The sequence below is a fragment of the Camellia sinensis genome, unplaced genomic scaffold, assembly GCF_055761805.1.
Source record: "Camellia sinensis isolate YWXY unplaced genomic scaffold, ASM5576180v1 Unanchor2, whole genome shotgun sequence".
In the NCBI taxonomy this organism is placed as follows: Eukaryota; Viridiplantae; Streptophyta; class Magnoliopsida; order Ericales; family Theaceae; genus Camellia; species Camellia sinensis.
Window position 1 is genome coordinate 22,584,054 of NW_028129079.1, and position 71,655 is coordinate 22,655,708.

At 38.7% G+C, this 71,655-nt stretch overlaps 4 protein-coding genes and 1 long non-coding RNA gene across 11 annotated transcripts; 2 read left to right on the forward strand and 3 right to left on the reverse strand.

Annotated features, from left to right (window-relative positions):
• Positions 1-7,490: 7,490 nt before the first annotated feature.
• On the reverse strand, positions 7,491-48,931 carry LOC114305287 (UNC93-like protein 3). Of its 6 annotated transcripts, none has more exons than XM_082912205.1 (13): positions 48,680-48,931; positions 43,108-43,279; positions 42,875-42,961; positions 42,588-42,656; positions 42,384-42,480; positions 40,469-40,576; positions 26,530-26,593; positions 26,319-26,432; positions 24,935-25,068; positions 24,636-24,726; positions 23,930-24,042; positions 23,688-23,811; positions 7,491-7,927 (listed from the first exon to the last, which is right to left on the reverse strand). In XM_082912205.1, exons 9-13 carry the CDS (start codon positions 24,967-24,969, stop codon positions 7,745-7,747), a joined length of 546 nt encoding a protein of 181 aa, XP_082768331.1. In that variant the 5' UTR covers positions 24,970-25,068; positions 26,319-26,432; positions 26,530-26,593; positions 40,469-40,576; positions 42,384-42,480; positions 42,588-42,656; positions 42,875-42,961; positions 43,108-43,279; positions 48,680-48,931; the 3' UTR covers positions 7,491-7,744. The 6 variants fall into 6 exon arrangements, with proteins under 6 accessions (XP_082768331.1, XP_082768327.1, XP_082768328.1 ...); XM_082912201.1 differs by having other exon boundaries at positions 24,846-25,068; XM_082912202.1 differs by having other exon boundaries at positions 24,846-25,068; positions 26,319-26,440.
• Positions 14,201-16,623, reverse strand: LOC145815457 (uncharacterized). Its single transcript, XR_014358398.1, has 3 exons — positions 16,209-16,623; positions 15,232-15,284; positions 14,201-14,466 (listed from the first exon to the last, which is right to left on the reverse strand). It is a non-coding gene; the product is annotated as an uncharacterized LOC145815457 (long non-coding RNA).
• Positions 43,630-47,522, forward strand: LOC114315855 (uncharacterized). 2 transcript variants are annotated; one of them, XM_082912200.1, is made up of 6 exons: positions 43,630-43,945; positions 44,300-44,368; positions 44,660-44,787; positions 46,212-46,489; positions 46,605-47,009; positions 47,099-47,522. In XM_082912200.1, exons 3-6 carry the CDS (start codon positions 44,771-44,773, stop codon positions 47,344-47,346), a joined length of 948 nt encoding a protein of 315 aa, XP_082768326.1. In that variant the 5' UTR covers positions 43,630-43,945; positions 44,300-44,368; positions 44,660-44,770; the 3' UTR covers positions 47,347-47,522. The 2 variants fall into 2 exon arrangements, with proteins under 2 accessions (XP_082768326.1, XP_082768325.1); XM_082912199.1 differs by lacking the exons at positions 43,630-43,945; positions 44,300-44,368; positions 44,660-44,787 and adding an exon at positions 45,528-46,112.
• Positions 48,932-51,779: 2,848 nt separating the features above from the next.
• LOC145815402 (uncharacterized) lies at positions 51,780-54,397 on the forward strand. The gene is made up of 4 exons (XM_082912050.1): positions 51,780-51,908; positions 52,179-53,199; positions 53,998-54,119; positions 54,208-54,397. The coding sequence occupies exons 2-4, from the start codon at positions 52,342-52,344 to the stop codon at positions 54,395-54,397; spliced, it is 1,170 nt and encodes a 389-aa protein (XP_082768176.1). The 5' UTR covers positions 51,780-51,908; positions 52,179-52,341.
• Positions 54,398-55,053: 656 nt separating this feature from the next.
• Positions 55,054-55,680, reverse strand: LOC145815403 (uncharacterized). Its single transcript, XM_082912051.1, has 2 exons — positions 55,461-55,680; positions 55,054-55,286 (listed from the first exon to the last, which is right to left on the reverse strand). Exons 1-2 carry the CDS (start codon positions 55,678-55,680, stop codon positions 55,054-55,056), a joined length of 453 nt encoding a protein of 150 aa, XP_082768177.1.
• Between the last annotated feature and the right edge of the window lie 15,975 nt (positions 55,681-71,655).

Below are 71,655 nucleotides of genomic sequence, written 5' to 3' on the forward strand. Positions count from 1 at the left end.
GGCGAGAGGTTCGAGGTGTTCTCGGATCATAAGAGTTTGACGTATCTATTTACACAGAGAGACTTGAATTTGAGGCAAAGAAGATGGATAGAGTTCATTGAGGATTGTGATTTCGAGTTGCACTATCACCCGGGAAAGGCCAATGTTGTGGCCGATGCCCTTAGTAGGAAATCCATTAGTGATGTAGCTTGTATAGCCATCCGGGAGTGGGAAATGTTGGGTGCACTTGGTGAGTTTGATTTGCTTCTGGGTGAATCTGTTGAGTCTGCGGCTTTGTTTTCTATAGTTGCGCAGCCTACACTTGTGAATCGAGTGTTAGAGGCACAAAGAGGTGACCTTGAGATAGAATCCCTCCGAGAAAAGATCTCCAGTGGGAAGGCTGAGAAGGGTTTGGCTGTGTATCCCGACCTGAGTGTGAGATACCGAGACCGTTTGTTTGTGCCGGAGTCTTGCCGAGAGGAGGTACTCCGAGAGTTTCACCATTCACGCCTTGCGGTGCATCTGGGAGGCACTAAGATGTATCGTGATCTGGGTCGCCAGTTTTGGTGGTGGGGTATGAAGAAAGATGTGGCAGTTTTTGTGTCTAAGTGCCTAACTTGTCAGCAAGTGAAGGCCGAACATCAGAGGCCAGCGGGTTTATTGCAACCCTTGCCTATTGCTAAGTGGAAGTGGGAGCATGTCACTATGGACTTCGTTGTAGGTCTTCCGAGGACTCAGCGGGGTAGTGATGCCATTTGGGTGGTTGTAGACCGGTTGACTAAGTCGGCACACTTTATCCCTATGTGCGTGAGAGATTCGGTAGATCATCTTACCGACTTGTATGTTCAGGACATAATGAGGTTGCACGGGGTCCCAGTGTCGATCGTCTCAGATAGAGATCCGCATTTTACTGCTAGGTTGTGGCAGAGTTTGAAGAGTGCCTTGGGCACTAGGTTGACCTTTAGCACGGCTTATCATCCTCAGACTGACAGACAGTCCGAGCGTACTATACAGATCCTTAAAGATATCTTCGAGGTTATGACCTTGACTTTAGTGGGTCGTGGGAGAGGTACTTGGCTTTGGTGGAATTTGCCTACAACAACAGTTTCTAGTCGAGTATCGGTATGGCACCGTTTGAGGCCTTGTATGGCCGACCTTGTAGGTCTCCGGTGTGTTGGGCCGAGGTGGGTGATGCACCTTTGTTGGGCCCGGAGTTGGTTCGGGAAACGACGGAGAAAGTTGAGCTTATCCGTAGGAGGCTTGTTACAGCCCAGAGTCGCCAAAAGAGTTATGCCGACCGTAGGAGGAGGCCTTTGGCATTTGAGGTGGGTGATCATGTCTTTCTGAAAATATCACCTAGGCGGGATTTGATGAGGTTTGGGAAGAGTAGGAAGTTGTCCCCTCGTTTTATTGGTCCATTTGAGATCCTTGAGAGGATTGGGGAGGTTGCATACCGTTTAGCTTTACCGCCACAGTTGTTCGGAGTACTTGACGTGTTTCATGTTAGTATGCTTCGGAAGTACGAGCCGGATCCATCGCATGTATTGGATTGGACCGACTTAGAGGTAGATGAGGATGCCTCGTATGAGGAGAGACCGGTACGGGTCTTGGATAGGCGGGAACAAGTCTTGCGAGGCAAGACGATACCTTTGGTGAAGGTTTTGTAGAAACATCACAGAGTGGAGGAAGCCACTTGGAAACGTGAGTTGGAGGTCCGTGAGAAATATCCGGACTTGTTCGTTAATATGTAATCATGTATTGGGAATTTTGTTGTATTGATGAACTTTAAGAGCATTGAATATGTCTTAAGTTGTAAAACATTGTATATGTTTTGGTTTATGGAAATTGTTGAATATGCCTTGAAAAAAATGGAAGTTTACTTTAACATTGCATATGTTAATTATGTTCGAAAATGCAAATATATTGTTGGCATTGAATATGTTATAGAATTGTGGAACATGGTATTGGAATTTGTTGAGATTCAAGGAATGCATATTGATAATGCATGTTGTAGCATATGTTGTAATTCGCCTCTTGAAAACAGATGGGATGACCGGTAATGGGTCAAGTTGTTGAGTAATGAATTGTAATATTATTGAGAATTGAGAAATCATATTTTTGAAACCTGTATCTAATTTCGGGGACGAAATTCCTTAAGAGGGGGAGGTTATAGCGATCCCGGTTTTCCCTTTTTTTGTTTAATTGTATTCCGGACTCGGTTCCGTGGATGTGTTATGGTCATATTCTCATTTCTATCCTTTACTCTTTATATTTGAGTCTAGGGTTGTGTTGGGCAGGTTGGAAATAGGTTGGTTGTGTTTAAAAACCAAAGGTTGATGCCCAAATTTTGGCCCTCACGCTCGAGCGGGCCTTTTGTTGTTGCTTCTCCGCTCGAGCGGGCATTTTGACACTCGAGTGTGATTATTCATCTCTCAACATTTTGTTCTGCAGGTCATCGGACGCCCGAGCGTCCACTTTCACGCTCGAGCGGGGGCCATCGTCTGCAAAACTTCTGGAAGTGTGCTTTCGGCGCTCGAGCAGCGCTTTTGACGCTCGAGCATAAGTCCGTATCTGACGCTCGAGCAGGGAATCCCACGCTCGAGCGGACCTGTTTGTATATTAGTCTGAATTTCGACTTTTTGGATCACTTTTTCGGTACCTTTTCTCTCTCTAACTTTTCAAAACCTCCATTAGAGAGGTCCTCACTCTAAACTTCAACTTCTCTCTAGGGTTTGATCTAGTTTGAGTGATCTTCTACCTTAGTGTCTTTGTAAAAAGTGTAGAGCTTGGCTTGGGCTACATTTCCATCTGAAAATCTTGGGTTTTGGAGCATTTCGAAATTCTTCATCTTCTCCATTTGGTCTCATCTTTTGAGGTAGGGATAACTACTCATTTTTATGATCTTTGACATAAACTTTTGGTCATTTTGATTTGATGTTGAAGTTGGATACTTTTGGGTATTAGGGTTTCAAAATGTATAAAGAGGGGTTTTGTTCTTTGGGCCAATACATGTGTATTTTGGGTCTCAAATGGGGTTATTGTTGTTTATTGTTGGTATTTGAGCCTTTGGGTCAATGTTGAGAAAAGAGGGAGAAAAGCCCTAATTTAATGTTATGAATTAATTTGTATAATTAATTTGGAAAGTTATGGAAATATGAAATTGAGTTGGAAATGATGAAATTGGCTTAAAATAAGGTTGAATGGTGGAGTTGGATTTATAAATCGCTCACTTTTGAAATTGTTGATAACCTATCTGGTGATGCATTTATTATCTGTTTAGAAATAATTGCTTTGGGCTGTTGGTGGAGGATAGTCTTGAATGTTGTAGACATTACATGATGATTAGGTGAATTAAAACTAATCGATTGAATATGTCATTGAATATGACGGTTGGAATAATACATCGAATGTGTGTATTGATTGATCGTGTATATGATAATTGTTTATATACATTGTATTGTGTGGGAGGAGATAGGGGATGTACTCTATGGTTTGGGAGGAGATAGGGGATGGATTCCTAAACTGGATATTATTTGGGAGGAGATAGGGGATGTACTCCACGGTTTGGGAGGAGATAGGGGATGGACTCCTAAACCGGATATTATTTGGAAGGAGATAGGGGATGGACTCCATTGATACAGCAAATCTATGTATCATTTGTGAAATATGGAAGTGTTTAATATGAGTTGTTATCTCATGTGAATTGTGAATTATGGAAGTGTTTTATTATGAGTTATACTCTCATTTAAATTGTTGATATTGGAAAGGTTTTTTAACGTGAGCCGTAGTCTCATGGGAATTGTTTGGCCAGGTTCTTAGCCATGTATATAAATTGAAATTGTTAAGTAAAGGAAAAATGGAATGAAACATGGACATACCTGTTATGAAATTGGGTTGTGCTGTATGTTGGCTTATATTGGTTAAACATTTATCAAATGCTAATATTTTAGTTATTGCTCATATTATGTTTAGCATATCTCTACTGGGCGTTGGCTCACCCTATATGGGACATCATTTTCAGGTTCAGGTGATATGCCACATCCAAGGAAGTAGCTCGGGAGGTTTGAGGCTGATAACTCTTTTTGTTGTCTCTTTTGTATATTACATGTATATCAAGCCATGGGCTTATTTTGTGTAAAGAGTTAAAACTCTATTTTTTGTTGAACCCAAGTGTTGACTTGGAAAGTTGTAAGCTTACAGGGCATTTACTTTTGTTGTCAACATGTAATATCTTTTGTAAGAATATTCTGATGAATGGCATTATGTTTTACTCTCTTAAGTTTATGGATGTAATGAATGCATGATTTATGGGTTTATTTTGAGGGTGTTACATAACCCCTGTCATCACATTCTGTCTACAATTGGACGGAATATGCTGACGTGACACCAAAGTTCATTTGGAATTTCATCTTACCCCCCAAACTATACCTTAAAAATCAATTTGCTTCCCAAATATAAACAAATTAAATTTAAATATTTAATAAATAATTTTTTATCTCAATAATAAAAAAATTAAATCGTAAATAATATATACTTTGCAAAAAAATAATTAAAAAAATAAAAATTCTCATTTTGATTTATTTTGAGACTATAAAGCATAGATAATTTGACAAACATGTTGTATCTGTACTGGATACTTACAAATAGAATTTAATTATATGATTAGCCATGTTTTTTTTTATATTGTAAATGTAAAAAAAAAAAAAAAAAAAAGGATACTCTAATGTGTCATCACTGCATCGGTGGACTCAAGTCCCATGGTAACTAGTTGCCAGCCTGATTTAACCCAACTTAAAGGAAGGGACTCACCACCTAACTCTTGTGAAATTCAACCATATGTCACAAACAAGCTTAAAATTCGATCGAAAGATTTCCGCATAGTGTCACTAGAATTACCCAACATTAGCCATGTCCTCTAGATTAATTTTAACATGAATAATTGGCTTCAAATCTTAAAAGTTAGGTGGAGTGGACCCCATGGATAGGCCGTGTTGAACCCTAATGGACTTTTGATATAGTGTTGAGTTTTGAAAGAGAATAGTTGAGGTCATTAGTATAATACCAAAAAATTACGGTGAACATCATCAATGGAGGAATTTTTGTGTTAGTGAAGAGGCATTTTGTGAGGTGGAGGTGATTGGCTTTTATCATGGTTTGGGATCTAATTAATTCCTTTTTTTATATTGATCAATTAAATTATTTCTTTTGAGATTTTAAAAATAAAGAAAAATTTACTCACAAATCTCATAAGGGGGAATGTTGACCCATTTAATTCTAAGAGTTTTCTTATGAACCAATTAGTCATTTTTGTTTTGAAAAATTGTATTCATTTGATTTGATATCATTTGAGTTTAAGTAAATGACTTTTTATGATTTATTTTTCTAATTTTCCGATTCATCTTTGGAATGAGAATGGAAATGTGAGGTGTAAAAGATTCTTTTTGAAGGAATTGGTGGCTGAAGTGTTGGTGTTGAACATGGAAATCTACATTTCTGTTAGTGTGGTTTTTCAGTGTTACATTGGAGTGTTATATTAGAGTGTTACATTTGAAAAAATACAATAAGGAGTTTTTATGTGTTACATTGATTAGAGTGTTACATTTGGTAAAAAAAAAAAAATACACTAAAGAGTTTTTAAATTGTGTGTGTGTGTGTGTTTTTATTATAATGTGGTTTGATATATGGTATAAGAAATAATGATTTATGAATAAAAAGTTTATTATAATGTGGTTTGATATATAGATGTTTCATTTTAAAACAAAACAGGTATAATTCATAAATTTAAATTTATTTATAAAAATGACATTATCATATTATTTTTGTGAAAAATTTTGCATGAAAAGAGTATATTTATATAAAAAATTATTCACATGATACTCGCAACTAATAATGTAACAAAAAATTTTACGAATGAAATAATGTTAGTTCACATTTGTTAAGTAGCTAGAACATTTCCAACGGTTCATCTATTTTTCATCAAATTTGAATAAAAGTTCAATTTGATATCAAGTGCTCCAACGGAAATGTTTAAGACTTCATCGAAACACCGATCGACCTGGCAAACGACCAGGCAGATGTCTAGCTATCGACCGGCCAGTGTAATTTTTTCACAAATTTTTATCTTGAGGTGGTCATCTGAGGGGACATCCGATGGTAAAAATCTAACAGATATGAACAGTGATCTGATGAAAGGCACATATATCTTCAATTTAATGAAAGATTTGAGAAATCCTGAATTTTATGAAAATTTTGGTGAAGGGTTGGAACAACAAAAAGTGAGTTTTTTTCATCAAATTTAAATTTGATGATCCATTGAAAATGGTCTTAAAGACAAGATATGAACCAACCTAACATATTTTTGTAATTCTTGACTATTTGCCTCCTTAAAGTTTTACCCATTTCTCATTTTGACCATTTAAGTTTGATTTTTTTTCACTTTAACCCTTTATGTTTACAATCCTTCCCACTTTGGTCCTTCATGTTTGCAATCCTTCCCACTTTGGCCCTTTAAGTTCGATTTTTCTCATTTTAACCCTTCATATTTGTAATCCTTCCTATGTTACTCCTAAACTACCTTTCACCCAAAAAAAGTAACAAAATTAATCACATCAGCTCCATATATAATGTAAAAAATTTACTAAAGATGCAAAAAATAAAAAAAAAAATGAATTTTTTTTAATCTTTCGTGAACTTTTTTTTCAAATTTATTCATAAACATTATTACATTATAAATGAATCAAGATTAGATACAACTAAAAAAATAAAATCAAATTTAACTTCTAAAAAAAAATCTCTAAAGACGAAAAAAAATGATAGTAAATTTTTCATTTCAGAACTAACAATACAGGGATTTGAGTCAGTAAACTTTTTTCTTTTTTTAGTTAAATTTGTTTGAATTTTTTTAACTTCATCTACTCTCAATACATAATGTAATAATGTTTATGAATAAATTTAGTTAAATTCATTTTAATTTTTTTAACTTCATCTAATCTAAATGCGTCTATAATGTAATAATGTTTATGAATAAATTTAAAAAATAAAATTCACTAAAGACTAAAAAAAAATTCAATTTTTTTTGTTTTTTGTTTTTTATTTTTACTTCTTTAGTGAATTTTTTACATCACACAGGGAGTTGATGTATTAGTGATGTGGCAAATTCTGTTAATTTTTTAGATGGAAGTTGGTATAGGAATAAAGTGAAAAGGATTGCAAATATAAAGAGCCAAAGTAAAATTGATTGCAAACATAAAAAGTCAAAGTGGAAAAAATTAAACTTAAAAGGTCAAAATGAGAAATATTACAAACATGAAGAGCCAAAGTGAGAAAAATTAAACTTAAAAGGCCAAAGTGGAAAATGGGTGAAACTTTAAGGGGGCAAAATGTAATTTACCCTTTAATTTATGCAGTTGTTCATGTAAGCAAAAACAATCTTTTTCATAAATCAATAAAAATCTAAAAGAGGTAATCTAGGTTCCAATTTAGGCAGGCCTAGCACACAAAAGATGTCTATATTCCACAAAATACTACTTGCACTAATTGCCAACTTTCTCATAGACTCTATTCTCAAATAGAAGAACAATAATGATAATTACATTCAAATTAGCCTTTCAATACTTTTCTTTTGAAGAAACATTAACAGGTGAACATATTTTCTTATTTAATAGATTTCACAGGAAGATACAACTTTCTGAGGCAATCAATGTGTAAGACGTGAATAATACATGTTTTGGCAATAAATATTTATTACGTATCCGGTTGCAAAAAATCAATCAGCACAAGAGAATGCTTTCTCGACCATAAGAGTGAGGAATAGAAACCCGCCAACAGAGATGCAGACTGCAACAAGCATAACCACTAACACAGCATGCAAAAAAATGTAAGGGCTCACAAAAAACACAACTGCGATCGAAACACACTGCCAAACCTTGAGCTGTGCAAATGCTCCTTCCTGTACACCCCAAAAGTAACATTTGAGAATTAAATGCAAGTGCATTTGCACAAAGAAACGACCAAGAAAAAGTGAGGGCCAAATATCTTTAATATACTTGAATGAGAAATAAATTAGACATAAGTATGAAAATCATTAAGATAACTAACATTATAAAGGAGAGTACAACACACAAAAGTCAATTTTCTCCTATTTGTTTAATTGTTCAATTAGGAGAACACTTGTGGAACTCATATCTTTAACTTTCCTAAAGGAATAAGTTCTCCTAATTTCCTTCAATATATGGAATTTACATCTCAAGAATCTCAATATACCTTGTCTTCAACCATAAAACATACGTTTTCACAATTACATCCACTGATTTATTTATTTTTTTTATAAATAAAAAAATACATAGTTTCATCCCACTATGTATGTAATTTTTTGTGAAAATTGGGCCGAGCTATGAAATGGACTTTATGGCCCCAAAGTACGAAGGACCAGGTAAAATGGGCCGAGAAGTTACTCCGGCCCATGAGAAATAAAGTTACTTCTGTCAAAAGAGGTGAAGTTACTTCGGCTCAGGAATTGTAAAGCTACTTTGGTTTGGACAACTTGAGTTAGTCCGGTCTTCGAGTTAGTCTGGTCATGACGTATTCTGGATAGATCGGTCAAGACCTTGCTACTCGGTAGCTCGGTCCCAACATATCATGGTTCATGCATGGGAGAACCGAGATGAGGAGTGAAAGGAATGGCCGAACTAAGGATAGTTCGGCCTACCTCGTGGCTCAGCTTAGCCAGTTTACTTCGGTTAAATAGTAGTTCGGCCGTAGTTAAAACCATCCCACTTGGTTTAAGCAGTGGGGGGGGTGTAAAAGGATAAGCATTATCCTTTAGGAGTATGAATCCTAGGAGGACTCTGCATGGAGAAATAACAGTCCTACTAGGATTGTGCCACTCGAAACCTATAAAAGCTCACAAGCATCACCTTGGAGGAGGTAACATAACACAACATACAATTTTGCTTCTCGAATACATTGAGCTTTGTCTTTGTCAAGTTTTCTGACTTAGGCATCGGAGAGGTTTCCGGCACACACCCGCCGGCTAGCTCACGTTTGTGTTTTTAGGTGACAAAAGCGACATCGTACGGAGAAACGTGGACTTAGTCAACAGGATTATACGAGGAAAATTATTTTTTCCCCGTACAATTGGCGCCGTCTGTGGGAAAGCCAGACAGAACAAAACCTCTTGATTAAAGCTTCTCCCCTTTACAATCAATGGCACACATTGAAGAATTACCGCAGTCCGCCGTCGACGGACTAACTCCAGAAGGGGGCGCAAGGCGTGAAGGATTACCTTCTGTCCCTCCCATGGCGGACTTGAAGCCCCAAAGACATACCTCCAGGAGAGATGCTAGGGGGAGACGGACTCACAGCCCCCGTCAATCCCATTCTCAAAGTCCCGACAGGCAAAGACGGAGGATTGACCCTCAAGCTCTGGAAGATCGCGTGAAAGAGCAAGATGAATTGATAAAGAAGATGGCGGCGGACATGGAGGCCTTGAAACGCCAGATGAAGAAAAAAGAAGTGACGAAAGGAGAGGGGCGCAAAAACAAGACGCCCCCTTGCCACTCAGAATATCGTAGTAGGAATACTACACCCTCGCAAGGAGAGAACAGAAGCCTCAGGACAGGCGACACTCAATCCTGGTCTTCCAGAACTCGTCACTCCAGGTCTGAGAGGACGAGATCTGAAAGGTCATACACTGAAGGAAGCACATATTGGCCCTCGCATTCGCACCAAACTAGATCTAAACAGACAGAATTACCCAGATCATCCAACTTACGAACCGTGCTCAAAGAGAAAGCACGATGCAAGGAGGATGCCAGGGCAAGGGATCCACATAGAGTTTCAGCCTTGCAGCGGTTGGCTCCTCGGACGCATGGAAGCGTCGAGGTTGGAATGCCAATACCGCGCCCTGCCTATGAACCGACGGACAAGGCATTAGCAAGGCTGCAAACTTCACCGTTTGTTCCAGCAACCGAAAACGCGCCCCTACCATCAGGCTTCCTTCAGCCGAAATTCACTACATATGAAGGGAAGACGGATCCCTACTCACACTTAAGCCATTTTCGCCAAGTCATGGCTGTATACAGGCGAAACGAGGCCTTAATGTGCATACTCTTCCCATCAAGTCTTGGCGACCTCGGCTTGACTTGGTTCGAGAAACTTCCTGAGGGCAGCATAGCCTCTTGGGCGCAATTGGCAGAAGCATTCGTAACAAGGTTCCGAACGAACACTAAAACCCCGGTGGAGATCGACCAGCTTCTCTACATCAACATGGGTGAAAAAGAGACCCTCAGATCTTACAACAGTCGCTACTGGGAGACATTCAATCAAATAGGGGACTGCCCCACCAATCTCGCCATTGCACAATATAAAAGAGGCCTTCCAGTTGGGAACAGACTGAGGGACTCGATTACCATGACGCCACCCCTCACTATGGAAGCCCTGATGGAAAGAGTGCATCAGCACATCAGGGTAGAAGAGGATGGCGCACGTGCCAAGGCAAAATCCAGTGCGACCGCAATATTAGAAAAGAAGACCTCAGCCAAGGTCAACACGGTAGACCAAAGTAACAGAAACGGACGTGGCAGACGAGATAACGGAGAAGACCCCGATAAGAGATGGTTGAGAATCCGCACTGCCATAACCACGGTGTTCAAAAAACCGATATATCGGATTCTAAGTGAGATAAGAGATGAGCCTTTCGTTAAGTGGCCAGCCAAGCTAAGAGAAACTCAGAAGGACTATGACGAGAGATCACGGTGCACCTTCCACAAAGAAAAAGGGCACCGCACTGAGAATTGCACACCATTGAGACAACACTTGGAGGAATTGGTGGCAGCAGGCCACTTGGATAAGTACATCGAAGGAGGAACGCAACCAGCCCCCCAGGATCACAATAACCCCAACGGAATACCAATCGACCTCCCACCTCAAGGTATTATCAATGTGATACATGGAGTCTTTAAGCCTGAGCGTGTATGCGAGCTCAGGGGGTCAATTAAAAAGGCTGAGCACTTTAGAGAGGTGCTAAGTGCCCAACTTGCCATCAAGAAGGGAAAAACCGAGGCGACAAATGTTATGTCTTTTTCGGATAAAGACTTGGATCGAATATACTGTCCTCACAATGATGCCCTAGTCGTCACTCTCCGAGTCAAGGATTTTGACGTCAAGCGGATTCTGATTGACCAGGGTAGTTCATGTGAGATCATGTACTACGACACATTTAAACAACTAAAGCTACAAGACAAAGACTTGGCGCCTGCAGTATCTCCCCTAATTGGATTCAACTCCATGCCAGAGTGGCCTGTCGGCAAAATAATTCTTCCAGTCAGAGCAGGAAGTGTAACAAAACAAGTGGAGTTCTGGGTATTGAAGGTCCCCTCCACTTACAACATCATCTTGGACAGAACATGGCTACACGCCATGCGTTCGGTGGCGTCATCCTACCACCAGGTAATGCGGTTCCCCAACGACACCGGTATAATTGAAGAAGTATATGGAGATCAGATCATGTCAAAACAGTGTTTCGCCACGGTAAATGGCAGCCGCGCTGCCAAAGGATACGTTCATTCGGTGGAGGAACCTGAAAGCAATGAACTATTCGCGGACGTCAGCAAAGAGGCTGATCAGAAAGCGGTGGAGGACTTTGTGGAGGTAAAAATAGATGAGAAGAACCCGGATAAGTTCTTCTTGCTTGGCTCGTCATTGTCCAGCACTGAGAGACTAGAGGTCTTGGAATTCTTGACCTCCAACATCGAAGTGTTCGCCTGGACGCCCTACGACATGCCAGGCATTGATCCAAACTTCATCTGTCACCAACTCAATGTCCACCCATCCGCCAGACCAGTCATTCAGCGCACTCGCAGATCGGCACTTCACCATGCCGAAATAGTGGCAGAAGAAGTAGGTAACCTGCTGGAGGCAGGAGCAATTAGAGAAGTGCACTACCCAAGATGGATCTCCAACACAGTCGTAGTGCCAAAAAAAAATGGCAAATGGTAAGTCTACGTCGACTACAAAACAGTCAACAAGGCGTACCCAAAAGATAGCTTTCCTCTACCGCGGATAGATCAACTAGTGGACCTAACGGCGGGGCACAACCGACTTAGCTTTCTGGATGCATACAGAGGCTATCACCAAATCGCCATGCATGAACCAGACCAGGAGGTCACATCTTTTACAACTCCAAGAGGATTATACTGTTACAAGGTCATGCCCTTTGGCCTAAAGAACGCAGGGGCAACATTCCAACGGATGGTCACGAAAATGTTTGAACCATTGTTAGGCAGAAAAATGGAAGCTTACATCGACGACATGGTGGTCAAAAGCAAGGATGAGAATGACCATCTTAAGGACTTAGGCGAGATGTTCCAGATCCTGAAGAAGCACAAGTTGCGCCTCAATGCGTCCAAGTGTGCATTCGGAGTAGGATCTGGCAAATTCCTGGGCTACCTAGTGACCAACCGAGGTATAGAGGCAGACCCCTCTCAAATCAAGGCAATCCAAGATCTGGAGAGACCGAACTCAGTAAAAGAAGTGCAGCATCTCACCGGCATGGCAGCTGCACTCAACCGGTTCATAAGCAGGTCGTCAGATAGACTGCAACCATTTTTCCATGCCTTAAAAGCCAAGTTTGAGTGGGACGAAGAATGCGACCAAGCTCTGGAAAGCTTGAAGGAGTATATGTCTTCCCCACCACTGCTCGTTACCCCAGTACCTGGTGAAGAACTCTTCTTGTACCTGGCAGTCTCTCAGCACGCAGTTAGCGCAGTATTGGTTCGTGCAGAAGGAATTCAACATTTGCCCATCTATTATGTCAGCAAGACATTGCTGGGAGCCGAAACAAGGTATTTGCCACTGGAAAAACTGGCACTAGCCTTGACGATGGCCTCCAGAAAATTGACACACTACTTTCACGCCCACACCATAGTCGTCCTCACAGCTTTCCCACTAAAAGCTTTGTTTGAAAGGGCAAACTTTTCTGGGCGAATTTTGAAGTGGGCAATAGAGTTGGGACAATTCGACATCAAGTTCCAACCCAGGACCGCAATAAAAGCCCAATCTTTGGCAGACTTCATCGCAGAGTTCACTCCTGGAAGTCATCATATCTACCCAGTCGACCTAACTGACACAGCCGAACTAGGGACGGAAGTTGACGCTGGAATAACGCAACCCCTAGTAGAAGGTACTCAATCAAACTCCAAGGCAGACCAGACTAAGGACAACAAGGAAGAAACAAACAAAGGCTCACCAACAGTACAATCAGATGACGAAGGGCAGACAGCAAGCATGGACCTTGAAGAAAACACCATGTTTGACCCCACGGCATCATCTGACCCCTCCACGTGCTGGAAGTTATTCGTTGGAGAGATGTGGAAGCTCTTTGTGGATGGAGCATCCAACCGGCATGGTGCAGGGCTTGGCATAGTCCTCATCTCCCCAGACGGCCTGGTTGTAGAGCAAGCAATCAACCTTGGCTTCCCAGCATCAAACAACGAAGCGGAGTATGAAGCGCTTCTCGCAGGACTCAAATCAGCATGCTACATGAAGGCCACCGAACTAATGGTTTACAGCGACTCACAGCTGGTAGTAAATCAAATTTCTGGCGACTATGAAGCGAAGGATGATAGGATGGCCAAGTACCAAGAGTTGGTCAGAACAGAGATCAAGAAATTTGAAGTAGTAAGGATAGAGCAAATCGGCAGGGAGGAAAACAGCAGAGTAGACGAACTAGCAGGCTTCGCCTCAATGGCAGATTCCTCCATACCTCATCCACTACTAATCGACTACCTACCTAGACCAAGCATAGAAGACCCCGAAGCAGAAGAAGTATGTTGCACAGAACTAGGCCCCTCTTGGATGGATCCCATCATCCTGTTCCTAAAAGAAGGCATCCTACCAGAAGAGAAAAAAGAAGCCAATAGAATATGAGCGAAGTCGCAGCGATTTTGGCTATCTCCATCTTTGGCATTATACAAGAAGTCATTTTCAGGGCCTTACCTAAAGTGCGTCCATCCCAGCAAAGTGGAAGCATTCTTGTTCGAAATACACGAAGGGGTGTGCAGAAGCCATCAAAGGGGAAGGTCACTAGCTTACAGGGCCATTTCGTAAGGTTATTAGTGGCCATATGTCACACCCCAAATCCGGGCATGACCGGCCGTGGCCCACAGGGACTTAGCCCAAGGCACACGTAAGCCTAAACACGAATCCAATCACATTGAACAACTGAACAATAGTCCAATAATAAATAACCAAAACTCAATCCAGACATGCCACAATTATAAACGGCAAAATCAACCGTAATCAAAAGCCATCCAAACTTATGGGATATAAACAACCCACATATCAAAAATAATCCTAAATGAACTTCGATAAGAATAAATATAAATATGCACAAACTTGACATAACACTCTAAACTAAAGGAATGCCCTAGAGGTCCATGCAATTGCGTCCCCGCTACGCCATGAGTCCACTCTAAGTCCTTCTAACACCTGGAAATGGTAAACAACTAAGTCAGCTGATAGCTCAGTGAGTAGCAACATAGATAGTAAATACAGTTTTGAAAACAGGGTTCAATTCCAAAATAAGATATATATCACAGAAACTAGATTGGCATACAGTTTGGTAAATACAATCTGTTTCAAAAAGAAGGTTTCACAGTTCAACACTTAAAATACTCATGTCTCGCAAGAACATGATAAACGACATTTTTCACTTAAAACAGATTATAACATGAATACCAATAATTTTCTGGGTACCAAGAAAAACAAATAATCTGCCACACATTTCTCAGGCTATAAGCCCCGTTGGATCCAATACCGAACTAAGAGTCATCCTCAGGGTGGCACCTGAGCCTTTTCTCAAAGACGATCCGATTGAAGGTCACCTAGTTGTTTTTAAAGGTCTGTTCCTTACAATCGTTGAGCACTAGAGTCATCACGGCCCAACCCGGATCTGTTCCCTAGTGGCCAGAGTCACCACACACAGTGGAATAATTTCCCTGGACTAAATACACACATGGTCCCAATAATCAATACACATCAGTTTCGCAAAACATGGTAGTTCATCATTATAAACATGAGACCAAAACAAATAGTTTACAGTATGCCAAGTTCACACATGTTTCAGAAACAATTTGATTCAATTGATAATATAACAATTTATCAAAACAGTTTAGTCTTTAAACAACAATTTAATTTTCCAACAGTTCAGGGTAGGGGAACATTTATAAAAATACGTAGCATAAAACTGCTCACCTGAAACGCAATAATATAATCCTCGAATAGAGTGTAAAAGTCCAACTAGTGGCCTGAACCAAGTATAAAAACTACGCGTCACAACTAATTTAAAAATACTAAAAAAAAATAGGAACTAAGTAACCTCGAACTAAAACGCACTAACACGGCTCAACCCAACTCACCGTTACTCTTAAATATTACCTAAATTCATATTCTTCAAGGTCTAAAATCACCCAAGACATAGATTCCGATCGAAACTTAACTAAAAAACTTTAAGATGAAACAGTGTTTTAAACAAGTTTTCCCTATCTATTCGCTAAATTTGAAAATTACAAAACCCACTCCACGCTATTCGAAAAATTACAATAACCTCCAGATATGATCTAATATATCCTAAGTTTCAAACCCAATTGGTTTCACTTGATTTTCTTATCAAAATAATTATCTACAATTTATTATATCCAAACAGGTTATTTTCTGCAGCACTTTAAAGAAATTGACGGTTCTCTTAATATACACGAGCAATCAATGCAAGGCCAAAAACGTACGAAACTAGACTTGTAATCGGTTCTAATGACACTAATTTGATAATTTTTGGATTTATACCCAAAGAGAACAACACTCCCGAATTTACTGTTTCGGACTGGTTTCCTGGACAGATTTGAATACCTCAATTTATACGGATTTTGACTCCCAAAAATTATGAAAAAATTCAGATATGCAATTCAATATGTAATTGATCTACTGTAAAAATTTCAGATTAAAATTCATCCGTTTGATATGGTTTCTTGATTTTTAAAATTTGTGACTTTGTACAGAATTTTTGGACTGAAAATTACGCCCAATCTTTACACATAAATTTAGCTCCTCAAGTTTCTTAATAGGATATCTATATACACAATACATAAACCTACAACCTCTCCATCAATGAACAAAATAATTATAGAATAAGGATGAAAAACAAAAAGAAGAGAAGAAAACCAAGGAGGGCTAACCTTTGATGATCACACACAACACAACACACCCAAAAGTTCTTTGATTGCAACATCTTCTTCTTTTTTTCCTTCTCTCTAACCCTCTCTCGTGGCTGCTGTTGTTGCCCTATGTGGTGAACAAATAATAGAGTAGGGTTTGTGTTTATTTTATTTTATACTAGTGGTGGGCACACATAGGTCAAATAAATAGATAAATATACAAAACATATGTATAAGTTACATGCAACTCAAATGGTAGGAGTCTTATATATTAACCTTGTGGTCTAGAGTTCAAGTCACCCCCTCCTCTCTCTCTCTCTTTATTTTTATTTTTATAATAAACCTTGTCTCTAAATTAAAGACTTTCACCATAAATTTATTTTAGGTTTAAAATTAATTAAAACATCCTCCAATAATATTTAATTTGCACCTTAGAATTCACCACCAAAATATTTGAGATTGTAATATTATTATTTAATTATTTACTTAATTTTTATATTCGGGTTCTCACACCATATATGCAGGCAGACTCAGAGAAATATGTGAAGAAGTGTGAAAAATGCCAGAAATTCGCACATCAAATACATCAACCAGCTAGAGAACTCCTACCATTGACTAGCCCATGGCCTTTCGCAATGTGGGGCTTGGACATAGTAGGACCACTTCCAACAGCACCCGGCGGCAGGAAGTTCTTTCTCGCGGCAACAGACTACTTTACAAAGTGGGTTGAAGCAGAAGCATTGGCATCAATCAAGGAAAAAGATGTGAAGAAGTTCGTCTGGCAAAACATCATCACTCGATTTGGCATACCAAAGGCCCTAATCTCAGACAATGGCACTCAATTCGACGGCAGAATCTTCAGAGGCTTTTGTGAAGAGTATAAGATAGAGTTCTACAATTCTACACCGGCATATCCTCAAGCGAATGGCCAAGCAGAAGCATCAAATAAAGTCGTCTTGGATGGACTTAAGAAAAGACTAGACAAGGCAAAAGGCAAGTGGGCGGACAAACTTCCTCATGTTTTATGGGCTTACCGCACCACACCTCGACGATCAACAGGAGAGGCACCATTCTCCTTAGCCTATGGAATAGAAGCAGTAATCCCACTGGAAGTTGGCCTCCCCACAATTCGAAGCGAAAACTTTGATCCAGACTTAAATGGAGAAGCCATAACATTGGAACTCGACCTTGCAGAAGAAAGAAGAGAAAGGGCATTGGTTCACATGGCTTCATACCAACGAGAATTAATTAGAAAATACAACAAAAAGGTGCATCCAAGACAATTCAAGATTGGCGATTGGGTACTGCGCAAGGTAATAGGAAACACCTTGGTACCAGGAGATGGCAAGTTAGGGCCAAACTGGGAAGGTCCTTACAAAGTGGTTGGGTTAGCAGGCAAAGGGGCATACCACCTAGAAGACAAGGACGACAAAGCAATCCCTAGGCCATGGAACACGGCCAATCTCAAGTTGTTTTATTTTTAGCTTTTTTTCTTTCAAACATGTAATTTCTTCTTTTTTTCAATAAAACAACCAATTCTTTTTCAGCATGAGTTATTTTTTGTAAAAGTTAGTTTTAGTGAAGATAGGAATATTACAAACCTTTTGTTCTAAGTTAGCTGCAAAAACTAGCTTAGAGGTTGGCTGGAATAAACCAACACCCTTCCTAAGCCCAGGATAAGGATCCAGGCTGCAGGACGTTTGGTCGGAATAGCCAAACAATATTCTAAGTTAGCTGAAAAAAACTAACTTAGAGGTTCGCTGGAATAAACCAACACCCTTCCTAAGCCCAGGATAAGGATCCAGGCTGCAGGACGTTTGGTCGGAATAACCAAACAGTGTTCTAAGTTAGCTGGAAAAAACTAACTTAGAGGTTGGCTGGAATAAACCAACTCTTAGTACTCTTTAGCCGAAGTATGAGAATGGCTGAAGAGTGGTTGGCTGGATTAAACCAACTCTCGGAACTCTTCAGCCGAAGTAAGGGCATGGCTGAAGAGTGGTTGGCTGGAATAAACCAACTCTCTTATTACTCTTCATCCGAAGTAAGGGTATGGCTGAAGAGTGGTTGGCTGGATTAAACCAACTCTTGTTACTCTTCAGCCGAAGTAAGGGTATGGCTGAAGAGTGGTTGGCAGGATTAAACCAACTCTTGTTACTCTTCAGCCGAAGTAAGGGTATGCTTGAAGAGTGGTTGGCTAAAATAAACCAACTCTCTTATTACTCTTCAGCCAAAGTACGGGTATGACTGAAGAGTGGTTGGCTGGATTAAACCAACTCTTGTTACTCTTCAGCCGAAGTAAGGGTATGGCTGAAGAGTGGTTGGCTGGATTAAACCAACTCTTGTTACTCTTCAGCCGAAGTAAGGGTATGGCTGAAGAGTGGTTGGCTGAAATAAACCAACTCTTGTTACTCTTCAGCCGAAGTAAGGGTATGACTGAAGAGTGGTTGGCAGGAATAAACCAACTCTTGTTACTCTTCAGCCGAAGTAAGGGTATGACTGAAGAGTGGTTGGCAGGAATAAACCAACTCTTGTTACTCTTCAGCCGAAGTAAGGGGAAGGTTGAAAAGTAGTTGGCTGGAATAAACAAACTCTGTATACTCCTCAGTCGAAGTAAATATATCGGCTAAGGAGTGGTTGGCTGGTAAGCTTAGTTTAACCAGCTAAAACCGGAATAAGAGTTCAAACAAAATTGTCATTCAAAACATTACAAATGCAAGCATACGAATCAAAACTGGAATAAGAGTTCAAGCAAAATTTTCATTCATTGAAAAGCCACTACAAAGAAGGGGCATAGCCCGGTTACAAGGACAAAAAATAACAAAAGAGAAAAAGTACATAATCAAGAAAAAAGATCTTCAATTTCGGCATCAAACGCAGCATCAGCATCAGCATGAAGACCGGTTTCAGGCGGGAGCTCCGTGTCGGTAACAAGGGTGGTTTCGATAGGAACCACGGCTTCACCTGGTTGACCAATAGTCAGGTCTTCCACCATGGGTTCCGACCGAACTGTCTGATCCACATCAACAACCGGAGCATCGTCAGAAGCAGAGTCTTCGTCTGAATCTGAGCCCTCTAGAAACTGCTGTTGCATGGCATTTGCATACTCCGCAAGGGAGTTCGGTATGAAGTAGGCCGGAGGGTTGAAAACCTCGGTCTGAGGATCATGACCGAGCTTCTCAACGGCTCCCCTCCAGCCGCACTTAAAGAACAGCTCCTTGGCGGCTTCACATTGCTTGACATATACATCTTCTACCTTCTTGAAGCCTTTCTTTTCGGCCTCTTTTGCGCTCTCCTTCGCCTGGAATATTTCGGCGTCCTTCTTCTTTTCAAGCTTCACCAGCTCGCTAGGTACTTGTCTTTCAAAGAAATGGCAGCCTTTTGCTTCTCGACTTCGGCCGAACTAACCAGTCCGGTCAGTCTGCCGACCTCACCTCGTAGTTTGGCCATTTCCTTTCTGGCCTCCTCCAGCTCGGCCATTTTTGCCTCAGCCTCTGCCGCTGCTTGCCTGGTTACTTTCCTAAGCTCCAGCACTTTCCTATGAGTAATTTGGTTTTTCTGAATGGCCTGACAAAGCAAAAATTTCCCTTTAGCCGAAGTAGAAGTTGAAAAAAGAAAGCAAACAGAAAAACGACCGAAGTTACTTACCAGAATCATGGATTTAGTCGTAGACCGGATGGCCTTCAATTCGGTGTTTAACTGTTTGTGGTGGTGCTCCATGTCTTTGGGCAGACACACACTCTTGGCCAGGTTGATGGCCAACAGATGGTCTTTCTCAGCTACAACCGAGTCTGTATCTCGGATGTCTCGGTCGTTGAAAGTAAGTTTTGGGGCCCAGCTGCCGGTAGTTCGGTCAGAAGGTTCCGATTGGGGGCTCGGTGGAAGTGCAGGTTCTGCTTCATCAACCAAAATTTGTTCGGTTTCAGCAGTCCAGGCGCGCTTGGTTCGGCGGGAAGAGGACGGCTATTGAGAAGGGAGGGCCACAACAGCAGGTTGCGATTGGCTGGGTGGCGTTACTTCGGGCCTGGTTGTCTCGGTTAAAAGAGCCCTGACTCTGTTCTTTTTCGCCATCTCTTCTTCGGCTGTCAGTGGGACTAGTCTAATCTCGGGCAAGGATGGGTCCGGTTCTGGGGCGTCTTCAAGAAGGAAGTCAGTTACCCTGGCTTTCCGACGACTGTTGTATCGATAGGTCGGCTCGAATTGCAGCAACTTGGCCCAACTACGTTCAGGATACCGTAGTGCGGCTCGCAAAGCTGTAAGATTTGGATAACTGTACAAGGAATGAAGGTGAGCAGAATCTACGAAAAAGAGACAATTGTTAGTTCGGTTGATAGACTAGCAAAACCAAAATAAAAAAATGCAAGGAACAAGACCGAAGTTAAATTACCGGGCTCCCCTTTTTTCCAATTTATAGGTCGGCCAGGAATTTGGGCTTGAAAATCCTCAAAGTTCCCAGAGACCCAGAAAAATTCGTCGTCATTTACGTCTTTGTCCGGTGTATATTTTATTATCTTTTCTCGGCGGCGACGTATTCTAAGATAATAAACCCACCCATCTTCTTTTGAGCCGATAGAATATTGATGGAAGATTTCGGCCAGGCCTAGGTTTAGTCCGGCTTGGCGGTTCAGTTCGGCTATTCCCATAATGATGCGGTAGGAGTTAGTGGACAGTTGGGTAGGGCATAATCTGGTCTGCCTAGGAAATTCACAGATCAACAGTTGAACTGGGAACCGTAGTCCAGTTTCTATTATGGATAGAAGGGTAAAAGGGACGAAGCCTTCGTTATCCCAGGGAATGACATCTTTTTCGGCCAAAACCAAGTGGACATCATCAGGTATGTTATAGTCCTTCCTAAATTCGGCTAAGCCGCCTAGAGTGTCTACTAGGTACCTATACTTCCCCATTTAAGGAATAAATTATGAATAAGTTATGTCGGTGCAAGAGCTGCGCTCAGAAGCTCGGTTGAGCGCACGGAGTCTCTGGGCAACCTAAGTCTGCAAAGTAGAAAGCAAAGGGGTTAAGCACAGATCATTGGACCGTGCTACAAATTAAAAGCGAGGTTAAAAAGTCCTACTTCGGCTTTATGGACTGGTTCTATCTCGGTTCAGCAAAACACTTGGTATCTCGGTTTGAGCAAGGTTCTTATGAGCCAAATCTTGGCGGCATCTCGGCATACTGGCCTTGGATACAATTTTGTTAGACTGGTTCATAGTCTAGGGGCAGCTTTCTGAGTTCGGTCTAAAAAACTAAGAAAGCTGGCTCAGCCCCAAAGGCCTAAATCGATTGAATTTGGAGTTTTGTTATTTCGGTTGAGCCTCTAGGGGCAGCTTTCTGAGTTTTGTTTAGAAACTAGGAAAGCTGGCTTAGCCCCAAAAGCTTAGCTCGGTTGAAGACCGAGGTTCCTTATTTATTAAAGTTAAACTTCGTTCGATGGGTTTATCTCGGCTAAAGTTACTCAGGAGTTGATAACCTACTGAAAGTACTGATTTCTGAAGTTCTAGTTCGGTTATTATCTGAAGTGATCTACCTATATAGGACAAACAGTATTCTAGTTCGGTTGCTACTTGATTTTGGATTCAAGACTAATTTTCTACAGAATTGGTCTTACGCGCATAAGATCTGTTAATGTTTTTTCAAGGAGATATAGAAGTGAAGCAGAAATCGAAGAACACGTTTTGCAAAAATACAGTAAACCAAATGCATAAAGCAGATACGAAAACAAAAACAGAAGAAGGGGATGGGCTTACTTACCAGATTGAAGAAGAGGGAACTGGAGTTGGAGCAGTGGCAACAATGAAAAGCACGAACTTGGAAGCAAAGAAATGGAGGCACAGAAAGAGAAGATAGGATAGATGAATGTAGGTGGATGATTGAGAAAGGAAGGGGTGTTTTGTGAAAATAACGAGCGGCAAAAATGGGCGGGACTGTTCAAAATTTTTGTGGTACGAGGGCGGCGTGACAGCTGCTCACAGCCTATCAGAGCCTGCCACGTGTCATTGGAAAGTGAAGCGTTACAGTCAGTGATTGAAGAGACGTTTTGACCGAACGCGTAGAGCCGGAGTAAAATAAGCTTGGCTGGAGAGGCTAAGTGATTTTTTAGTTCGGCTGGAAAAGCTTATAGACGTTAGCTCGGCTGGTCACTAGGTAATCCCAATCATGCCGTGCAGATGGAATTAAGGGGCAATTGAGAGGGTAATTTTTGGTGAAAATTGGGCCGAGCTATGAAATGGACTTTATGGCCCCAAAGTACGAAGGACCAGGTAAAATGGGCCGAGAAGTTACTCCGGCCCATGAGAAATAAAGTTACTTCTGTCAAAAGAGGTGAAGTTACTTCGGCTCAGGAATTGTAAAGCTACTTCGGTTTGGACAACTTGAGTTAGTCCGGTCTCCGAGTTAGTCCGGTCATGACGTATTCTGGATAGATCGGTCAAGACCTTGCTACTCGGTAGCTCGGTCCCAACATATCATGGTTCATGCATGGGAGAACCGAGATGAGGAGTGAAAGGAAGGGCCGAACTAAGGATAGTTCGGCCTACCTCGTGGCTCAGCTTAGCCAGTTTACTTCGGTTAAATAGTAGTTCGGCCGTAGTTAAAACCATCCCACTTGGTTTAAGCAGTGGGGGGGGTGTAAAAGGATAAGCATTATCCTTTAGGAGTATGAATCCTAGGAGGACTCTGCATGGAGAAATAACAGTCCTACTAGGATTGTGCCACTCGAAACCTATAAAAGCTCACAAGCATCACCTTGGAGGAGGTAACATAACACAACATACAATTTTGCTTCTCGAATACATTGAGCTTTGTCTATTTGTCAAGTTTTCTGACTTAGGCATCGGAGAGGTTTCCGGCACACACCCGCCGGCTAGCTCACGTTTGTATTTTCAGGTGACAAAAGCGACATCGTATGGAGAAGCATGGACTTAGTCAACAGGATTATACGAGAAAAATTATTTCTTCCCCGTACAATAAGTATGAAAATCATTAAGATAACTAACATTATAAAGGAGAGTACAACACACAAAAGTCAATTTTCTCCTATTTGTTTAATTGTTCAATTAGGAGAACACTTGTGGAACCCATATCTTTAACTTTCCTAAAGGAATAAGTTCTCCTAATTCCCTTCAATATATGGAATTTACATCTCAAGAATCTCAATATACCTTGTCTTCAACCATAAAACATACGTTTTCACAATTACATCCACTGATTTATTTATTTTTTTTATAAATAAAAAAATACATAGTTTCATCCCACCTGCCTCTCAATTAGATCCCCTAAGCACGAACACCTCTAAGAAGATAATGTGTCGGATGCACGTCCAAATGTGTCATTAATTTTATTATATTTTTATATTTTTTAGATCTAGACACGCTTTGGACACACGTCCATCACTTATTCATACACTCAACTCAAGGCATGCACTTCTCGTGTCAACACTTACGTGAAAAAGAGTATAAATCAAACTAAAAAAGGCTTAGTAAAACAAACAAAATAAATCACTACCATATCATGCTTAAAGAGCATCCCAAGCAAAGCATTAAGCTGTGTGTTGAATATTCCATCCCCAATTCCGAATGCGACTGCCATGAGAAGGGGGTGTAAAATGCCGAGTACTCCACTAGTTACGCTGCACAATGGCACAGTTAACAAGAACTAATAAAGTCATAGTAGTTTCAAATCAGATATATATAATTAAAAACTTTAGATTCTAAATAACTTTAATTGGAATCGACAAGAAACCTAACCTGTACTTCAGTAGAAGCCAAAGCAGTACAATTAACTGAATGAAAGCTCCAGCACAAACTATTAGAGTGATTGACTTGAGACCAGAGGTGAGTCGACCCATAGCCAGCGAACACTGACTCATATTCCAGATATAAACTGAGTCTGAAAAACTTAATGAAACAAACAAATGACAAATTATAAAACAAAGATGGTTTTCCTGAGTTTTTAACTTTTAGCGAACTTGAGGTGTAATAGTATTTACATCCTATGCCACATTATTATTGAATAATTTCCTATAAAACATATGAGGCTAAAGATCATAGCAGAGATTGTGAGTAATAACTTGAATGCACATACCATGGAAAAAATAAGATTATGGAACAAAACACAGGATATGATTATCCATCCATATTATCCATGTGAAGTACCACCAGGGCAATAAATGAAATTTTGTATATTGTTGCAAACACACAACACAACTCATAGAGAATAAATATGGAAAAGGATATATATTATTTGTTATTCTTGTTGCTTACAAAAGGAAAGGGTAAATGAAATTTAAAGTTGTTCACTCAATTCATTTTTATTTCTCCAACTCAACAAGAAAGAGACGAAGAACATGCCTTGTCAAAATTAATGTACGTAAAACAGAAACAGGCTCACCAAGTGAGCTAATTCATGTAAACCATTCCATAAAGCTACTCATTTCTGCAATGCCATACTTACAATTGCATCAAAAGCCCCATACACTGCCATAGCACCACCTACACCAGACTCACCAAGTGCAGGTTCCGCAATGTACTTGGTGTATTCAGCCCTAAAATTGTAATGCGTTCCATGCTTAATTGAAGAAAATGTTACAATGTATATAGTGCACAAATTGAATGGTCAAAGGACAATAAAAAAGTAAAATGTCACAAGTTAATCAACAATTACCATACAAATGCTTGTTGTAAGCCTGAATATGCAATAAGGGGGATGATTAATAGCATTCGTAAGCCAAACAATGGAAGAGTAGAACTGACAGAAGAATCTGGTAAAGTCTCTTCTCCTTTAGCATCCCTCTTTTGTAAGAAGCACATGAGTATGGTACCTAAGGTCATACTACAAACAAACACAATATATAGTAAAGTTGTGCCACTGCCACTGGTAGTTCCCCCTTGCAGTGATGTGAAAGAAAGAATAACAAATTAAAGATGCGAGTGTTTTAAAAGAATTAAAAAATCATAGATTCTAACACTGAGGTAGAATCTACAATGCTTCAAATTTTCCACAACCAAATGAAAGATAGTGGAATATTGCTATCAAGGATGGCACTACATAGGATTAAAGGTGTGCCATTGAATATCCTTATTCATTTTTTTTAATACAAGTAATTTATGTATATTTTAATATTTTATTTGCCATCTTAAAAATATATATATTGAACAACCCAAGAAACACATACACTTCTTGACAATACTAAGAAGGTGCGCATCCGTGTTCGATGCATGTCCGGCACCAGCACTCATTGGACACTTTTTGACGTGTTGGATACTGTATCAACTTTTTTTTTAGACCTTGATACCCTTCAGATACTTGGGTAGAGGTGCGAAGGATTCGCAGAATGGAACGGTCAAGTTTGTCAACTTGAAAAAATTTTCTAACAAAAGGAATGCCAAAAATGGGAGCCAACCATGTCGAAAACTCGATAGCTCTAATTATTGACATGGCTATACAATTGTTTCCCACGGTTAGACAACTACTCCAATGGGTTATGCCACTCAAAGCAACTAAGGGAAGTCATTCCTCTTGAAACTCTCTTCATTGATTGATTTCGAGACTATCAAAAAAGGTTTGGGACCCTTGATTTTATCCCTTTTTTAAAATTAAAAAAAAAACCATCATTAAAACGTCCACCAAAGAAATTATTAAAGAAACAAAAGAAAAAGGGAAAGCCTCCCTTAGCCAAAGAGGGGGAAAAAAGGAAATAAAAATCATTCACTTCATAATAAATAGGACTCTTCTCATCTTTCTTCATTTTTCAGTGCTAACTTATAGCTAAAATTGCATTAGAGATGCAAAAGAGAAATTTAACATTAAATAATTTTTTTCGGACAATGAAGGTCAGAGTTTCTCGAGTGTAATGCAAGTATTAATAACTAAATCTATGATAATGAATTGGTACTGGTAATACAACAAACAACATAGAAAAATATAGGACATGGAAATCACCTTGGAATCACAAGCATGCACACACCGTTCCATCTTTCAATAGAAAAAGAGACATGAGGTTTCCAACGAACAGCAAAATTCAATAAAAAAATGAAGATTATTCCAGATGAACAACATCCATACAAAACAAATTGAATATATTCTTATTAGAACCAAAGATCATTAAAATTGTCATCAAAAACTAAAATGCAGCACCTGGTGACCTGCAAACATTCCCCAAAATTCTCCATTGAAGTTACCAATCACGTTTCCTTCTTCTAAGTTTAAATCATGTGCATGACTGCATGCTGTAGAAGTAAGATATGTACCCTGATGGACTATAATGTCGTTAGGGAAAAAGTAATGTACTTATTACATCATCAAACACAACAAAGTGATGAACCAAATCTAAAAGATGGACTTGTACCTCCGCAACCCATATTATTGAAGCAGAAAATCCCAGGTACAAGGAAGCTGGAACCATCGTGTACCTACCACAAGAACATTCATTTTTAAGTATATACAACTTCATCAATTTGACGAACATAATAGGGCTCTGTTAAATATGCGTCCACATCATTATTTAGTACAATACTGACAAGCATAAGAATGTTTTCTCGAGTCAGAGAGCAACCACTTTGCGCAAATAGTGGAAAGACAAGGTCTACATCTAGTCTTACCCTCCCAAGTCCCAAACCACATGGACTTTTAGTCTCATGAAAATCACTCAAATATTTTGGGAGCAGCTCCGCTCAAGACTTCATCCTATCTCTCAAGACTTCATTTTGTGGGCTCCATGTAACCAAGGAAGGTGATCCAAACCGCTCATCTTGTATGCCCAATAGAGCAGGACATCTATGCAAAAAATTAACTTTATTGAATACCGATAAGCATACTAACTTATAATATTTTGTCTTATAGGATCAATGGTTTTTATTAAGATTCATATGTACCATCCATTTCATAAAATGAAACACGATTAGTTAGTGTATCGATCGATGTCCAATCAAGCTAAATTTTTCTAAATATATTCTTCTCTTTGAACTACGAGATGAATGGTTCAAATCACAACACTACGGAGCCTACAAAATAGAGTCCTGAGGGAGTATGGAGAAGATGTAGTCTTGAGGGGAGCCTAGTCCCGAACAATTTTAGATATTTCACCACCTATCAGTGCAAAGGCACAATCACAGAAACATAAAAATAATAGGTGTCAAAAAAAAAAACAAGGCATAGGCAGTGGGCAGGGCCCAATTTAAACAATTGTTGTTCCTAAAGATTTCTGTTTGATCAAAAACTATTCATAATTTCTAAAATTCTACTCAGGCTTTCTTTCACAATTCTTTCCTCCCAACGAGCTTTCGATTTTATTCCAAGTATCTAATAAAACAATTGTCTCCTTAGTCAAATGCCTTTCTAGGGGATTTCGAATTCTATTCAAAATTGAAGATTTGATCACCACTTCCTTATCAACCATTTTTTATAAAAGTCGAAATTTCCCCTAAAGTCAATGACTTAAAGATTCTTCTTCGATCATCCACCTTCCATAATCTCCGAGGCTGTACTTAAGTTGGAAAGTTCCTTTTTTTTTAGAAGTTATTCTTTAATAACATGTTTTCTTGGGGATTTAAATTTTAAAAAGGCAATCATTCTTTTCTTTTTCCTCTTCTTCTCTGATTACTAAGGTAAGAACCCAAATTTAAACTCAAATTCTTTAAAATTGGGAAACCACCCCCTTTATTTACTACTAATTACTCAAATGATGATCAAAATATGAATCACTGCCTAAATTGAAACCCCCAAATCTTTGTAACTGCATCATTGCCCCCAAATAACTCAGATTGCCACAGAATCAAATCACTACCACGTCAAACTCCCCAGACTTTGGGAATGAAATCACTGTCTTTCTCGTTGTTAGATCGCTGGAATCAAATCAAACCACTTCCAAAATATCACATAAGCACATAATTTGCATTCATGCCTATTTGGGGGGTAGGGTAGCCCTGTCCTAATTTAGAAGTCAGACCTAGGATTCACTAAATCATTCAACGAGGCAATAATACAATCCTGGAAAGGAGGGTATCCTGCCCTAGTTTGGAAGCTGCTAATGCTCTCTCCATGCAAAAGGAGGTAAGTTTGGTTAAAAAAGGGCACATCAGTTGTTACTATCAATATACCACTTCTTCCGCAAGGGAATGATCAAACAGTACTAGTGGCATAGTCTCATGCTTGCCTTATTGACACAACATAACCCACGAATAGTGTCCGGGATACTATGCAACAAACCCGAGGATAGGTGAATGGAACCAATCAATTTTGTTTAACACTTACCATTGGATCTCGAAGTCATCGTCATCATCCATTGGGTGATAGTTGCCCGACCAAGGGAATTCTGAGAAATTTAAAGGATTCCTACCAGAGTGATCAATCTAAACAATTGTCTTTCCATTACTTATTGTTTCCCGAAATGTGCCTCAATTTGTTTTCAAAAGTGCATGATCAAATTTCAACTTCTATTTTTTTCAAAATCCTTTTTCAAAATAAAGTGCCGTTTTTTTTTATTTAAAATTTCAATGTTTCCCTTTCCTCTTTTTTTTTCGAAAGTTTTGAGGAGTTCGAATTTTATTCCAAGGAATCAACCAAACGATCACCCTTTAGCCATGTATCTTGTACAGGATCCAAAATTTTATTCGAAATGAGAGACTCGGTCATTACTTCCTTCTCTAACATTTCTCCATAAAATTAAGGTTCCCTCAAAGTCAGTGGCCCAAAGGTTTTTACCTGATGAAAAGAACTTTCCGTAATTTCGAAACTCTATTCAAATTTTATTTTCAAAAAATTTCCAAAGAATTTTAGATCTTATTCCAAGAAATCAATCAAACAGTCACCTTATAGTCAAATGTCTTCTAAGGAAATTCAAAATTTCACTTCAAAGTGAAAGACTCGGTCATCACCTCCTCATCAACACTTTTCCATAAAATCAAATTTTCTCTAAAGTCAAAAACCTAAGGATTTCTGTCTGATCAAAAACTTTCCATAATTTCTAAAATTCTACTCGGGTTTTCTTTCATAATTCTTTCCTCCCAACAAGCTCTCGATCTTATTCCAAGTATCTAATCAAACAATTGTCTCCTTAGTTATTTCGAATTTTATTCAAAATTGAAGATTTGGTCACCACCTCCTTATCTACCATTTTTCATAAAAGTCGAAATTCCCCCTAAAGTCAATGACTTAAAGATTCTTATTCGATCAAACACCTTCCATAATCTCCGAGGCTCTACTTAAGTTGGAAAGTTCCTTTTTTTTTTAGAAGTTATTCTTTAATAACATGTTTTCTTGGGAATTTAAATTTTAAAAAGGCAATCATTCTTTTCTTTTTCCTCTTCTTCATTGATCACTAAGATAATAACCCAAATTCAAACTCAAATTCTTTAAAATTGGAAAACCACCCTCCTAATTTACTATTGATTACTCAAATCATAATCAAAATATGAATCACTGCCTAAATTAAACCCCCAAATCTTTGTAACTGCATCATTGCCCCCCAAATAACTCGGATTACCACAGAATCAAATCACTGCCACGTCAGATTCCGCAGATTTTGGAAATGAAATCACTGTCTTTCTCGTTGTTAGATCGTTGGAATCAAATCAAATCATTTCCAAAATATCACATAAGCACATAATTTCCATTCACGCCAATTTGGGAAGTAGGGTTGCCCTGTCCTAATTTAGAAGTCAGACCTCGGATTCACTAAATCATTCAAAGAGGCAATAATACAATCCTGGAAAGGAAGGTATCCTGCCCTAGTTTGGAAGCTGCTAATGCTCTCTCCATGCAAAAGGAGGTAAGTTTGGTCACAAAAGGGCACATTAGTTGTTACTATCAATATACCACTCCTTCCACAAGGGAATCATCAAACAGTACTAGTAGCATAGTCTCATGCTTGCCTTATTGACATAACATAACCCACGAATAGTGTCCGGGATACTATGCCACAAACCCAAGGATAAATGAATGGAACCAGTCAATTTTGTTTAACACTTACCATTGGATCTCGAAGTCATCGTCATCACCCATTGGGTGATAGTTGCCCGACCAAGGGAATTCTGAGGAATTTAAAGGATTCCTACCAGAGTGATCAATCTAAACAATTGTCTTTCCATTACTTATTGTTTCCCGAAATGTGCCCCAATTTATTTTCAAAAGTGCGTGATCAAATTTCAACTTATATTTTTTTCAAAATCCTTTTTCAAAATAAAGTGCCATTTTTTTTTTATTTCAAATTTCAATGTTTCCCTTTCCTCTTTTTTTCCGAAAGTTTTGAGGAGTTCGGATTTCATTCCAAGGAATCAACCAAACGATCACCCTTTAGCCAAGTATCTTGTACGTGAACCAAAATTTTATTCGAAATGATAGACTCAGTCATTACTTCCATGTCTAACATTTCTCCATAAAATTAAGGTTCCCTCAAAGTCAGTGGCCCAAAGGTTTTTACCTGATGAAAAGAACTTTCCGTAATTTCGAAACTCTATTCAAATTTTATTTTCAAAAAATTTCCAAAGAATTTTAGATCTTATTCCAAGAAATCAATCAAACAGTCACCTTATAGTCAAATTTCTTCTAAGGAAATTCAAAATTTCACTTCAAAGGGAAAGACTCGGTCATCACCTCCTCATCAACACTTTTCCATAAAATCAAATTCCCTCTAAAGTCAAAAACCTAAAGATTTCTGTCTGATCAAAAACGTTCCATAATTTTTAAAATTCTACTCGGGTTTTCTTTCACAATTCTTTCCTCCCAACGAGCTCTCGATCTTATTCCAAGTATCTAATCAAACAATTGTCTCCTTAGTGATTTCAAATTTTATTCAAAATTGAAGATTTGGTCACCACCTCCTTATCTACCATTTTTCATAAAAGTCGAAATTCCCCCTAAAGTCAATGACTTAAAGATTCTTATTCGATCAAACACCTTCCATAATCTCCGAGGCTCTACTTAAGTTGGAAAGTTCCTTTTTTTTTTGGAAGTTATTCTTTAATAGCATGTTTTCTTGGGGATTTAAATTTTAAAAAGGCAATCATTCTTTTCCTTTTTCTCGTCTTCTTTGATCACTAAGGTAAGAACCCAAATTCAAACTCAAATTCTTTAAAATTGGGAAACCATCCCCCTAAATTACTACTGAATACTCAAATCATGATCAAAATATGAATCACTGCCTAAATTGAACCCCCAAATCTTTGTAACTGCATCATTGCCCCCAAATAACTCGGATTGCCACAGAATCAAATCACTGTCACGTCAGACTCCCCAGACTTTGGGAATGACATCACTGTCTTTCTCGTTGTTAGATCGCTGGAATCAAATCAAATCATTTCCAAAATATCACATAAGCACATAATTTGCATTCATGCCTATTTGGGGGGTAGGACTGCCCTGTCCTAATTTAGAAGTCAGACCTAGGATTCACTAAATCATTCAAAGAGGCAATAATACAATCCTGGAAATGAGGGTATCCTGCCCTAGCTTGGAAGCTGCTAATGCTCTCTCCATGCAAAAGGAGGTAAGTTTGGTCACAAAAGGGCACATCAGTTGTTACTATCAATATACCACTCCTTCTGCAAAGGAATGATCAAACAGTACTACTAGCATAGCCTCATGCTTGCCTTATTGACATAACACAACCCACGAACAGGGACCGGAATACTATGCAACAAACCCGAGGATAGGTGAATGGAACCAGTCAATTTTATTTAACACTTACCACTGGATCTCGAAGTCATCGTCATCACCCATTGGGTGATAGTTGCCCGACCAAGGGAATTCTGAGGAATTTAAAGGATTCCTACCAGAGTGGTCAATCTAAACAATTCTTTTTCCACTATTTATTGTTTCCCAAAATGTGCCCCAATTGATTTTCAAAAGTGCGTAATCAAATTTCAACTTCTATTTTTTTCAAAATAAATTGCCGTTTTTTTATTTAAAATTTCAATGTTTCCCTTTCCTCTTTTTTTCCGAAAGTTTTGAGTTCGGATTTCATTCCAAGGAATCAACCAAACGATCACCCTTTAGCTAAGCATCTTGTACGGGAACCAAAAATTTTATTCGAAATGAGAGACTCGGTCATTACTTCCTTCTCTAACATTTCTCCATAAAATTAAGGTTCCCTCAAAGTCAGTGGCCCAAAGGTTTCTACCTGATGAAAAGAACTTTCCGTAATTTCGGAACTCTATTCAAATTTTATTTTCAAAAAATTTCCAAAGAATTTTAGATCTTATTCGAAGAAATCAATCAAACAGTCACCTTATAGTCAAATGTCTACTAAGGAAATTCAAAATTTCACTTCAAAGTGAAAGACTCGGTCATCACCTCCTCATCAACACTCTTCCATAAAATCAAATTCCCTCTAAAGTTAAAAACCTAAGTATTTCTATCTGATCAAAAACTTTCCATAATTTCTAAAATTCTACTCGGGTTTTCTTTCACAATTCCTTCCTCCCAAGGAGCTCTCGATCTTATTCCAAGTATCTAATCAAACAATTGTCTCCTCAGTCAAACGTCTTTCTAGGGGATTTCGAATTTTATTCAAAATTGAAGATTTGATCACCACTTCCTTATCTACCATTTTTCATAAAAGTCGAAATTCCCCCTAAAGTCAATGGCTTAAAGATTCTTATTCGATCAAACACCTTCCATAATCTCCGAGGCTCTACTTAAGTTGGAAAGTTCCTTTTTTTTTAGAAGTAATTCTTTAATAACATGTTTTCTTGGGGATTTAAATTTTAAAAAGGCAATCATTCTTTTCTTTTTCCTCTTCTTCTTGGATCACTAAGGTAAAAACCCAAATTCAAACTACAATTCTTTAAAATTGGGAAACCACCCCCCTAATTTACTACTTATTACTCAAATCATGATCAAAATATGAATCACTGCCTAAATTGAACCCCCAAATCTTTGTAACTGCATCATTGCCCCCAAATAACTCGGATTGCCACAAAATCAGATCATTGCCACGTCAAACTCCCCAGATTTTGGGAATGAAATCACTGTCTTTCTCGTTGTCAGATCGCTGGAATCAAATCAAATCATTTCCAAAATATCACATAAGCACATAATTTGCATTCATGCCTATTTGGGGGGTAGGGTTGCCCTGTCCTAATTTAGAAGTCAGACCTAGGATTCACTAAATCATTCAACAAGGCAATAATACAATCCTGGAAATGAGGGTATCCTGCCGTAGTTTGGAAGCTGCTAATGCTCTCTCCATGAAAAAGGAAATAAGTTTGGTCATAAAAGGGTACATCAGTTGTTACTATCAATATACCACTCCTTCCACAAGGGAATGATCAAACAGTACTAGTAGCATAGTCTCATGCTTGCCTTATTGACATAACATAACCCACGAATAGTGTCCGGGGTACTATGCAACAAACCCGAGGATAGGTGAATGGAACCAGCCAATTTTGTTTAACACTTACCATTGGATCTCGAAATCATCGTCATCACCCATTGGGTGATAGTTGCCCGACCAAGGGAATTCTGAGGAATTTAAAGGATTCCTACCAGAGTGATCAATCTAAACAATTGTCTTTCCATTACTTATTGTTTCCCGAAATGTGCCTCAATTTATTTTCAAAAGTTCGTGATCAAATTTTAACTTCTATTTTTTTCAAAATCCTTTTTCAAAATAAAGTGCCGTTTTTTTTATTTCAAATTTCAATGTTTCCCTTTCCTCTTTTTTTTCGAAAGTTTTGAGGAGTTCGGATTTCATTCCAAGGAATCAACCAAACGATCACCTCTTAGCCAAGTATCTTGTATAGGAACAAAAATTTTATTCGAAATGAGAGACTCGGTCATTACTTCCTTGCCTAACATTTCTCCATAAAATTAAGGTTCCTTCAAAGTCAGTGATCCAAAGGTTTTTACCTGATGAAAAGAACTTTCCATAATTTCGGAACTCTATTCAATTTTTATTTTTAAAAAATTTCCAAAGAATTTTAGATCTTATTCCAAGAAATCAATCAAGCAGTTACCTTATAGTCAAATTTCTTCTAAGGAAATTCAAAATTTCACTTCAAAGTGAAATACTCGGTCATCACCTACTCATCAACACTTTTCCATAAAATCAAATTCCCTCTAAAGTCAAAAACCAAAGGATTTCTGTCTGATCAAAAACTTTCCATAATTTCTAAAATTCTACTCGGGTTTTCTTTCACAATTCCTTCCTCCCAAGGAGCTCTCGATCTTATTCCAAGTATCTAATCAAACAATTGTCTCCTTAGTCAAATGTCTTTCTAGGAGATTTCGAATTTTATTCAAAATTGAAGATTTGGTCACCACTTCCTTATCTACCATTTTTCATAAAAGTCGAAATTCCCCCTAAAGTCAATGACTTAAAGATTCTTATTCGATCAAACACCTTCCATAATCTCCGAGGCTCTACTTAAGTTGGAAAGTTCCTTTTTTTTTTTTAGAAGTAATTCTTTAATAACATGTTTTCTTGGGGATTTAAATTTTAAAAAGGCAATCATTCTTTTCTTTTTAATCCTCTTCTTTGATCACTAAGGTAAGAACCTAAATTCAAACTCAAATTCTTTAAAATTGGGAAACCACCCCCTTAATTTACTACTGATTACTCAAATCATGATCAAAATATGAATCACTGCCTAAATTGAACCCCCAAATCTTTGTAACTGCATCATTGCCCCCGAATAACTCGGATTGCCACAAAAGCAAATCACTGCCACGTCAGACTCCCCTAACTTTAGGAATGAAATCACTGTCTTTCTCGTTGTTAGATCGCTGGAATCAAATCAAATCATTTCCAAAATATCACATAAGCACATAATTTGCATTCACGCCAATTTGGGAGAAAGGGTTGCCCTGTCCTAATTTAGAAATCAGAACTCGGATTCACTAAATCATTCAAAGAGGCAATAATACAATCCTAGAAAGGAAGGTATCCTGCCCTAGTTTGGAAGCTGCTAATGCTCTCTCCATGCAAATGGAGGTAAGTTTGGTCACAAAAGGGCACATCAGTTGTTACTATCAATATACCACTCCTTCTACTAGAGAATGATCAAACAGTACTAGTAGCATAGTCTCATGCTTGCCTTATTGACATAACATAACCCACGAATAGTGTCCGGGATACTATGCCACAAACCCAAGGATAAGTGAATGGAACCATTCAATTTTGTTTAACACTTGCCATTGGATCTCGAAGTCATCGTCATCACCCATTGGGTGATAGTTGCCTGACCAAGGGAATTCTGAGAAATTTAAAGGATTCCTACCAGAGTGATCAATCTAAACAATTGTCTTTCCATTACTTATTGTTTCCCAAAATGTGCCCCAATTTATTTTCAAAAGTGCGAGATCAAATTTCAACTTCTATTTTTTTCAAAATCCTTTTTCCAAATAAAGTGCCGTTTTTTTTTATTTAAAATTTCAATGTTTCCCTTTCCTCTTTTTTTTCGAAAGTTTTGAGGAGTTCGAATTTTATTCCAAGGAATCAACCAAACGATCACCCTTTAGCCATGTATCTTGTACAGGATCCAAAATTTTATTCGAAATGAGAGACTCGGTCATTACTTCCTTCTCTAACATTTCTCCATAAAATTAAGGTTCCCTCAAAGTCAGTGGCCCAAAGGTTTTTACCTGATGAAAAGAACTTTCCGTAATTTCGGAACTCTATTCAAATTTTATTTTCAAAAAATTTCCAAAGAATTTTAGGTCTTATTCCAAGAAATCAATCAAACAGTCACCTTATAGTCAAATGTCTTCTAAGGAAATTCAAAATTTCACTTCAAAGTGAAAGACTCGGTCATCACCTCCTCATCAACACTTTTCCATAAAATCAAATTTCCTCTAAAGTCAAAAACCTAAGGATTTCTGCCTGATCAAAAACTTTCCGTAATTTCTAAAATTCTACTCGGGTTTTCTTTCACAATTCTTTCCTCCCAACGAGCTCTCGATCTTATTCCAAGTATCTAATCAAACAATTGTCTCCTTAGTGATTTCGAATTTTATTCAAAATTGAAGATTTGGTCACCACCTCCTTATCTACCATTTTTCATAAAAGTCGAAATTCCCCCTAAAGTCAATGACTTAAAGATTCTTATTCGATCAAACACCTTCCATAATCTCCGAGGCTCTACTTAAGTTGGAAAGTTCCTTTTTTTTTAGAAGTTATTCTTTAAGAACATGTTTTCTTGGGAATTTAAATTTTAAAAAGGCAATCATTCTTTTCCTTTTTCTCGTCTTCTTTGATCACTAAGGTAAGAACCCAAATTCAAACTCAAATTCTTTAAAATTGGGAAACTATCCCCCTAAATTACTACTGATTACTCAAATCATGATCAAAATATGAACCACTGCCTAAATTGAACCACCAAATCTTTGTAACTGCATCATTGCCCCTAAATAACTCGGATTGCCACAGAATCAAATCACTGCCACGTCAGACTCCCCAGACTTTGGGAATGAAATCACTGTCTTTCTTGTTGTTAGATCGCTGGAACCAAATCAAATCAAATCATTTCCAAAATATCACATAAGCACATAATTTGCATTAATGCCTATTTGGGGGGTAGGGTTGCCCTGTCCTAATTTAGAAGTCAGACCTAGGATTCACTAAATCATTCAAAGAGGCAATAATACAATCCTGGAAATAAGGGTATCTTGCCCTAGTTTGGAAGCTGCTAATGCTCTCTCCATGCTAAAGGAGGTAAGTTTGGTCATAAAAGGGCACATCAATTATTACTATCAATATACCACTTCTTCCACAAGGGATTGATCAAACAGTACTAGTAGCATAGTCTCATGCTTGCCTTATTGACATAACATAACCCATGAATAGTGTCCGGGATACTATGCCACAAACCCGAGGATAGGTGAATGGAACCAGTCAATTTTGTTTAACACTTACCATTAGATCTCGAAGTCATCGTCATCACCCATTGGGTGATAGTTGCCCGACTAAGGGAATTCTGAGGAATTTAAAGGATTCCTACCAGATTGATCAATCTAAACAATTGTCTATCCATTACTTATTGTTTCCTGAAATGTGCCCCAATTTATTTTCAAAAGTTCGTGATCAAATTTCAACTTCTATTTTTTTCAAAATAAAGTTCCTTTTTTTTTATTTAAAATTTCAATGTTTCCCTTTCCATAACATTATTTGCAAATTTCAAATTTAAAACTGCTCTACATCAAATTTCTTATTTACATGACAAACATTCCAGATAGATATTTGATGTAGGCTGGAAAAGAATCCAGTAGCTAAAGGTTCAGAAGGATCCTAAAAAAACTAGGATCAACCTGAAATCTAGTAAAATCTGATCTTGGTTATAAATCAGATTATTATTATTATTATTATTATTATTATTATTATTATTATTATTATTATTATATCAACATAAGCTTGACTTTATAAGCCGTGGGGATATAAAACAAGACCTAGAAATAAAAAAAAAAGACGGTCAAAAGACAACACCATATCTAAAATTTTGTTCTCCAAAAAAAGCCTTCCAAATACTTTATTGCAGCAGAAATTCATAAGTCTATTAGGCCTTAAGTTACTTAACCTACAGGCCACTCTAAGTAGCAATGACTTGGCCCCTAATTAAATCATGCAGACAATCAAGCTAAATCAAATAAACCTTTTACAGCTAACCTGTAAACCCAGCCCATGTATCCTAATAACTTTTGTAAACTCAAACCACCTCTCTTCCTCTCTCTCCCTCAAAACACAGTTAATCATATTAGATGGAGATAGTGTGTTTCAAATGGAATTCATGAAGACATAATTTATAGCGATCCCGGTTTCCCCTTTTCTTTAACTGTTATATCCGGACTTAGGTTCCGCGGAATTGGTTGTCGTATATATCTTGTTTACATCCTTTACTCCTTGCATTTGAGTCTTGGGTTGTGTTGGGAGAGTTTGTTACAGGTTGGTTGGACTTAGAAACCAGAGTAGTTGCCCAGATTTTGGCCTTCACGCTCGAGCGGGGATTTTGACGCTCGAGCGGGCCCTTCGTTGTCGTCTGTCCGCTCGAGCGCGGTTTTCGACGCTCGAGCGTAGTTTTCCATCTTCCAGTATCTCCTCTGTAGTGTTGTGCGCTCGAGCGGGAGTTTTGATGCTCGAGCGGGATGTTGTGTGACGCTCGAGCGGGGAGTGTTGACGCTCGAGCGGAGACCTGGTTCTGTAAAAGTTCTGGGAGTGTGTATCCGCCGCTCGAGCGGGATTGTTGACGCTCGAGCGGGAGTCTGTGAGTGACGCTCGAGCGGGGGTTTGGACGCTCGAGCGGGGCGACTTTTATATAAACCCGAGATCCGACCTTTTTGTTCATTTTTCAACATCCTTTCTCTCTCCTACTTTTCCAAAAAGGTATTTTGAGAGCTCCTCTCACTAAAACCCTAACTTCTCTCTTAGGATTGATCTAGTAGGAGTTGTTTTCTCACCTTGGGCCTTTACAAAAGTTGTGTTGATCGTCGAGGGCTATCTTTTAATCTGAAAATTTCAGGATTTGGAGCATTTCCGTTTCTTCATCTTCTTCGTTGAGCCCCATTATTCGAGGTAGGGATAACCTACTCCATCTTATGAGCTTTGTCTTTGAATTTTAGCATTTTGATATGTTGGAGGTTGTTGGGTAATTTTGAGAAAGTTTGGGCCTTTGTGTAATTTTACAAAAGTTGGGGTTTTATTTATAATAAACCTAGAAACATGTTTGGTATAGAGAAATGGAATAAATGTTGAATCATTGATGAAAATGGGACCTAAGGGTTGGGATGGTAATTATGGAAAATGACCTAATTACATTGTTTGATTAATTGAGATAATTAATTGTGAGAAATGAGGAAATGAAATGGAATTGTTGAGATTGGGAATGTATGGGGAAAAAGGGTGTAATTGAATTATTTATCACTCACCGAATTGAAATGTTGATTGAATATCCATTTGTGCATTTATTTCCTGCTTAGAAATAATTGTTTTGGGCTACCGGTGGAGGGTAGTGTTGATTGTTGTAGATAATGCATGATGATTAGGCAAACTAAAACTAATCAATCGGATGTGTCATAGAGTATGACGGTTGATAGAATACATTAACTTTATGTATTGAGTGATTGTGTATATGACCAATGTGTTTATATGCATTATGTGTAGACGGTTGGTAGAATACATTAACTTTATGTATTGATTGATTGCGTATGTGATTCTGTGTTTACATGCGTTATATTGTGTATAGAACCTTTGTGTTTATATGCATTGTGTAGAGGAGGAGATGGGGGATGTACTCCGCGGTTTAGGGGAAGATGGGGGATGTACCTCTAAACCGGATAGGATTGGGAGGAGATGGGGGATGAACTCCGTAGATACAGCTCATATGCTTGTCTAGTGAAGTGTAGATACAGCTCATATGCTTGTCTAGTGAAGTGTAGATACAGCTCATATGCTTGTCTAGTGAAGTGTAGATACAGCTCTTATGCTTGTCTAGTGAAGTGTGGATACAGCTAATATGCTTGTCTGTTGATGTGTGATATGCTTATCTATTGGAATGTTGATATAGCTCACATGCTTATCTGTTGTAGTAGTGATATAGCTCATATGTTTATCTATTGAAAAGTCTGTTTGATTTGATATAGCACTAAAATGTATATCATCATCGTTTGTGAAGTATGGAAGTAGTTTATGTGTTATTGATACAACATCAAAATGTGTATCCACCGTGAATTTTGAAAATGTTCTAGTGATGAACTATAATCTCATCAAAATGTTTTGGCCAGAGTACTGAACCCCGTTTTCAAACTCAAAGTTGAATAAGAAATGAAAGGTGAATTGTAACATAGGTTTGGTTGTCATGGAATTGAAATAAGATGTAAATGGAAGTGTAAGTATCGACCACCTATCAGTGCTAATCTTTTAATCATTGTTCATAGTTGGTTTAGTATATCTCTGCTGGGCTGTGGCTCACCCTATATGGGAACATCATTTTCAGGTACAGGTAGCATGCCGCCTCTACGAACATAGCTTGGGAGGCTAGGGGCAAGACATACTTTTGTTGCCTTATTTTCCTTTGATGTACTACATGTAAATTCAAGCCAAAGGCTTAATGTGTAACCGAGTTAATACTCTCTTTTGTAACCAAGTGATAACTTGGAAAGCTGTAAGCCCGCAGGGTATTTACTTTTGTTGTTAACGTGTAATACTTTTGTAATGAAGTACTCTGATTATTTGAGGGAATGTGGATCTTTTGTATATAAATGTATGTTTATATTGATGGGTTTAATATTATTATTTTGGGGGCGTGACATAATTGATTTGATATGATTAAGACGATCACATATAGATCTGTAAAACTTACATTAGAGTTACTTGGGACTGAGATTTTTGATTGGCCATAAAAGTAGCCAATTCCACCCAACAAACTCGCAACTACAGCCTTACCAGTGGAGATGGACTCAGAATCAAGCTGAAAACATGTCATAATATCAGAACAATTCATTTTATGCAAAATATAGATTTCGTACAATTGAATACAACTTAAACATAAAACGAAATGGCCACCGGGATTATTTGAACTGCTTGACATTTTATTTTGGTAAGTTAAGTAAGATTCATTTAAAAAAGGCATCAAGGGAATGCCATCCGTATACAAAAGAGGAGAAGAAAAAAAAGACCCTATACATCTTCATGTGTATCAAAAAGCTCTACAAAATTTAAGAGTTGGTCAAGAAAAGAAATCATAAGAATTGTTTAATTTTCCTTAAAATCTTGATCACAAAATTTAAGAATTGGTCAAGCTCTCCCTAAGCCTCGAAAAAAAAGGGAGACAAGCGTTGTTCTTTTCAAACTGAGAGCTGAAAAAGTCTCTTTAAGCCTATGAACTGGCTGAATAACTTTTATCAACATATTCATAATTTTAAGTTTAAACACAATGAGACCATCCAAATAATAATAATAACAATAACAATAATAATAATAAAAACTGTAACTTAAGAATTGTATAATTTTCCTGCAGTCACCAATGTGACTAGGCTTATAGTGACATGTTACTTGCAACAAAACTATCAAAGACATGCCATGATCCTAAAAATTCTGCATACAGTTATTTGATTTCAAAAAACAAATGACACAAATATAAGGATTTCATATGAATGGATACCTCATCAGCCAAATTAAAGCATTTTTTGAATTTGTCATCAAATTCTTTTTCCTTCTCTTCTAGTTGACTAGTCAGTAAGGTACCCAAAAGTATGAAGCAAAATTATCACAACTTACAAAGCTGAAATAAATAGCTTATGCTATTAAAAGTAAACAAAAAAATTACAAGAAATTGGGGAATAAGTCAACGTGTCCATACAAAAAGATTGTAATATTGCGCAAAAGAAATATAATTTCGGGAGGGGGGGTTCAACTTGTTTATGCAAAAGGAATATGATCCTACATTCAGAAGATATTTCAATTCCCCAAAGAGCGAAAAGTTCAAAAAATATTTAAATTTAAAATAAACAGGGAAATTTGGTCAGAGGATTGGGAAATTTGGTCGGAGGACTGGAATACGTGGTCACGAAAATGGTACCATTATGCTGAATTCTTGTCAATGACATTGACATCATCACATTGCCTATTAACTTAAAATCTTGATCATAGCGCACCCATCTTATCTCCACACCCTCCCGTGAGAATGACTGCACTACACCACTCACTTCTTTTAATAGCGTTAACAACTTCACTCTTCATTTCCTCTGCCAAATTAAATTAATGAACGTTATGAATTGACCTGAATCCCATCTCTGTAACAATTCTTCGAAGTTTTTATTCTAGGTCTTTTAGACAACAATCATTCCCAAAGTTGTCTCTCTCTCTCTCTCTCTCTCTCTCTCTTAATCAGCATGCCCATTTACTCTCCTTTGTCTATTAAGTTGATCTTTTTCCTTCTCACTAAACTTGTCCACCAAGTTAATTAAAAAATGTAAGTGAAGGTTTTCATGTAATCCTATATGCAGTCCTCTAGATTTCATGACATCCTAGCATATTGCTAAATATTTTTGGTTGCCTCTTTTCAAATTGAAAAGAGGTTATTTACCTCAAATCTAATTCTGCAGTCTTTCTTGTTTGGCAATACCAACAAGCAGCCTGTTTTCTTGTGCTTCTGATAAGTTATACCAGTATTACTTATAAGGAAGTTTCATAAAGAATGAGACACTTGTAATCTTATAAACACAATGTTCACAATCAAGATAAAGGAAACATGCACAGAACTTGACAGAAGATACCTGTAAGGCTGCTGAGACGTTCTTTAAGACTTGAATCTTTTACGCCAGTTCCAGATATAAAAGCTACATCTGTTCTGAAAGAAATCCTACCCAAGATCTACATAAAAAATAGAAAAACATATGGGGTAGAAGAGAAATGGAAACCTGAGAATGGCAATCATAGTCTGTGGACACATGTAACCTGTTACCTCCCTGACTACCTACCTGAAATACTAAAATGTTTGAAGAATCATCGGTAGTGTCTGAGAGTTGCAAACGACCAAACTTACTCACCTAACAACACATACAAGAGTGTGAGTGAGCAAGCAAGTGTGCGCACCCACACACACAAAGCATAAGTGAAAGAACCACTGCTGAAAACTGAAACATGAAACACTAGTACGATTATAACACTGTAAAATGGAAGCAAATGAATGTTTTACCAATAGCAGAAATCAACATGATTTAGCATGCAGAAAAAATAGCAGACAACAAAAAACATTAATTCTTACTTGGGCTCCAAGATTTTGCTGGACAAGGTCTGACAAATTGTGAATGTGAGATGTCCTGAAGCCAGAATAATGGACTTCCAAATCATCCTACAAGAAATTGGTTTGAGATTAAAGCTGAATTAAAAATATTGTTGGGGCCGCAAAATACATAAACATGGAGGAGCACAGGCATGCATGAGTAATTATTTCCTCTTTCACAATGAAGGTTCCCGTGCATCTATCTGACAACATACCATTGATTCTAAATTTAGATTCCAACTGCCAACATCTGTTCATGATCCAAAAGCCAGAAGGGAATTCTTACGAATGTTCAGGGTCTCCCTACTCAAACTCAAAGTGTTCCCATCTTCATCCGCAAGATAGAAGAAAAGGTGCACAGTTTGCATCTCCTCACTAAGCTTGGATCTGATAAAAATCAAAACAAATGAACGAAACATAAGCCAGTAATACCATCCTACTTCTAGCAACTTCCAATTTAAGAATAGAAGATATTCAAGAATTCATGATATGAAACAAAAAACGTGAAAACTATAAATTATGCTAAGTAAGAGAACATAAATGTAATTTACCAATTCTTACAGAGTATACAAAGTCGAATTTGAAAAAAAAAAGAAAAAAGAGAACCTCATTGCCATAGTCCAAGAAGCGAGCAAGTTTCTTTAGTCATATTTGTAAACCATGACATGAGGCACGGATCTAAAGAGAGCTTCCTAGGCTATACTTCAAAGTGTGAAGCACGTGGCAAGCACCAAGGTTGTTAAAATCGCGATCCGGATCGTAGGATCGTATGATTCTACGATCCATTTTTAGAGAATCGATCTAGATCGCATGCTGAATCGTATTTTGCTCGGGATCGGAACAGGATCGTTAGGATCGTTAATGGGATCGTAGGATCGTATTTGGATCGCGATCCTATACGATCCTACTTTTGGCCTTTTTCTGATATTTTTATTACAGGTTTGATGCACCTTCTCTCTCTTCTAAACACTTACGACATAAGATTAGGGCAAAATATTGGGGGAAAATTGCTGAGCAGCCTCCATCCAGCCTCCATCCAGATTCCAGCTCCAGGTATGCTTCGTCTGCTTCATCTTCTCTTCTTCTTCTTCTTCTTCTTCTTCTTTTTCTTCTTCTCTGTTCGACTCATTCTTCTCTTCTTTTCTGTGCTTCGAGTCCTTCTCTTCTCCTCTATTCGACTCCATCTTCTCCTCTGTTTGTCTTCTTCGACTCCTTTTCTTCTTCTCCTCCATCTTCTTTTTCCTCTGCTACTGCCTTTTTTTTCCCTCTTCTTTCATTTTTCTGTCTTTCATTCCCCTTTTTTTTTCCCCCTTTTCCACTTCGTCTTCCATTTTTCCCCTTCTTCCATTTTTCCATTTTCCTGTCAACCTAATTAAATTAATTTTTAACTTGTAATTTATTTTGCAGATAGCACCAAGGAAAAGTGCGCAGATACCAGTGTACCACCAAGGAAAAGTGCAGCTTCATTTCATACAGGTTTGTTCTCAATTAATTTGTAATTGTAATTTGTAACATGACTTTAGATTACCTAGTGTTCATGTTGGTAACAGTTGATTGATTCAATGTTTGTAATTTGTAAATTAACTTTTAAATTCTAATTTATCCTTATCTATAATTTCAATGAGGCCTTTGTAGGGCATCATGGTATTACTATTGTAATCAATTTATTTTTGACTGTAACTTGACTTTTTTCTCTCTGATATTTCACAACTATCAAATTGTAAATTATAGTCAATTGATTCAGTGATATTCAATATATGATTGTAGGTTTGTCAATTGAGTTAACAATGTCTGCCTCTGGTTCTGGAAGAGGGAGGAAGAGGAAAAATGTTGCGGGTAACCGAACAGATCCTGGTTGGGAACATGGAATTGAAATAGATGCTGCAACCAAAAAGGTACAATGCAAGTATTATAATGTGACTCGATCGGGAGGTATATATAGATTAAAACATAATTTAGCTTGTACTCATCAAAATGTTGAGCCATGTCCTCAAGTCCCAGAAGATGTTAGAGGAAAGTTCATGAGTCTTTTAAGAACTCAAACATTAGAGTCTCAAAATAAAAAGAGAAAGATGTTTGATGTTGGTGATGATTCTGAAGAGGAGGTGGAACTATTAGCATATCATCATCAAAACAAACAAAAACGGGTGGGTGCCATAGATAAATTTGTGATGAAGAAATCTGGACGTCAAAATCAAAAAACTCTCAATCAAATGTTTAAGAAAGAAGAGAGAGATGATGTTTGTCAAACCATAGCTCGTTTTTTTTACACTAGTGCAATTCCTTTTAATTGTGTGAACAACCCTATATTTCCACTCATGGTTAAGAAGATTGGGGATTATGGAAAAGGACTTGTGCCACCATTTTACCATGAAATTAGGGTGACATTTTTAAAAAAAGAAGTGCATGAGACACTACAATTGGTTGATGAGTTTAAGGAACAATGGAAGAAGACCGGATGTACAATTATGTCAGATGGATGGTCAGATAGAAAGAGAAGATCCATATGTAATTTTCTTGTGAATAGCCCTAATGGAATTATTTTCTTGTCATCACTAGATACATCCGACATTTCAAAAACGGGTGAAAAGGTTTTTGAGATGTTAGATGAGGTCGTTGAGAAGGTTGGAGAAGAAAATGTTGTACAAGTTGTAATTGACAATGCTTCTAATTATAAATTGGCGGGACAAATGTTAATGGATAAAAGAAAGGGCTTGTTTTGGACTCCTTGTGCCGCCCATTGCATAGATTTGATGTTAGAAGATTTTGAGAAGGAAATACAAGTTCATCGTGTTACAATTGGTAAAGGAAAAAAGATTGTGGCATACATTTATTCAAGAACCAATCTTATTCATTCGATGAAGGAGTTTACCAAAGACATTGAACTTATAAGGCCTGCGGTAACTCGGTTTGCTACCTCTTACTTGACATTGAGACGTCTTCATGAGCAAAAAGGCGCATTGTTCTCTCTATTTACATCAAACAAGTGGAGGAATAGTAGATTTGCGAAGTCTGAAAAGGGGAAAAAAATTGAAAATATTGTTTTGGACAATCGATATTTTTGGAAGGGTCTTTCTACCTACTTGAAGGCTGCAGTACCTCTCATTAAGGTACTTAGGTTGGTGGATTTGGATGAGCATCCAGCAATGGGATTCATTTATGAAGCAATGGATCGTGCGAAAGAGGAAATTCAAAAGAATTTCAATAATGTCCTAAGATGGTAAACTTTTTATTTAGTGTTGGCTATTTATTTACTCTTTAATACTATTTCCATAAACTATTTATTTATTCATTAATAATATTTATTAAATTGTGTCAGCTATGATCCTGTATGGGCCATCATTGATAGAAGATGGGAAACCCAACTCCATCACCCATTGCATGCTGCAGCATACTTCTTGAACCCTCAGCTTCATTATAGTCCCAATTTTCAAGCTGATGCAGAGATTAAAATTGGGTTGTACAAATGTCTTGAAAAAATGGTCCCTGACACTAATGAGAGGGTGAAGATAGATTTGCAAATTGATGCATTCAAGAATGCAAGAGGACTCTTTGGTATACAAAATGCAATCTTGACTAGAAAAAAGAAATCTCTAGGTTATTTATTTTTACCCTAAGTTGATTTGTAAGTTGTATCTATCAATCTTATGTTATGATTATTTGTTTTGAAGAACTTTAAATTTTGAACTACTTAATTAAAATTTCGATGTAGGGGATTGGTGGGACTCTTTTGGTGATGAATGTCCCGAGTTGAAGAGGTTTGCAATCAGGGTATTAAGTCTAACATGCAGTTCATCGGGGTGTGAGCGCAATTGGAGTGCTTTTGAGATGGTACACTCAAAGTGGAGGAATCGTTTACACCAAAAGAGAATGAATGACTTGGTCTTTGTGATGTACAATTTGAAACTAAGACAAAGGCACAAGAATAGACAATCAATCATGAATCCATTATGTTTGGATGATGTTCCATTAGACGATGAGTGGATAACAGAGAAAGAGAATCCGACTCTTCCAAGAGAAGGAAATTGGTTGCATGTGCTTGATAGGAATGCTCGACATAGATGTCATTCAGAAGATGAAGAGGCAGATGCTCTTGCAAGGGATTTGGAACAAGCATGTAAGTCTAGGTACATGATACATCTTTTAGTTTTAATTAGAAGTTGCAATTTGGATTTAATTTGGATTTTTTTTTTTTCTTCAACTTAGGCCGTGACCATATTGGAGAAAATGTCGATGAAATTCATGAAGTAAGTGATGATGATGATATGGATGACAACATGAATGCTCCAAGGGATTTTGATGATGACTTTGATGATGCTACTATTGGTGATGATGACATTGAGGAGTTGGGTGACACTGTGGGTGATGATGAAGATGAGGGAGACAATGAGATCGACAATGTTGTTGATTGTGGCAATGATGATTTCGGCGATGAAGATGATGACTTGTTTTAGCCTCTTGTTTATTTATTCTTCTCTTATTTTAGTTTGTTTTGTTAAGGATATCAATGTTGTGCAAGTGTTAACTTGAAGACTTGAAGTTGAATTGCTATTTTCTTTTAGTATGTTCTTTTGTTAAGATTTGAGGAAAATGTTTGAATGACAACTTGAATTGCCACCTTTTTTTATTATGTTTTCTTTGTTTAAAAAAATGTGCAAAATGTATATTTGAATTGATTATTGTTAGTGCACAAGTGAGAATGCGAGGATTTGAACCTCGATCTGCTCATAAGTATGAGAGCTCTACCATTTGAGCTACATTCTCAAGTTTTTTTGGGTCATTTTATATGTATTTTGATAGTATTAGTTAGACATATAAGAATTATTGCATTTTTTCATCGTTTTAGTAGGATCTTACGATCCTCGATCCAATCCTACGATCCGATCCTCCAGACTCCCAAAACGATCCTATGTAGGATCCCGATCTTAGCAACCGTAGCAAGCACATAGGTTTTGAACTTAGGAATAGCCACATCCTTATATATTGCTGAATTCATTAACAAATAAGTATTTTTCTCAAAATTAAGACTTCTAAGAGAAGAACACATTCTAATCTTCATCCTGTCATTGTTTGTATCAATGCTGTCATTAATTAAATTTAATTCATTCATTTCTTTGGGGGGTTTCAATAAATTGTTTGCAATTAAAATTCAACAGAACTAAACATTTTTTATGATCCTTTGTTTTCGTCTTTAGTCCTAAAATTCTATTTAATTTACAAAAAACAATTGTTAGCTGATGACATGATGTGTAATTCCTAAATATAGACCTTTTAAAATTTCCCCCCAAAAATATACATTTATTTGATAAATTTCCAAACACACATTAAACCCATGAGAAGTATTCATTCAGTACAAGTTTGCTTTCAACAATATAGAAGTACTGTTACAAAGCACCCACAATATAAAACTACTACTATAACAATGGGTAAATGTACTGGCAACACAAATACACAACCCAATCGTTAGTACTGATGAGTGTATTCTTACAAGGTCCCATAATTAATGCCTAAACTGTTAAAAATGCAAACCAATAATTCCCAGCATCTTTACTGTGTAAAATTTCAAACAAATAAAAACCATAACATAGGAAAAAATGTGTGCAAATCAAGGCTAACACACATTTCTTTTTATGCAAACCAATAATTTCCACCTCAGATTCGCATGCTATTTGCTTATAGGTTGTCTTGTAGAAAATCTCCAGTTTTGGGGCTATATCCACTAAACAAAACATGCTTATTAGAGGTATTTGATAAGACAAATGTAAGATTGGTGGGAAAGATATTTACTTCTCACTTTGCACATCAATTCAAACTGCCCAGTCCCCTCCATAGCCACTGCCATCTTCTTTGGATTTCAAAAAACTTGTCATCAAGGTCATATCTTGGTCAACTAGCATTTGACATCCATAATCCCGTCCATTGTGACACGTCCAACCGTATGTCTTCAATTCATCTGAATCTTGGCAGACATGTCACATGAAATATCTTCCATCCTTTAAACCAGGCCACATCAATCCAACAACCAGAGACTGTGGAGTCCTGACAACTACAACTGTTAATTTTATTTATTTTTTGATAAATAACTGTTAATTACAACCATCTTTACCACAATGGATAAAATTGAAAGGGTTAACAAACTTCACAGTGAATTTGTGGAACCTATTAGGATCGAAGAAACAATGCTCAAACACAATATATAAATATCACATATAATATAACACCAGTCATCCTCGGCTCCTTTTATTTCGAATCAAAACACCCATTATTTTGACTCATAATTTTGAAAGCGACCCTGCTACACAATTCTGAATTAATTTTTATATGAAAATTATGTTCGTAAATCATTTTACAGTCATAAAAAAGGAATTTTATTTTCCCCTCTCTCTCTGCCTCTTCTTTGTATTGCTGTAGCAAACATAAGTCTTAATCTGGAGGCAAACATCATAAACTTTGTTCTTAAATTCACCACTTGTTAGGATGATTAGCTAGTCCCCATTTGGCTTTGGCAAAATAAGCTGTTTTTTTTTTTTTTTTTGGCTAAAGCCCATTTGTTTTCGGCTAAAAAATGGGCGTCTGACCCAAAGGTCCAAGCCCAACATATCATACCCCATTTAGACCCAAAACAAATTTAATACTCCATTAAGTCCTCAAATTAACAATAAGACGAAAATACCCACAATAGATCATCCAATTTACATGCGTGCAACCATCTCCCACGTACCCCATCATCTCAGTCCGATCACTACACTGTCACGTCCCCGCCGCTCGAAATCGACTCCTCAGTTCTCCATCTCTCTTCCGTTCAACTCCATCCCCTCTGAAACCCTAACCCTAACCAGAAAACGTAATCGTTCATCTTCATCACCCACAATCATCTCAGTCTGATCAGTACACTGTTACATCTCCGCCGCTCGAAATCGCATTCTCAATCCTCCATCTCTCCTCCGTTCGACTCCATTCCCTCTGAAACCCTACCCTAACCACAAAACCAAACCATTCATCTTCAACATAACACCAAGCCGTTCATATTCTCCAATCGGCGACTCTCAACAACACGAAGAACCATCACCACTCTGAAGAGATTTCATAGTTCCTGACTTCCGATTCACAAAAATGGGGAAAAAAAGTAACATCTCTCTTCACCTATTCATTATTTTTCATTCACATTTGTACATCATTCTTTCATATTTCGTATATACACATTTTACATACTTCCAAATGTATAAACCCTCTATTATATATAGTCCCCTGTTTTTCAACATTCTAAACACTGTTTTTACACATAAATCTCTGTTTTATACATTCAAACACCTTATTCTTATTCTTGTTATTCAATATTGGCTTCTCTTATTCTTATTTTTGAATTTTTAATCTTCTTGTTGTTATTGTTGCTTTTTACAAAATACAATGGGCTGTTCCTATTGTTCATGCTGTTTCCTTATAAAAACTGCAACATCATAGTGTTTCATTTCATCACTATACAAGTAACATATCTAAATTTATTCAAACTGCAAATGAAACTGCAAAATTACACAGTTTAACCACTACTCAAAACAAATAGCTAACTTATTATAAAGTGCAAATCAAACTGTCAAATTATACAGTTTCGTAACTGTTACCAACAAAATACATATAACTTCATATTAAACTGCATATAAAACTTCAAAATTATACAGTTTTGTCACTATATTACTCATACCCTGCTGTCACTTTCATTTTTTCAGAAATAGCTGTTGGAAGATATTGGAAGAAACAAACCCATATGCCCACAAATCCAATTAGGGATTTAACCATCTCCCCTTTTGAAAGTCCATCTCCTGTATCCACTAAAATGCCACCACCATCTCCCCATCCACAAAAAACCAAACCACCACACCCAACAGACCCCACCAAAAAACCCACAAAACAACCACACCACCTACAAGAAAAAGCCCAAGAACTACACCACAGACCCCACCTATCCAACAAACACCAACCACACCTCCAACCATAACAAAAACAAACAAAAGAAAGCCAACAAAAAACCAAGAAGCTCCTCCAACCAAAAAAAGAAAGCTCCAAGAAAGCCAATCAACTCCCAAAACAAAAACCAAGGCATCAAAAGAAAAAAAGCCAGCAGTCCCTGCAAAGAGAGTCCAACAATTTAATTATCGTTCCAACATCAGAACGGTAATCAAACTGTTGAAGGGGGTCAAATTCACAAAAGCCCAACAGACAGAGCTGCAAAAAACCCCTTTTTGGCCCCTTATAAATGCTCTCTCCTCAACACAACTGAAGGCCTCTTGGTGCAGATGCGACAATTCCATTGTAGCAGAAATGACAACACTCTACAACAAAAGAAAAAGATCATTTCTACTTGGCAAAAGGGAAAGAAACTCAGAAACAGTGATATCAAGCTCATTTTTGGTATCGACTGTGGAGAAGACAGCATCACCACCAAACCCTATGCAAGACCAAAGGATTTTGAGCTTCCATTTTACAAATGAAGATGCAAATCAGTCAAGAGATTGGATGGCAAGTCTTTGACCAAAATGTTTCAACAAACAAAAAAAGGAAAATCAACCAATGATCGTCAAGATCTTGCAAGGGTAATCACCCTTTACTTGTGCTTGAAACTTCTCATGCCCACAACAGGCTATACACTCAGTTGGAGTTTCCTCAACTATGTTGACAATCTCAACAACATCAAGAAGTACAATTGGGTTGAGGCAATAAAAGACACACTGATGAATTCAATGGCAAATGCAAACAACAACCCAAGGCATGACACTGGATGCGTCATGTTACTCTTGGTAAACACATTACTCAACTACTTCCCACAAAAATATCAGACATCCACCTATTTCTAACTATCTAACATATTTCAACTTTTTTTTTTTTTTTACAATACTGGTACTGTGAGCACAGTAAACTCCTCCGACCATCCAACAAAGAAGGCTTCCCAAGGTTTATGAAATGGAACCTTGGCAAAATGTACTCCAAGTGGAAACACATCAGCCTTGCTCACTTTGAAAAGGTATTCAAACTCTTCTATACTATCATAGCACAACTCTATTCAACACTCCTTTCATATTCATTGTAGTACAAATCATATTATGAAACTGTGAAAATTTCAGTTTCAAAGCACACACTTCTTTAACATCACTCATGTTATGAAACTGTAACATTTTTCAGCTTCAAAAAACATATTTCGACACTTAACCCACATTACTCATAGTACAACTCATCTTATGAAACTGACCAAATTTACAGTATTACTGGCATATGCCACATTGTTCCAATGTAGGTTAACCAAAGTGCTTTAACCCCAACTGAACAAGAAATACAGTTATTGCATATCAATCAAAGCACATCAACAGACTCTTCAGCAAAGAAACAAGACCACAAAAAGGACAATAAGCAAAAAAAGAAAACAAAAGCAACAAAAAAAAGAAGACTTCTAGACAGTGATGAGGATGACTTTCTCGAAGAAGAACATCATTCAGAATCAGAATCACAATCAGAACAAGAAGAACAACAAAAAAAAAAGAAAGCAAAAACCACAAGAAGAACCAGAAAGTGATGAACAAGAAGAAAAGAGTGATGATGAAAAAAATCAAGTGATTGATGAAGAAAAAATTGATGAAGAAGAAACTGAAGAAGAAGAAGAAACTGAAACTGAAACTGAAGAAGAACAAGAACAAGAACAAGAACAACAACAACAACAACAACAAGAAACAGAAGAAGAACCTGATGAACAACAAGACAATGACAAAGCTGAAGAAAGACAACAAACAAAAGGGGACGACAAGGACAAGCTCATATCAGCCATGAGAGCACAAATGCAAGAAATGGAACAAAAATTCATGGCTGAATTGCGTAAAAAAGAAGATCAATTGAAGGAAATGTCCACCAAAAAAACTGGCAGTCCCCAACAAAGATCCATGGTCAAGAGAATCAAACAAAAATCAAGAAAACAAGCACATGACCCAGATTTTGAATACCAACCAATGACCAAACCCAAAGAAGATGCAAGAAACAAGACACAAACTGCTGCTGATGTACCCAAACCAACACAGGGTACCGATGAAGAAAAAGAAAAGAAGAATGACAACAAAAAAGAGGGTGCTCATGAAGAAAAACAACAGCAGAAAGAAAAGATGCAAGAACATATTGGCCAAGAGAAAGCAGTTGCTGCTGAAACAAACCCAAAAGAGCATGCTAATCAAAAGAAGACAAAACTTCAAGTATTGGAAAGTGATGATGATTTCCAAGAAGAATCAATACCAAACAAACCACTCGCCATTTCATGCCGCAAAACAAACAAGGTTTGGCATAGCCTATCCAAAAAAGACCAAGACCAAATTCAACTCATCAACAACACACAATCAAGTGCTTGTGTCTGGTCTGGCAGCGAAGATGAAAACTGCGTATACTTTTCAGATATATGCAGATTGACCAACAGGGAACCCTTATATGGGAATGTAGGTCTCCAACTGCACAATTTTACAGTTTCTGTACATATTCAATAACCTATTCCACAAACCTAACACATTCTCATATATAACATGTTTCAAGTCATTGATGCCTTCTCAGAAAAGCAATTGGCACTCCAACCAACCATTGAAAAATTTGAGAAAACGATCTAGTCTTTGCAAGCAATCCATATGCAGGAAGATCTTACGTTTTCTCAACACTCATCAATGTAAGCAAAACTTAACATACCTTACAACTGCAAAATTTTCTACTTTGTCAACATGTATTACTACATAGTTTTATAACATATTTCAAACATATATATAACTTACAAACTCCACTACAAAACCAAGATCAAGCACTGAGAGAAAAACTGATGGACAACCATTTTCCAGAAGCAATGAAAAACAGATATATCCATTTCCCAATCAACCACGACAACAATTGGACAATTGTGCTCTTTGACAATGCTGATGGAATATGGAGACACTATGACTCTTTGAGACCAACAAAACATTGCCACAACAAGCACTTTGAAATTGCAAAGCAAATTATAAGTTAAAATAAAATTTCATACTTAGTTCCATTCCTTTACAAACATCTCAACTCATCACTATAACTAACAAAAACACCCACTAACTATTTTGTAGCAACAACATCAACTGAGATGGAATAAAGCATTACTCAGCAAACAAGGAAACATGTTATCATCTCAAGAGTGCGAGACAGAAATTGCATCAATTGAGGAATGCCCACAACAAACCCCACACTCGTAAGATACAAAATCCATAAACTAATCTTCCAATATGCTAAATTTTGCAGTTTCACCTAACTAATTAACTTCATCTCAAACACTACAGGAATGATTGTGCAATCGCCGTCTACAATGTTATCAACCAATATCTCAACTGGCAACCTGTGCAGAAAAAACTTCGTCCAACTGAGTGGGTCAAATTTCGAGCACAAATCATCAATCAATTCCTCAATGATGAGAACCGATCCTGGAAACTCGAGCACTACCAAATGTTGACAAAACATACCAAACCATAGAAACAATGAACAAACTTATTGACAATACAAATATTCAAGGGAACATATCTTTATACCTTTTTTATTTTTTTTTTATTTTTCTTTTTTAACATGTGACAAGTACTTTATATACTTTTGGGAATGATCTTTTTCTGGTTATTATGGTTATGGTGAAAATGATTGATGTTGTTGTTGCTCTTCTTCTTGTTATTATTATTGTGGTTCTTCTTCTGATTGTTTGTCTACTTGTTTGTGGTTGCATATATTTTCATACAGTAAAGGTTGTTTCTAATAATTCTTCAAACTGCAAAATTTTGTAGTTTCATCAGCTTGTTTCTAATAATTTTTAAAACTGCAAAATTATGCGGTTTCATCAGGTCGTTTCTAATAATTCTTAAAACTACAAAATTATACAGTTTTCTCACTATGAAATATGAACTGCATTTCCATATTATACTGTTTCAATAAGAAATTTTCAACAACCTTCTCTGCATTCCATAAAAATAAAAAACAAAACCAGACTGTTACAAAACAACTTCAATAAGTAAAGAACACATCAACAAACAAAAAACAATTCAACCAACTTTATTCATTACTTCCATAATACCAAGTATCACATTTTTTATTATCATAATTCCTCAAATTCAAATACAAATCCAAAAGAATAGATTGTGGCCTCAAATAGCAGCCTTGCACGTCTTCTTATTGTGATTCCCATATTTCAAGCACCTCCCACACTTGATTTGCTTCACATTCTCACCCCTTGAAGGTATCCTCTTCTTCTTGTTCCACCCGGGCTGCTTCTTCGTTATAGGAGGTTTGATAACCGAACTACTAGCACCATCAAAGTCAAATCTCTCACTTGAAGGCACTGGATAAATAGATTCCTTGTATGACTCTCTAAAACAATCTACATGAAAAAAAGGATCAATGAAACCATACACATCTCTACCACTACTACGCAAAGCATGCACAGCATGACAACAAGGAAAACCATTCAATTGCCATTCATGGCAAGAACAAGTCTGTCTACCAATATCAACATAAAAAGAAATAGAAGAATGAACCTCAAGCACAGTATTACTAGCAACAATCACATCCCAAGACTTAGCTAGCTCCAAAGAGTCCACCAACTTCTTTTCCATAACTGGACACAATTTCGTAGTCCATCTTCTAGATTCAGCTCTTCTATCCGACAATTGAGTCATGATTTGAACCCTAATCATATCGACCATACAAGTAATAGGCAACTCACGGGCCCCACCAATCCAATTATTGTAAGACTCGGCAACATTAGATGACATCTCACCATATCGTTTCCCTCTAAAAAATGCATTGGCCCACTTATCTTTTTTGCAAACCATCCAACATACTATCAACTCTACCATTCCCAACAATACGCCTCAATTTCTCCATATAATGTTGGAAAGAAGCAACCGTTGGCGCATAAGCACATTTAACTAATATTTTCATCAAACACAGCTTATAGTTAGTACGAAGTCCCACTAATTTGTCAATCAAATTTCTCTTCAAATGATTCAAGCAATAAGCATGATGTGCATTGGGGAAAACCACTGAAAGAGCGTCTAGCAATCCATGTTGACGGTCCAACACAAAAGTCAATCTCCGGCCTGAACCAACAGCCTTCAACAACTGACTTAAGAACCACATTCAATTATCTTGATTTTCAGCGTCAACAATCGCAAAAGCCAAAGGAAACAAACCTGCAAACAAAACCACATCAAACTGCAAAAATTAGCAGACTCACAATACAATAACACACTGACAAACTAAATCAATACTAACTGCAAATAAATACATACCTTGATTACCATCCTTTGATGTTGCTGCAAGCAAATGCCCCTTGTAACGCCCCTTCAAAAATGTACCATCAACAAACAACAACGGATGACAAAATTGAAAGCCATACAAACATCCATGAAATGCCACAAACAACCTCCGAAAACACCCACTACTTTCATCCACATCTAATTCAAACACACTTCCCAGATTCGTTCTCATAGCCGTCTCAAGGTACCATCGAAGCTGGTCAAAAGAAGTTGCAAAATCACCAAACAACCCACCTCTTGCCTTATCAACTCCTAACCATGCAACCCGATAAGAAACATCTATACCATATTGCTTCTTCAACTTTTTTTTAACTTCAATAGGACGAGTCAACGGATTATCACTAATATCATTTTGCACAATATCAAACACAAGTCTAGAACCAACCATTTTGCTACAAGATCTACGAGCAACAACCCCACAAGTATGCACATTATCCAACTTCATTATAAAAAAAACACCAGAATCCATCAACACCCTTCCATGCAAAAACCATTTACAACCCGTAGACGACTTCATCATACATTGAACGGTTACTCTTGTTGCATCGTTCTTCAAATAATTCACTGCAAAACCACACTCAACTGCATACTTAGCCAATGCAATGCGGAACCCCGGCACTCCACCTTCAAATTCTTGACCAACACTATGTATAATCCCCTTCCAACTAGCAGACAACAAAACCCTCTCTGGTTCTGGATAAAAACTACGCAACAAACCACCAGCATCATCACAATCATTCACAAAAGAACTCTCACAAGTTACAGAATCAGTCCTACAAGAATTACCATCATCAACCTCCACAACTCTCTTATCCCCCACAATAACATCAACAACATGACAACCACTACCACCTACCATTGACAGCATATTCCCCAAATCATCATCACATTCAACAATACAATTAGAATATCCAGGAACAGAGAAAAACAAACAAAAGTTACCAACACTCAACTCCTTGAACTTCGCACATATTTTCTCAACAACTTCATCATAACTACATCCCTCACTAATCTTAATAGCAGTACAACAATTACTATATTTGCACATTAACATGAAACACCGCTCCATACTACAAAATCACAAACCAACAAACAATTGTTCACAGATTCCAAACTGCAAAATTATACAGTTACAATATATCAATACCAACAGTGCACAATTTGCAATTCCAAATTGCAAAATTATACACTTACAACATATCAGTATCAAAACACCAGAATTCACAATTCCAAAATACAACTTCAAAACACATTACACTATACGACAAACAAAATCAACAAAATCAAAATCAAACAAACAAAATTCGCCAAACACAAACCACATATCACGCAAATTTGCTTATCTATATATACATACATATATATCGACAAATACAAATCACATACACAGACAGACATATATATATATATATACATATATATGTATATCTATGTATCGGCAGATACATACATACACATACATATATCTATCACCAGAGAGAGAGAGAGAGACAACGTACGTAGATATCGCCTATACACAGAGATTCAAATCGCACAACCAGATCCACCTCACAGCACAATGAGATCGACCACACAGCACAATGAGATCGCCACAACGAAGAGAAATCGAGATTGCGGAGACGAAGATTTGATTTCCTTTTTTTAAACGGAGCAAAAATTTGATTTTTCACGCATATATAGATCTCAAAACAAAGGGTAATACAGTCATTTAAAAATACGAAAATAAAAAACGGGACCTCTGGGTATAAAACTTAAAAAATTGTGGACCTATTAATCTATTAAAAATAAATTGGGATTAGAAGGGAAATAGATCCCCTACATAGGACTACATGGTAATTTTCCCCTAAAAAAGCAACTAAAAAATCTAAAAAAAATCAACTTTCCCACTAGAAAAAACTACATTTTTTAGAAACAATGAAAGCAACAGTTTATAGATTCTATAATATACATATACATATATATACAAACTAAAAAAAGTGCAGATAAAATTTGACAAAAGGCAGTGGACTACCTCGCACGAATTCCAAGATAAACGTTAGGGCGATAAGTTCCCCGATACAAGCTCTCCTTGTGATCACCTTGAAACTACAACAATTGATTCATCCAAATCTCAGTAACACACACACACACACACATATATATATATATATTATATGAGTTCATTCAAATTGTAGATGAAAGTTTCACCTGAGGAAGATCCATGATCTTTAGGGCAGGGAATGGGGTCACGACCCTGGGTTTCTGAGGATGTTCAACGGCAATTATAAGTCGATGAATCATGAAAAGGACAATCAAGAACGCGATGATAGCAAACCCTAGAAGAACTTTGAGATCAACATTTAAGAGGCGAATGAGACTGTGGTCTCTGCTTCTGTGCTTTCGGAGTTTGGGATTGCGGAGAGGGGTTCGATCTTTGTCGGCGTCTGTATTTGATTCTGCTTCTCGCACTTCGTCGCCCACTTCCAGCCATTTTCAGATCAGTGAGCACTGAGGAGAGAGAGCGAGAGAGGAAGATGAAGATGGAAATGTGCAGTGGACTTTGGCTGGGCGAGTATGGACCCTTGTCTGGCCCAAGTTTAGGCCCAATTAGTAATGACACTCAATTAGCAAATATTGGCCCACTTTGAGGCCCATTGTTTAATTGAAGCCCAATTTGACAAACTTTGCTGTCCAACTGGCCCAGGCAAACTTGGAAAAAACCGGAGTACCAGCAATAATCAATATATTTCTAAAACTAGTAATTAGGGTCGAAAATGAACCAAGTAATAGGTTGTTTAATTTTGATTTGATAATTTAACGAGTTTAAAATTATATTTAAATTTAATTTTTTTATATAACGAATTGATTTTGAATGAGTTTTTAACAAGTTGTACACAAGTCGAGTTTAAATAACTTTATTTTGGGAACATAGAAAAAAAACCATCATATTGATTTATTGGGGTTATATCACCTCTACTTTTTTGTACATTTTCTTTAAAAAAAAAGGCAATAAATAGCTTTGTTAGCTTTTTTCCTACTTCCCAAAAGTCAAGTAGTAGAACTTAACAAGTTTAAAATTATGTTTATGTTTGACTTATTTACATAATAAGTTAATCTCGAATGATGAGTTTTTAACTTGATTTATTTAACGGCCATACTAGTAATTAAAATTCTACCAAAGGATGCTTTTCATGGCATTGAAAATTTATAAGGAAAGAAAGAAAAATATTATTGTTATTTTTCCATGTAAGCAAAAGTGTTGAGTTAAATTTCATTTATCACTCGTTCTACCAAAATTTCTTTTGCCTCTGTCACTTTTTATAATTAATCTTTTATGGTTTAAATCAAGTTGCAATTAATGTCACATTTTCGTTGTACATATGACCTTAATAAGTTGACAAAACTTATTATATGAGCCATAGGTATTAGCACCTTTATATTTTCATCAAAATTTCACTTTAATTCTTGCATCTGTACCAAAATTTCACTTTGATATCTCCATTTTAAATTTGTGTTAGCTTCATTAACAGTAGATAAATAGAAAAATGACATCACAACTATCAAGTATAAAAAGATTAATTGTCACAATTAAGGCCAGGTTTGGCAAGTCCCAAAAAATAAAAAAAGTTACACAAAAAGTTACACAAAAAGTAAAAAAGTCATTACTATTCACAAATAAAAAATGTTAAAAAAATATTTTATATATTTTTGTATAATTGTCATTAAATTAAAATTTCATGAAGTGTGTCTCTGAGTTAATTAGGTGTGTGGAAATAGAATTTTCTAATGAAATGAGTTAAAAGCTGGGAAGTGGCTTTTAACCCACTTCTTAGCATACCTCCATATATAGTTATATGGGATTTTTATTGATAAATCACATTTAGAAGTGTTTTAACCCAAAAAGTCCATGAAGAAATTTATTAACCCATTTAGTCCCATGTATGTATAGTTTTATTCCATAAAGTCATTTTTCTTGATTTACACTCTTTTTTTAGACTCTTATACCTTTATATTTAATTTTGATACCCTTACAAATATTTTTTAAATGGTTAGCAATTTTATGATGTAAATATTCATATTTTAACATTCACATTGGTAAAAATGTAAAATTGGCCCGTGGCCCGAAGGCGATCCAAAGATCGTCCCCGGGTCGAGGCGGAACCGGTCCGTTGAATATGTGAATATTCACATTGACATGTTAACATTCATATTGATAGCCCGTGGCCCGTAGGCTGCCCGGCGCGGGCCCGATCGACCCGTTGACAATGTGAATATTCACATTAACATATTAACATTCACGTTGATAGGAGTGTAAAATTGACCCGCGGCCCGTAGGAGGCCCGAAACGCTCCCGCGGGCCCGGTCCGGCCCGTTTACAATGTGAATATTCACATTGACATGTTAACATTCACATTGATAGGAATGTAAAATTGGCCCGCGGCCCGAAACCTGCTCGTTGCCCGGGGCGGGGCGGGGCGGGCTGTAAATATTCATATTTTAACTTTCACATTGGTAAGAATGTAAAATTGACCCGTGGCCCGTGGGCGGTCTAAAGCTCACCCCCGAGCCGAGGCAGGCCCGATCCGTTCACAATGTGAATATTCACATTGACATGTTAACATTCACATTGATATAAGTGTAAAATTGGCCCGCGGCCCGTAAGCGGCCCGAAACCCGCCTGCAGCCTGTGGGCTGCCTGGGCCCGGCCCAGCCCGTTGACAATGTGAATATTCGCATTAACATATTAACATTCACATTGATACGAGTGTAAAATTGACCCGCGGCCCAAAACCTACCCGCGGGCCTGGTCCGACCCGACCCGTTTACAATGTGAATATTTACATTGACATGTTAACATTCACATTGATAGGAGTATAAAATTGCCCCGCTGCCCGTGGACGGCCCGAAACTCGCCCGCGGGCTCGGCCCGTTTACAATGTGAATATTTACATTGACATGTTAACATTCACATTGATAGGAGTGTAAAATTGGCCCGCTGCCCGTGGACGGCCCAAAACCCGCTCGCGGGCCCGGCCCGGCCCGTTTACAATGTGAATATTCACATTGACATGTTAACATTCACATTGATAGGAGTGTAAAATTGGCCCGCAGCCCGTGGGCGGCCCGAAGCCCGCCCGTTGCCCGGAGCGGGGCGGGCTGTAAATATTCATATTTTAACATTCACATTGGTGAAAATGTAAAATTGGCCCGTGGCCCGTGGGCGGTCCGAAGCTCCTCCCTAGACCGAGGCGGGCCCGATCCGTTGACAATGTGAATATTCACATTGACATGTTAACATTCACATTGATAGGAGTGTAAAATTGGCCCGCGGCCCATGGGCTGCCCGGGGTGGGCCCTATAGCGATCCCGGGTTTACCCTTGTTGTACAGTGATCCGGACATGTGTCCGTAGATGTTGGTAGTTGTTTACTATCTAGTTTGCATCCTCTTTACTTTGTATATTGAGTTATAGGATGTGTTGGGCAGGTTTGTTACAGGTTGGTTGTGTTTGGGAGCCTAGTGTTGCTGCCCAGATTTTTGGACCTTCGCTCGAGCGAGGAGTTGGTCGCTCGAGCGAGAGTTGAGTTTGTGTCTGGTGGATCGAGCCAGAGTGGCTTCGCTCGAGCGAGCGATGGCGTCTGGTTCTGGACCTGAAAGTTGTATTTCTTGGCTCGAGCGATCTTTTCTTGGCTCGAGCGGTCTGGTTTGTTCTTCGCTCGAGCGAGGGGTCTGTCGCTCGAGCGTGCTTCTGGTTGTAGACCTGAGGGTTTGAGTTGTTGGCTCGAGCGAGCATTCCTTCGCTCGAGCGCACTTTTGAGTTTTTGGCTCGAGCGAGAGTTTTCTGTGTCTGGTCGCTCGAGCGACCAAGTCTTCGCTCGAGCGAGCGTGTTTTATATCAGCGGGTAGTAGCGATTTTAAACATCACTTTTTCACTTTCTTTTTCTTTCAAACCCTAGATCCGAGACCCTCTCTCTCTAAACTTACACTCTCTCTAAGATTTGATCTCCCTAGAGTGTGAATCTAGCCTAGGGTCTTTGTTAAAAAGATAGAGGGCGTTGAGAGCTTTGTTTTAATCTGAAAAAGTTGGGATTTGGAACACGTTGATCTTCGAGTCTTCATCTCCTTTTTGGCACAAACTTCGAGGTAGGGATATCCTACTCCTCTCTATGGATTTTGTCTTTAAATTTTGGTATTTTGAGATGTTGGGGTTGGTTTGGTAATTTTGTGGAAGTTTGGGGCTTTTGTGTAATTTTACAAAAGTTGGGGTTTTATTCATAATAAACCTAGATGCATGATTGGAATAGAGAAATGGAATAAATGTTGAATCATTTATGGAAATGGGACCTAAGGGTTGAAATGTTAATTATGGGAATTGACCTAATTACATTGTTTAATTAATTGGGATAATTAATTGTGAGAAATAAGGAAATGAAATGTTGATTGAATATCCATTGTGCATTTATTTTCTGTTTAGAAATAACTGCTTTGGGCTATCGGTGGAGGATAGTTGTGATTGTTGTAGACAATACATGATGATTAGGCAAACGGAAACTAATCAATGGAATGTGTCATGGAACTTGACGGTTGATAGAATACATTAATTGTATGTATTGAGTGATTGTATATAGAACCAATGTGTTTGTATACGTTATGTGTAGAGGAGGAGATGGGGGATGTACTCCGCGGTTTAGGGGAAGATAGGGGATGTACCTCTAAACCGGATAGTGTTGGGAGAAGATAGGGGATGAACTCCGTAGATACAGCTCATATGCTTGTCTGGTAAAGTGAAGATAGAGCTCATATGCTTATCTTTGTGAAGTTTGGATATAGCTTATATGCTTATCTATGGATATTGTGGTTATACATAGCTGTTGTAGAATGTGGATATAGCTTATATGCTTATCTGTGAATGTGGATATTGTTGTTACACATATCTGATGAGAATGTGGATAGAACTTATATGTCTATCTGTTGAAAAGGGAAAATGAAAAGTAACTTGGACTCGTAAGTCGTATGACATAAATATGTGATTTATGTGAATGTATCAGTGTTGGCCATCTATCAATTGCTAATCTTTTAGTCATTGTTCATGGTTGGTTTAGTATATTTCTACTGGGCTGTGGCTCACCCTATATGGGAATATCATTTTCAGGTACAGGTAGCATGCCACCTCCAAGGACATAGCTTGGGAGGCTAGAGGCGGACATACTTTTGTCGTTTACTTTTGATGTATTACATGTAAATTCAAGCCAAGGGCTAAATGTGTATGAGTTAGTACTCTTTTGTTGTAACCAAGTGTTAGCTTGGAAAGCTGTAAGCCCATAGGGCATTTGCTTTTGTTGTTAACATGTAATACTTATTGTAATAAAACTCTGATAAATGAAAGAATGTGGAACGTTTGGATATCAATGCATGTCTTATTTGTTGGGTTTAATGTTATCATTTTGAGGACGTTACAACTTGGTATCAGAGCGTACCGGGTTCGAATACTTTGGGTACGTGGGAAGTGATTAGTATCACAATGGGTTTGTCTCGCTTGATAGAGACTTAGATATAGTATCATATGCTATGTGCTTAATTGATAACATGCTTATGTGACTATGTGGGTATGGGATTTAATTTCTAGGATGTTGATTGGATCCTTGGGTTTCTGGGAGTCTTGTTGGAAAAGCACTTGATCAATGCTATTTCTAACCGGAACTCTAGTAACGCCTCAGGACTATCATTATCCGGAAACGAAATTCGTAAGTGCTTATGTGTTTAGTTTCGGTACATTTGTGAATGTGCTAATGTTCTGTGTTACCTTTATTAGGATGTCAGGACGAGGAAGAGGTGCTAGGCGTGGTAGACCTGCGAGGCAGGAAGCACCGTTACCGGGTAAGATTCCAGCAGTGCAGGAGGGGGTTGGTCAGGCCAATGTGGCCGAACCAGTGGGTCAGCAGGCCATGGGTGCCTTGGCCAGAGAGATAGCATGAGCTTTGGGTATTCTTAGAGCTGGGAATCAGGCATCTGAGGCAGGGCCTTCCTTCTTGAAGAGGGAGTTTTTTCGGTCTAATCCGGATGAGTTTATTGGGGATCCGAAGGAGCCACTGAAGGCTGATAAGTGGCTAGAACAAATGAGTAAGACGTTCGAGATGCTTGGCATCGAGGACGGAGCACTGAAAGTGACCTTGGCATCCTTCCAGCTGAAGGGAGATGCGGGTCAATGGTGGAAGTACGAGAAGGCTCGTGTTGGTGGTACTTGGGAGGCGTTTGTGAATGCTTTCCAGGAGAGGTTTTTGTCTGCAGCAGCTAGGAAGAAGCTGAGGGATCAGTTTAGCCGGCTTAATCAGCAGGGCTTGTCAGTGGCCGAGTTTGAGGCTACTTTTACCAGTCTGTCCAGGTTTGCACCTGAACTAGTGGCGTCTGAGGAACGCCGTTGCTATGAGTTTGAGCGGAAGTTGAGGCGGGGCCTCAAGCTGAGAGTTGGTGGGTCTTACATCCGAGAGTATAGACACCTAGTGGATGCTGCAGCTCATATGGAGCTCATGATGCAGGAGGAGGATGAGGGGCAGAGAGGCTCCAAGAGGAGCCAAGATGGTCAGGGAGATGGTAGGAGACAGAGGGGTTATAACCCTCAGCAGTCTCAGGGAGCAGTTGCTAGATCAACCTTTCCAGTGCCGAGTGCAGGCTCCGGGAGAGGTGGTCAGGGGGATTTCACCTGTTACAAGTGTGGCCAGTTGGGTCACAAGGTTTCTGTTTGCCCGCAGAAGGGTGGGGGTCAGAGAGCTGCTTCTTCTTCAGCTAGACCGCAGAGTCAGAGTTTGGGCAGGGGACAGCCCTTGTCTTGTTATCAGTGTGGACAGCCTGGGCACCTGAAGAGGTTTTGCCCGCAGTTGAGTGCCACTTCGGGAGCGTCTGGTTCTAGGCAGACGCAGGGTTTTCAGCCAGCTCAGTCTGTGCAGGCCTCGAGGGCCAATCCGGGAGCTTCGTCATCCCAGACTGTGCAGCAGTCTTTTGCTCCGAGAGGTGAGCAGGTAGACCAGGGGCCTACGGGGCGCGTGTATGCTGTTACCGCGCAGGATTTAGTACCAGCTCCATCAGTAGTGAGAGGTACTTTTCTGTTTTGCAACTCGGTTGCTAGTGTGTTGATAGACACGGGTGCATCTCATTCTTTTGTATCTGCTGCATTTGCATCTGTTTTGGAATTGGAGTTAACACAGTTAGCATCTCCTATTTGTGTGGTATCGCCTTTGGGTGGTGAGTTGATCCTGAAACAGGGTGTTAGAAGATGTGATATAGAGGTCGCCGACTATAGGCTTCCTTTTCCGTTTGTTGTCATGCCTATGAAGGGTTTTGATGTTATTTTGGGTATGGACTGGCTATCATCATACCGGGCTGTTATCGATTGCTACCGCCAGAGGGTCACGTTATGTACCTTGAGCGGGGAGTGGTTCCATTTCTTGGGAGACCGGGTTGGTAGTGTTTTGCCACCGGGGTATGATTCGCGAGGGCGAAGTGAGCTTAATGGTCTACTTGCTAGCTTTGAGAGTAGTGAGTGTGTTGAGACTCAGATTGTGTTGCCGAGGGTGGTTTATGAGTATTCGGATGTCTTTCCCGAAGATCTTGTTAGTTTGCCACCTCACCGAGAGATAGAGTTCTCTATTGATTTAGTGCCCGGCACGGCGCCGATTTCTATGGCACCTTACCGTTTTGCTCCAGCAGAGTTGGTTGAGTTGAAAGTTCAGCTCCAGGAATTGCTAGATAAGGGCTTTGTTCGCCCTAGTGTTTCGCCATGGGGAGCGCCGGCCCTCTTTGTTAAAAAGAAAGATGGTGCCTTGAGATTGTGTATTGACTACCGGAAGTTGAATCGGGCTACGGTTAAGAATAAGTATCCTATGCCCCGTATAGATGATTTGTTTGACCAGTTGAAGGGTTCCCGTTGTTTCTCTAAGATAGACTTGAGATCGGGTTACCACCAGTTGAGGGTCAGGGAAGAGGATATTCCGAAAACGGCATTCCGTACGCGGTATGGCCATTATGAGTTTCTGGTGATGCCATTTGGGCTTACCAATGCACCGGCAGTCTTTATGGACTTGATGAACCGGATTTTCCGGGAGTTCTTAGACCGATTTGTGGTCGTCTTCGTGGACGACATCCTTATCTATTCGCCTTCAGAGGAGGAGCACGAGGCACACTTGAGAGTGGTGCTTGAGTTGCTTAGAGCCCATAAGCTGTATGCCAAGTTTGGGAAGTGTGAGTTCTGGCTGAGGGAAGTCAAATTCTTAGGCCACGTGGTATCCGAGGAAGGGGTGTCTGTTGATACATCCAAGGTTGAGGCAGTGCAGGATTGGGCACAGCCTAAGAGTGTGTTTGAGATCCGCAGTTTTCTGGGATTAGCTGGGTATTACCGTCGGTTTGTGAAAGATTTCTCCAGGTTAGCGTCACCGTTGACTAGACTGACTCGGAAGGAAGTCAAGTTTGTGTGGAATGAGACTTGTGAAAAGTCGTTCCAAGAGCTGAAAATTAGATTGACCACCGCTCCGGTGTTGATTATTCCGGAGAGAGGGTTGGGTTATGCGGTTTATTGTGATGCCTCACGAGAGGGTTTGGGTTGTGTGTTGATGCAAGAAGGAAAAGTGGTAGCTTATGGCTCACGTCAGTTGAAAATACACAAGAAGAATTACCCCACACATGACCTAGAATTAGCAGCTGTGATCTTTGCCTTGAAAATCTGGAGGCACTACCTTTATGGTGAGAGGTTCGAGGTGTTCTCGGACCACAAGAGTTTGAAGTACCTATTTACACAGAGAGACTTAAATCTGAGGCAGAGGAGATGGATGGAGTTCATCGAGGATTATGATTTTGAGTTGCACTATCATCCGAGAAAGGCCAATGTTGTGGCCGATGCCCTTAGTAGGAAGACCATTAGTGATGTAGCTTGTATAGCCATCCGGGAATGGGAGATGTTGGGTGCACTTGGCGAGTTTGATTTGCTACTGAGCGAATCTGTTGAGGCTGCGGCCTTGTTTTCTGTTGTTGCGCAGCCTACACTTGTGATTAGAGTGTTAGAGGCACAGAGAGGTGACCTTGAGATAGAATCCCTCCGAGAGAAGATCTCCAGTGGGAAAGTTGAGAAGGGTTTGACGGTGTATCCCGACCTGAGTGTGAGATACCGAGACCGTTTGTTTGTACCGGAGTCTTGCCGTGAGGAAGTACTCCGAGAGTTTTATCATTCGCGCCTTGCGGTGCATCCGGGAGGTACTAAGATGTATCAGGATTTGGGTCGCCAGTTTTGGTGGCGGGATATGAAAAGAGATGTGGCGGTTTTCGTATCGAAGTGCCTTACTTGCCAGCAAGTGAAGGCCGAGCATCAGAGGCCAGCGGGTTTGTTGCAACCCTTGCCTATTGCCGAGTGGAAGTGGGAGCATGTCACTATGGACTTCGTTGTAGAGCTTCCGAGGACTCAGCGGGGTAGTGATGCTATTTGGGTGGTTGTAGACCGGTTGACTAAGTCGGCGCACTTCATTCCTATGCGCGTGAGAGATTCGGTAGATCATCTAGCCAACTTGTATATTCGGGACGTAGTGAGATTGCACGGGGTCCCAGTGACGATCGTCTCAGATAGAGATCCTCGTTTTACTGCTAGGTTGTGGCAGAGTTTGCAGAGTGCCTTGGGCACTAAGTTGACCTTTAGTACGGCCTATCATCCTCAGACTGACGGGCAGTCCGAACGTACTATTCAGATCCTCGAGGATATGCTTCGGGGTTGTGTCCTGGATTTCAGTGGGACGTGGGAGAGGCACTTGCCATTGGTAGAGTTTGCCTACAACAACAGTTTTCAGTCTAGCATCGGTATGGCACCGTTTGAGGCCTTGTATGGCCGACCGTGTAGGTCTCCAGTTTGTTGGGCCGAGGTGGGTGATGCACCTTTGTTGGGTCCGGAGTTGGTTAGGGAGACAATGGAGAAAGTTGAGCTTATCCGTAGGAGGCTTGTTACAGCCCAGAGTCGACAAAAGAGTTATGCCGACCGTAGGAGGAGACCTTTGGCATTTGAGGTAGGTGATCATGTCTTTCTGAAGATATCACCTAGGCGAGGCTTGATGAGATTTGGGAAGAGTGGGAAGTTATCCCCTCGGTTTATTGGTCCTTTTGAGATTCTTGAGAGGATTGGCGAGGTTGCTTATCGGTTAGCCTTACCGCCACAGTTGTCCAGAGTGCATGACGTGTTTCATGTGAGTATGCTTCGGAAGTATGAGCCAGATCCATCACATGTGTTGGATTGGACCGATTTAGAGGTAGATGAGGATGCCTCGTATGAGGAGAGACCGGTTCGGGTCTTGGATAGGCGGGATCAGGTCCTGCGTGGCAAGACCATTCCTTTGGTGAAAGTCTTATGGAAACATCACGGAGTGGAGGAAGCCACTTGGGAACGTGAGTTGGAAGTCCGAGAGAAATATCCGGACTTGTTTGTTGATATGTAATCTTGTAATTAAATTTTGTTGAACTTAAGAGCTTTTATATATGTCTTAAGTTGTGAAACATTGAAAATGTTTGGTTTATTGGAAGTATGTTTTGGGAACTTGCCTCATATGGAAGTTGAATGTAACACTATATATGTTGAATATATTGTTGAAATTGGAAAGGTAATGCATAATGTTGATGCATGTTGAAAGTACATATGTTGTTTACATATTGTGAAATGCCTCTTGTTAAAGGGAGGGGGTGACCGGTAATTGGTCGAATTGTTAAATGTTAAACTGTAACATTGTTTAAAATGGAGAAGAACTTGTTTTTGCAAACTTGTGCTTAATTTCGGGGACGAAATTCTTTAAGGGGGGGAGGTTATAGCGATCCCGGGTTTACCCTTGTTGTACAGTGATCCGGACATGTGTCCGTAGATGTTAGTAGTTGTTTATTATCTAGTTTGCATCCTCTTTACTTTGTATATTGAGTTATAGGATGTGTTGGGCAGGTTTGTTACAGGTTGGTTGTGTTTGGGAGCCTAGTGTTGCTGCCCAGATTTTTGGACCTTCGCTCGAGCGAGGAGTTGGTCGCTCGAGCGAGAGTTGAGTTTGTGTCTGGTGGATCGAGCCAGAGTGGCTTCGCTCGAGCGAGCGATGGCGTCTGGTTCTGGACCTGAGAGTTGTATTTCTTGGCTCGAGCGATCTTTTCTTGGCTCGAGCGGTCTGGTTTGTTCTTCGCTCGAGCGAGGGGTCTGTCGCTCGAGCGTGCTTCTGGTTGCAGACCTGAGGGTTTGAGTTGTTGGCTCGAGCGAGCATTCCTTCGCTCGAGCGCACTTTTGAGTTTTTGGCTCGAGCGAGAGTTTCTTGGCTCGAGCGAGAGTTTTCTGTGTCTGGTCGCTCGAGCGACCAAGTCTTCGCTCGAGCGAGCGTGTTTTATATCAGCGGGCAGTAGCGATTTTAAACATCACTTTTTCACTTTCTTTTTCTTTCAAACCCTAGATCCGAGACCCTCTCTCTCTAAACTTACACTCTCTCTAAGATTTGATCTCCCTAGAGTGTGAATCTAGCCTAGGGTCTTTGTTAAAAAGATAGAGGGCGTTGAGAGCTTTGTTTTAATCTGAAAAAGTTGGGATTTGGAACACGTTGATCTTCGAGTCTTCATCTCCTTTTTGGCACAAACTTCGAGGTAGGGATATCCTACTCCTCTCTATGGATTTTGTCTTTAAATTTTGGTATTTTGAGATGTTGGGGTTGGTTTGGTAATTTTGTGGAAGTTTGGGGCTTTTGTGTAATTTTACAAAAGTTGGGGTTTTATTCATAATAAACCTAGATGCATGATTGGAATAGAGAAATGGAATAAATGTTGAATCATTTATGGAAATGGGACCTAAGGGTTGAAATGTTAATTATGGGAATTGACCTAATTACATTGTTTAATTAATTGGGATAATTAATTGTGAGAAATGAGGAAATGAAATATTGATTGAATATCCATTGTGCATATATTTTCTGTTTAGAAATAACTGCTTTGGGCTATCGGTGGAGGATAGTTGTGATTGTTGTAGACAATGCATGATGATTAGGCAAACGGAAACTAATTAATGGAATGTGTCATGGAACTTGACGGTTGATAGAATACATTAATTGTATGTATTGAGTGATTGTATATAGAACCAATGTGTTTGTATACGTTATGTGTAGAGGAGGAGATGGGGGATGTACTCCGCGGTTTAGGGGAAGATAAGGGATGTACCTCTAAACCGGATAGTGTTAGGAGAAGATAGGGGATGAACTCCGTAGATACAGCTCATATGCTTGTCTAGTAAAGTGAAGATAGAGCTCATATGCTTATCTTTGTGAAGTTTGGATATAGCTTATATGCTTATCTGTGGATATTGTGGTTATACATATCTGTTGTAGAATGTGGATATAGCTTATATGCTTATCTGTGAATGTGGATATTGTTGTTACACATATCTGATGAGAATGTGGATAGAACTTATATGTCTATCTGTTGAAAAGGGAAAATGAAAAGTAACTTGGACTCGTAAGTCGTATGACATAAATATGTGATTTATGTGAATGTATCAGTGTTGGTCATCTATCAATTGCTAATCTTTTAGTCATTGTTCATGGTTGGTTTAGTATATTTCTACTGGGCTGTGGCTCACCCTATATGGGAATATCGTTTTCAGGTACAGGTAGCATGCCACCTCCAAGGACATAGCTTGGGAGGCTAGAGGCGGACATACTTTTGTCGTTTACTTTTGATGTATTACATGTAAATTCAAGCCAAGGGCTTAATGTGTATGAGTTAGTACTCTTTTGTTGTAACCAAGTGTTAGCTTTGAAAGCTGTAAGCCCATAGGGCATTTGTTTTTGTTGTTAACATGTAATACTTATTGTAATAAAACTCTGATAAATGAAAGAATGTGGAACGTTTGGATATCAATGCATGTCTTATTTGTTGGGTTTAATGTTATCATTTTGAGGACGTTACAGGCCCGGCCCGTTGACAATGTAAATATTCACATTAACATATTAACATTCACGTTGATAGGAGTGTAAAATTGACCCGCGGCCCGTAGGCAGCCCAAAACCCGCCCGTGGGCCTAGCCCGACCCGTTTACAATGTGAATATTCACATTGACATGTTAACATTAACATTGATAGGAGTGTAAAATTGACCCGCGGCCCGGAGCGGGTTCGATCTATTGACAATGTGAATATTCACATTGACATGTTAATATTCACATTGATAGGAGTGTAAAATTGGCCTGCGGCCCGGGGCAAGCTCGTTTGGGCCCGGGCCCGAGCCCAGCCTGAGAACTTGGGCTAAGATCTGGGCCATCACTTTGAAGCTCAGTCCGCATAAGGCCCATTTAAGGCTCGGCTCGAGGCCCGGCCCGCCAGAGGCCCGGTGTCTTTTTTGTGGAAAATAATAAAATTTTGGGAGAAAAAATTAAAAAGAATTTAAAAAAATTGCGAGGCTCACCCAAGCCCGA

What these genes read in the sequence shown, in the direction of transcription:
- LOC114305287 (XM_082912201.1), bottom strand. Translation starts at nt 25,012, where the DNA reads ATGACCTTAGGTACCATACTCATGTGCTTCTTACAAAAGAGGGATGCT. An exon ending in TTACAACAAGCATTTGTATG is followed by an intron (nt 24,727 to 24,845) that starts GTAATTGTTGAT and finishes TTACAATTTTAG; the next exon opens with GGCTGAATACACCAAGTACA. An exon ending in TGGCTTCTACTGAAGTACAG is followed by an intron (nt 23,812 to 23,929) that starts GTTAGGTTTCTT and finishes GCCATTGTGCAG; the next exon opens with CGTAACTAGTGGAGTACTCG.
- LOC114315855 (XM_082912199.1), top strand. Translation starts at nt 45,583, where the DNA reads ATGTTAATGGATAAAAGAAAGGGCTTGTTTTGGACTCCTTGTGCCGCC. An exon ending in TAGAAAAAAGAAATCTCTAG is followed by an intron (nt 46,490 to 46,604) that starts GTTATTTATTTT and finishes ATTTCGATGTAG; the next exon opens with GGGATTGGTGGGACTCTTTT. An exon ending in AAGGGATTTGGAACAAGCAT is followed by an intron (nt 47,010 to 47,098) that starts GTAAGTCTAGGT and finishes TCTTCAACTTAG; the next exon opens with GCCGTGACCATATTGGAGAA.
- LOC145815402 (XM_082912050.1), top strand. Translation starts at nt 52,342, where the DNA reads ATGAGGATGACTTTCTCGAAGAAGAACATCATTCAGAATCAGAATCAC. An exon ending in CATGCCGCAAAACAAACAAG is followed by an intron (nt 53,200 to 53,997) that starts GTTTGGCATAGC and finishes ACTATTTTGTAG; the next exon opens with CAACAACATCAACTGAGATG. An exon ending in CCACAACAAACCCCACACTC is followed by an intron (nt 54,120 to 54,207) that starts GTAAGATACAAA and finishes CAAACACTACAG; the next exon opens with GAATGATTGTGCAATCGCCG.
- LOC145815403 (XM_082912051.1), bottom strand. Translation starts at nt 55,680, where the DNA reads ATGTCATCTAATGTTGCCGAGTCTTACAATAATTGGATTGGTGGGGCC. An exon ending in TTGGGATGTGATTGTTGCTA is followed by an intron (nt 55,287 to 55,460) that starts GTAATACTGTGC and finishes TTTTTCATGTAG; the next exon opens with ATTGTTTTAGAGAGTCATAC.